The 72,089-nt window shown below is 35.2% G+C and overlaps 4 protein-coding genes across 12 annotated transcripts; 3 read left to right on the top strand and 1 right to left on the bottom strand.

Moving 5' to 3' along the window:
- The first annotated feature begins 28,675 nt into the window (after nt 1–28,675).
- On the top strand, nt 28,676–35,574 carry LOC132056551 (uncharacterized). 3 transcript variants are annotated; one of them, XM_059448809.1, is made up of 10 exons: nt 28,676–29,188; nt 29,752–29,838; nt 30,317–31,275; nt 32,186–32,274; nt 32,367–32,494; nt 32,590–32,689; nt 33,098–33,173; nt 33,271–33,385; nt 33,471–34,002; nt 34,804–35,574. In XM_059448809.1, the coding sequence occupies exons 1-10, from the start codon at nt 28,894–28,896 to the stop codon at nt 35,291–35,293; spliced, it is 2,871 nt and encodes a 956-aa protein (XP_059304792.1). In that variant the 5' UTR covers nt 28,676–28,893; the 3' UTR covers nt 35,294–35,574. The 3 variants fall into 3 exon arrangements, with proteins under 3 accessions (XP_059304792.1, XP_059304793.1, XP_059304796.1); XM_059448810.1 differs by having other exon boundaries at nt 28,677–29,188; nt 32,391–32,494; XM_059448813.1 differs by having other exon boundaries at nt 29,050–29,188; nt 29,741–29,838.
- A 1,023-nt stretch (nt 35,575–36,597) lies between these two features.
- Nucleotides 36,598–38,432, bottom strand: LOC132056550 (large ribosomal subunit protein eL36z-like). Its single transcript, XM_059448808.1, has 3 exons — nt 38,277–38,432; nt 37,124–37,323; nt 36,598–36,812 (listed from the first exon to the last, which is right to left on the bottom strand). Exons 1-3 carry the CDS (start codon nt 38,370–38,372, stop codon nt 36,782–36,784), a joined length of 327 nt encoding a protein of 108 aa, XP_059304791.1. The 5' UTR covers nt 38,373–38,432; the 3' UTR covers nt 36,598–36,781.
- Nucleotides 38,433–62,215: 23,783 nt separating this feature from the next.
- Nucleotides 62,216–67,235, top strand: LOC132056548 (uncharacterized). Of its 6 annotated transcripts, none has more exons than XM_059448805.1 (7): nt 62,216–62,438; nt 62,676–62,740; nt 63,314–64,093; nt 64,880–64,938; nt 65,319–65,447; nt 65,973–66,108; nt 66,656–67,235. In XM_059448805.1, exons 3-7 carry the CDS (start codon nt 63,386–63,388, stop codon nt 66,875–66,877), a joined length of 1,254 nt encoding a protein of 417 aa, XP_059304788.1. In that variant the 5' UTR covers nt 62,216–62,438; nt 62,676–62,740; nt 63,314–63,385; the 3' UTR covers nt 66,878–67,235. The 6 variants fall into 6 exon arrangements, with proteins under 6 accessions (XP_059304788.1, XP_059304786.1, XP_059304787.1 ...); XM_059448803.1 differs by having other exon boundaries at nt 62,667–62,740; XM_059448804.1 differs by having other exon boundaries at nt 62,216–62,515; nt 62,667–62,740.
- A 1,098-nt stretch (nt 67,236–68,333) lies between these two features.
- Nucleotides 68,334–71,084, top strand: LOC132056547 (probable prolyl 4-hydroxylase 12). Of its 2 annotated transcripts, none has more exons than XM_059448801.1 (7): nt 68,334–68,498; nt 69,331–69,447; nt 69,670–69,727; nt 69,819–69,908; nt 70,207–70,264; nt 70,388–70,560; nt 70,652–71,084. In XM_059448801.1, the coding sequence occupies exons 1-7, from the start codon at nt 68,428–68,430 to the stop codon at nt 71,000–71,002; spliced, it is 918 nt and encodes a 305-aa protein (XP_059304784.1). In that variant the 5' UTR covers nt 68,334–68,427; the 3' UTR covers nt 71,003–71,084. The 2 variants fall into 2 exon arrangements, with proteins under 2 accessions (XP_059304784.1, XP_059304783.1); XM_059448800.1 differs by having other exon boundaries at nt 68,335–68,498; nt 69,328–69,447.
- Nucleotides 71,085–72,089: the final 1,005 nt, after the last annotated feature.

The following is a 72,089-nucleotide window of genomic DNA, read 5'->3' as shown; positions in this document are numbered from 1 at the left end:
TTTCTCAATTGATTCTTCCTATATTTTTATACAGACGAAAGAAGATTCGAGTATGTGATTGAGACTTCATGTTGATTAAGCTTGGAATTAAAGATATGCTTCTATTCTGAAATTTATTTCTCATTCATATTATTTCTATTTATGTTGTTAAGTTTTTTATTGTCTATTTTAATCTAATATGTTCAAGTTAATACTTTTTTTTGTTGGAACCATACTTATAAAGAAAATAGAGAATTGTTTGCAAAAAGAAAATTGTACGTATCGATTACAATTTTCATAAATATCTATTATTTTTCATGTATATGGAATGACATGGTCTATTTGATAATTAGATATTGTTACAAAACTAGAGTTCAAAGTTCAAAACTTGTGGCTAATATTTATTTATTGTGAGGGAGACATTTAGTTATTCTTCAAAAAAACAGAGTTTATTTTATAATTAGACATGGTTACAAAACTAAAAAGAATGGGCTTCAAAGTTCAAAACTTGTAGAAAATATTTATTTATTTTTCAACAGATTAAGAGTTTTAAATCAACTAATTTTTTAAAAAATATTTTTGTCTTATTTGAACTATATAATATAATGTATTTGCAAAGGTAAATCATAACACAAGAAAATAGCATTATTTTGTAAAGTTGTCGTTTGCATCATTCATTTATAGGTGAGTCTTTGTTTAAGGTATAGGACGACTCCTTTGTTTTTCTCTCACATAACTTGTAGGTTGTAGGCTTTTAACAAATTTTCCTTGTGTACTTGAAAAATATCTCTTCTTTGTGTATTTGGAAAATTAAATAGACAAACACTTCTATAAAAGATTCAGTTAGTCGTGATTCTAATTTTTTTTTTTTTTTGCAGCATATTTCCTAATAAATAGGACATTTAAATATTCAAATAATATTATGTATTCTTAAAGCCCTCCTTATTGAAAAAATAATACCAAAATTTAAAAAAAAAAAATCAAAGTAGGAACCTTTCGTGCACCTAACATTCCGTTGGGTAAAATTTTCATTACGATTAACTTGATTAATTTTACTTCATTTTTTTTAGGTTCTAACTTTTGTTAACAATTACCTATTATTTTTACTTTTATGTTCATTTTTTTTGCAAAAAAGGATATATTTTAATATTCTAGGACAATTATAGAAATTCTATAGCGGTAATATCAAGGTGGGTGGTTTATTTTTATCATGTTCTCAAATTCTACTAACAATATTGAGCTTTTACTTTTTAACAAAAAATTATATCTCAAGTCATTTATTTTTCTTCCAATATTGACATGATTGCGTATTTATCTAAGTTTATTTAGTTTCTAAACGTGTGATTCTTGTTTATATGCATTCATTGACGTATTTAAGCTGGATGTGATAATTGATTTTTTTTCTATGACAATTGATGATTTATTGAAACTGTGATTAATTTCTGAAATATAATAGTGAGTAATGTAATTGATTATTCTACATCTATTGATTGCGTAAATCTTTTTCACGCTTGAATTGAAAAATTAAACTTTATAGCCATATTTTTTTATTAAATTTACTCTAACAAATGAAAACTCTCAATATTCTTTTATATATTAAGTTATTTCACTACTAACTGAACAAGAATTATCGATGGAAAGTTACCCAGTAAAATTCGTCACAAATTTTATATAGCGAGGTATTAGTAATGAATTATCAGAAAATTCGTCTCTAATTTTTATAGCGAGGTCTTAGTAATGAATTACCAGAATTTTCTTTTGATGACGAGCAATTTAGCCATAGATTAACAACAAAGTTCGTAACTAAGTTCATTTTTTATACTTTAGTATTTGTTGTCGGATGATGTGCGCGCTTTTGTCATGCACAAAGCGTGTACAAACAACAATGTCTTGTATTTTTTCTAAAGTTACCTTCTCCGTCGTAGAGTTCACATAAAACTTTAAGATTAGATATTTATAAAATTTGGGATGAACTAATTAATAACAAGAATTTAGACCAACAAAAAATAAATGTTCTATAATGTTGAGACCAAATAATTAAAATTTTAGATAAACAAATTAGCATAATATAATAATAATATATTTCAATTTATAACTTAGACATAAAATTAAAATTTTAACAATTCACATAATATAATTTAAAATTTTATTTCACACTAAACAAAATAGTCATTTAATTATTTCCTAATATTTAGAGCATTGAAATTATTTAAAATTTTAGTTATTAATAAATCTTCCCTTATTTAAAATGTATAGATAGAAAAATCTAATATTTATGTTTTTAAGATTAAGCAGGATTATGTATATGTAGTTTGATCTCACACTATTTTATCTGATTATATGTTATAAATAGGACGAAAAGATGCGAAAACTTCAAAAAATAATTAGCTTCATTTATATAAAACTTGTACCTTTACACGGAAGTAGATAATTGTCCAGGTCAACGTTACATTCAGTTAGATAGTGGCTTAAGTTTTATTGTCTAGCCATCTAGGAAAAGTGGGAAGTCCTGGTATAATATTTTGCCATTTAAATTTCAATAAAAGTGCTACATATGTCAAACACTAAAGGTAACGAATCAAAATGTCACAATAGAAAAATAGCATACGAAGAGGGGTATGATAACGTCAGGGTTTCTAATTTATTTTATGATGGAACTAAACCATCAAAGAATTTCAACCAAAAATAGAGGTTAAATATAAATATAAAAATTCATATCTTGACTGCTTTAAGAAAAGTATATGTAATATTATTAATAGGAATTATAACTCAAATTTACATGTTTAACGTCCATTGCTATTTCACTTAATTTGTTTTTTTTTGTTTGTATAATTTTTTTAAAAATTTATTGACACGTGCAACGCACGTACTCTCAAACTAGAATATATATATATATATATATATATATATATATATATATATATATATATATATATTACAAACAAGTCCATATATATATATTACAAACAAGTCCATATATATTTCGAACAACCATGCAAATAATAGATTAAAATTCATCCACATATCCTATACCTCACTTGCAAATTCAATTGTTACCGAAATTCGGGTTAAACAAAGTTCAGAAAAAAGGCGCAGTTATAACTCTGCCTTAGGCAAATTCTGCAAGAAATATGGTTTTTTGGGGGTGGAATTTGTGGCATCAACACATCGGGTTCATTTTGTGAAAGTAGTTACCTTTAAAAACTAACTACTTTGCAAAAGTAGCCATTTTTAAAATAGCCTCTTTGTGAAAGTATTAAAATAATCATTTTTGCAATGTGCCCTCTCTAAGATAGTGACTACTTTTGTAAAGTGACCATTTTTAGAAAAATGACAAAAAAGTTGCTATTTCTAGAAATTTGCATTTTCGATCGTTTTGCAAGAAATATTGCAAAAATAGTCATTTTATGTCACTTTTCAAAAAATGGCTGATTTACAAAAAATAGCCATTTTTTGTGTCACTTTTAAAATTGGCTAGTTTACAAACATATTCATTTTTTTTGGGTTGTCTTTCAAAGTGCCAATTAGTCATTTTTTGGTTATTTTGGAAAACTTGCAAATGCATGCACATATTTGGTTATCTTATAAAAATAGCCACTTTGTGAAAGTAGCATCTTTTTCTTAATGCGGGGTGAGGGTAGTAGGGAAGATTGGAATGGGTAGGGGAGGGGGAGGTCGGGTAGGAGGTGAGAGGTAGTGAGTTGGGGGTGCGTGTGGTTAGGAGGTTGGATTGGTATTTCCGTCAAACCAAACACTAGAAAATGTTTCCGCATCTAACCAAACACAAGAAAATAAGTAGAAAAATCACTTGTTTTCAAAGAAATCATTTTCTAGGAAACATTTTCCATCATACCAACCACAGCCTAATTCTTTGAAAATCTCATCGCCCAATCTCAAATTTCAAACGCAAATAGCAGCCTTCCTCTTATTCTTCACCTAATCCCCTCCTCCTACACCCACCCCACCCCCCCCCCCCGGCCCACGTAAGGGTCTCAGAACCAAATTTGAAAATCATCAGCCAAACAAGTGATTCCAAAAGGAAAACCCTGTGTTCTCATACCACAATTTTGACTTCCTCTCTTTCTGCAACATAAAGCTTACAAATCTACTTGAATTACGTGATTAATGACATATTTATTATATCCATATAATTGCCAGTCTTATAAATCTACTTGAATTACGCGGTTAATTACAAATATGATAAATATGGAAAATATGAGAATCAATAAAACATGACAAAAATATCCATATAGTAAATCTCATCAGACGTACCTGGGTGGGCCCCTAACAGTAGTGATCAACTCCATGTAACATTTAACCTCATGAGGTACACGAAGACCCTGATATGTACATGGAGGCCCTACGACATCTGGTAGCGGCATAAGCTTGATACAACACAGAAGCAAACTCTTAAAGTAAAAGAAGTCTTGCTTCAAAGTTGTGCGATTGGCTACAATTGTTTAATCAAACAATTAGAAAATGTTAATATAGGATTAACATTGAAACTTTGACGGTTAATTGAGTTTAACACTTACATCGAGTTGTGACATTCAAATCATACAACCGCGCTTTACCGTCAACACCATAAAGGACTCGAAAACATGAGTTTCCGTAACGATAACCATTAGAGTGCATGGTCAAGAGGCCTAAAGCGATCTGTCTAAACAATTTCCAAAACAAAAAAAGTTAAATTTTTAGAATTTAAAATGATAAGTAAGCAAATATTTATTGTTCTACTTACAGAAAATTGTCACGACCCAACCCCGTAGCCGTGACTAGTGCCCGAGTTGGACACTCGTATACGTACCGTTAGGTATAATCAAACCGAAACTAAACATGATATGGAGGCTTGCAAAAACAATACGTTGTCTCAGAACTGTCACATTTATATATATATATATATGTATATATATATAGGTAACCTGTCTCCTGAGGAGTCACAACCAATCAAAGATAACATAATACACGAGCCGACAAGGCTGCCATAACGTATGGGAACATCCCAAATGTATACGCAAGCCAACAAGGCTGCCACTACATACAACATCCCAAAATATATATACGCAAGCCGACAAGGTTGCCACTACATACAACATCCCAAAATATATATACGCAAGCCGACAAGGCTGCCACTACGTACGGGAACGTCCCAAAATAAGTCATATCGACACAGCTGAACAACATCTATATACAACCCACACATATGTCTCTACCCCAAGAAAGTATCGATAGTGAAATATGACGGGATGTGGCCCCTCCGTACCCCCGGATAAACATATATATATACATCAAAGGATCGTACCAAAAGTCTAGGCTCAGGACAACGGAGCACTCCAAGACAAATTGAATAGAAGTCCTAAGTCGGGGAATCACCAAAGCGAGTATTCGCACCGCGGCATGAAACGCAGCCCCCCGAAGAAAGGGGGGTCAGTACGAGATATGTACTGAGTATATAAAGCATGAAATACATTAAGGAAGATCATAACTGAAGTAAAGATTCCAGGAGACAAGTATGATAATCAAGAAATCACTGTACCTGTGCCTTATGAAATAAAATCATGCATAACTATATCATATACCATATCCGGCCCATTATGGACTCCTATGAATAAGTCGTATACATGTATACCATGCCCGCCCATCATGGGACTCTTGCCATCATCACATCATCATAGCATCATATCGTCATATCATCATATCATCATATATATACGTACCCGCCTCTGCCAGTGAGGACTCTCAGAACAATGCAAATGAAACTGTGCACGAATGCATACCCAGCCCGGGACTCGGTGAAAGATATAATAACAGTATGCACGAGCACAGTAGTGAGTAACCATATGCAAACTAAATCATCGTCTGAGACTCAATAGAATAAGTAGGGTGAACCAACACTTGTGAATTAAAGATAACAGTCACGCCAAGTACCCCTCGAATGTCATTATGGATTATATCAAGATAGGACTTCTGGAATCATAGACACGTATCAAGACATAATGAAATAGCTTCTGGAAATCAAGAACATTAACCATCCTAGTGTCTCTAAGAATAGGAGCTTCTTTGGAGTTTATATATTCATCGTTTGTTTATTTCATATAAATCATGCCAAAAGAAAGAAAGGATAGCTTTACATACCTTGTCGCTTTTCAAGTTAACCCTAACTTAGGTCTCGGGCTTCACCAATCTACAAATAATACCAAATATGCCAATAATTAAATTAGGATACTCTTTCAGACCAATCCTTAATTACTTAGAAATCTAACGATATTTGGGTAGCATCTTTCTTAAAAACCTAATAATCCTCATGATTCCAATTTAGCCAAAATATCAATCCCAATACCAACATCAATATCAACAATTACATATTCAAATAGAATCAAATCTATTCTTAAATCACTTCCAAAACAGCCCAAATACATTTCTATACTGATGCTTGTATACACTTCTTTATTTTCGTATATAAATAGTATAACAACAACTACAGCCAATCCCACAATATTCCAGCCCATAAAACAATTAATAACAACCACCAAACAGCCCACATGATAACAACAACAATTTATCCGATTTCCGATATAGTTTTCGTAATTCTTTTATCTAGCAACGTAGATACGATTCGGATAATTCAAGAACACCTCCAGATCTCCATAACAATAACAACACCATATGGAAGCCCAATAATTAACACAAACAGCCCACAATGCGTTCAACAATTCGGACTCATGGCTTTCAATAACCGTTATGTGAGTCCTATACAATAAACGTACCACTACGATCCTTATGATCTTCTCTACATTGTTAAAAAGAGTTACATACCTTATACAAGGTGGGACGAGCCAATTCTGCCCCAAGATAACGCAAGGTTCTACAGCCACGACGAGGATTCGATGAGAGTTCTTGCATTTGAAGAAGACTAGAAGAGAGAATTGTCTCCAAAGCACAAAATGTTGCTGAACGTTTCTTTGGTCTTCAACAAATTGCCTGGGTGAAATTATGAATTCCAAAGTGAAAGTATAGCTAGAATATAGAATCATGTTGCTGCCAGCTCGTTGAAAGGTGTCAAACTCAAGGAACTCTCTTTCCTTTCTTTAATTGGAGTGTGGGACCCATCTTAACATTTATGAATTGTAAGAATGTCTTACTTTTGCCACCAGATCCGTATGCATGCATATGAGTCACCTATTACTTTTATAAGATGGTGCCATGTGGAAAGGTGCCTCTTGTTACTTACCCACTTAATTATTAGCTAATCCCTTTTTGTCTCCCACTAACTTCAAAAATTTAACAAATTACCCCATATAAATTTCTTGATCACAATTCATTTAAATAAGAATCATTTTTAACACACTTTATATACGCATTATCATAATCATGTAGTATAACGTAGTCCATAGCCTCATTTGCCTCGCACAAAAATATTATTTTCAATCATCGTCGTCACACCTTTTCGTCTTAAATAATTTTGGGACTTCATTCCTTGTATACACCGAGCTCTTGATTTTCATCCTTGGATATGATCAAATTCTTCGGGCTCGGGTAAATTTGCTCATGTTGGACGATTAAATTCTCTAGTCCAAAAATACGGGATATTATAGCTTGGACCGTATTCCATTCAAATAAATTTCGAACCTCGACGAAACTTATTTTCTTCGATTGGTTTAATTTCAAATCCTTACGATACATGTGTACCATCACTTTAACCACCTATAAGCTTGGGGGATAACCTCGTGTCCGTTACTAATATCATTTACTCGCACACTTTCCGACGCTCGAAAACACGGGATGTAATAAAAATCCTTCTATAGTAGTTGGAGAAACCATTGCATACGCCGCCCTTGACGATCTTCCACATTTTCCTGGGATTGTAATCTTCGATTGATTTGCCGTTTTTGAACTTCCACATACATTTTTTACCTTCCAAACGGTACAATTTCTCAACGAACAGTAAATAGCCGCCTTCATCATAATCACGGTCCTTAGCAATAGCAATTGGCGTCGCCATAATTGAGCCAATAACTAGTGACCGCGCCATTTGTTCTTCACCTCTCCAATGGACTTACACTTGATCACACTAGCTTCATACCATGTAGAGCCCTCAAATTTCATTCTGGCATTACGACAATTTTCCCCAATATCATCATCTATGACATAATCCTGCACAAATCGGACTCCCTCTTCAACAACAGCCATGATATTTGAATTGCAATTCAAACAAAATAAGATGTTCTTTATGCACAAAATCAAAAAAGAAAAGATAACTAGTGTTTTTGGAAGCGCGAAACAGAAATCGAAAGGTTTTTACCCAAAACTCACTTTCTGATACTTCCTAAAGCGAAGAAAAAAATGACAACGCTCCGCTCCATGCTTTAAGCAAAGTGAAGCGCAATTTAAAAAAAAAAAAAAAGCACATAGATTTTATATATAAGCAAATGTTTCAATTTTATAACTAAAAAGTAGATAGCAAAACATCACCCATAGGACAAGCAAGATCAAAACCAAAATATAAATGACCTAATGCACTACGTACTGTAAGTGCTAAAACAATTAAAGTAATAAACTAAAAGTAGCAAATTCAATTAAATAACTAAACTGGAAAAACAAGAAAGAAAGAACGGAGAAAAAAAAATAAGAAAGAAAAGAGTCCAGACCAGCAAATCCAGAAAGAGAAAAACAAAGGAAACTCCAGCGAAACAGCGGAAACAATCCAGCGATTGCGAGCAGAGTCCTGCGCTCCAGCGACTTAGTTGGAATTTAAAAAATGAGTTTTTGAAGTTGAAGTTGAAGTCGTGTTTGGATATGAATTTTACTTGGGGAAACAATTGAAATTCTGCGGGTGGTTCCCAAAATTTATTTTGCAAACTTCAAATTATCTATTTCAAGTTGAAGTTTAAATGATACACCAAATGCATGAGAGAACTGGAAGATAAAAAATTAGGTCTATGAAATCTATTTTTTACCATTTGAACATTAGACAAAGTTCATTTCATAATACAAAGAGGTCTTTTTAACTGCATGAAGCGCGTGGGTTCACTAGTACAAAGATAAAAGGTGAATCAAATGTGAATGTTGCTATAATTTGACAATATTTTTCCTTCCACGTGAGTTCCTAACATTTTTAAAATTATATTTAAATGAAAGCATAGGAAACCTCAAAAACGTCTCACACCAATTTCCAAAAATTGCTCGAGTATCCATTAGGCAATTGACATTCTTTGAAGTACGCAAAAATACATCTTTCTTAGAACACATAATGATTCTACTTAAAATTAAAATGACATCACAATATCAAAATGAAAAAGTTAGTTCATGGACAAAACTAAGGAAACATATACAGAGAGATGAAAGAAACAACTTTTATACTCCCAGGTTGTTATCTCCATCTATGTACGAGCCAATAACTAGTGACCGCGCCATTTGTTCTTCAGCCTCTCCAATGGACTTACACTTGATCACACTAGCTTCATACCATGTAGAGCCCTCAAATTTCATTCTGGCATTACGACAATTTTCCCCAATATCATCATCTATGACATAATCCTGCACAAATCGGACTCCCTCTTCAACAACAACCATGATATTTGAATTGCAATTCAAACAAAATAAGATATTCTTTATGCACAAAATCAAAAAAGAAAAGATAACTAATGTTTTTGGAAGAAAAACAAGAAAGAAAGCGAAACGTAAATCGAAAGGTTTTCAAGTGAAGTTTAAATGATACACCAAATGCATGAGAGAACCGGAAGATAAAAAAAATGCAAATCTATTTACCATTATTTTTAGTTCCAAAATTATCTACCCGATACTTCCTAAAGCGAAGACAATATTTTTCCTTCCAAAAAATGACAACGCTCCGCTCCATGCTTTAAGCGAGTATCCATTAGGCAATTGACATTCTTTGAAGTACGCAAAAATAATCTTTTTAGAACACATAAAAAAAAAAAAAAGCACATAGATTTTATATAAAAGCAAATGTTTCAATTTTATAACTAAAAAGTAGATAGCAAAACATCACCCATAGGACAAGCAAGATCAAAACCAAAATATAAATGACCTAATGCACTACGTACTGTAAGTGCTAAAACAATTAAAGTAATAAACTAAAAGTTATGGGCGGGGTATGTGTTATGGATTTGATAGCTGAAAAAAATCATGCATTAATATGATCAAAACCAAAATATAAATGACCTTATAGCTAAAACAATTAAAGTAATAAACTAAAAAGGATATGGAGAAAATAGAAGTAAGGAAAGAAGGAAAAACCTTAAAAAAAAAAAATAGTTATACACGCGTTAGGCGTGTGTATAAAACTATTAATATTAATTAATCTGGGATTGTTTTGGGAGATGTATTAATTTCACTTCAGATTAAATAGGGTTCCATACTAAACTACGTTAAGTGGATAAATTTTGGGGGATTTTACATATTTTGTCTATTCACAATATAAAATACAAAAACTCAATAATAATAAAAATTAAGGTGAGAATTGGACCTCAAACTATTCGTAAATCGCAACCAAACCAACATTGACTTCTTTTAACGGAGGCTTTAAATCGTGGAAGACACCGACGACCGATGGGAAAGTCTCGCCGGTGACTCCAACTGGTACCACGGACAACAACCCTCAACTAGTACCACGGACAGCAACGCTAATGATTTTGAAAAGATTTACATAGGTAAGAACTTAATGATTTTGAAGTTCCAGATATTACCACTACCTACATAATTTAAGCAACGAAAGATTCAATAAGAAAATAATTTAATGGATTTTAAATTCTGAAATATCAGGAAAATAGTTAAAATTACAATTTTGTTTAATGGAAAACCTAATTTAGAAGGGTGAAAAAGGCTAATACATTATGCTACGGGACTCTCGGCCCAAAAGAAATGTAAAGGGGACAATTAGGTGAATGCCCTTATTATGGGGTGGTTTTTAAGTTTGTCCTTCAAAATGGTGGTCTTTAAAGTTTGCCCTTCGCTAGGGACTACTTGGTCACGGGTTCAAACTCCTACTCAGGCGATCATTAAAAACAATTCGCAAGGCATAAGTTTATATACGGTAAAAACCGGGTCAATGTAAGACCGGTGAGACCGGGGGCCGAGGGCAAGTCCAAATGAGCAAGAATATGTTCGGTCTTTTCTTCAGACCGGGGGATTGCACCGAATGCGGCTGACCCGAGATAAGAAAAGTGTATCCGTTAGTCCGGTTTCTCCAAACCAAACTCACGTGGCCTTTAGTCCGGTTACTCCATGTCCGAACTGAACGTGGTCGTTGGTACGGTCCGAACTAAGCGTGGCCATTGGTCCGGTTAAATTGTTGAGTGCTGCGACGCGTCATGACCATTCTGTCATTTTGTACTGACAACCGTACGGGTGTCAGACGGTACGGTCCTACATTATCCTTCTAGGTATTCTTTATTCTAAAAGGCCTTGTATTGAATTCAAGGCCCATGAGACAAACCTATAAATAGAGGACATTTTCCTACTTTCAGGGGTTGGCTTTTTTCAAATCTAGACATTGTAATAGAAAATATACTGAAACTCTCTCTCTCTCTCTCTCTCTGATTTTAGTCCGGATCTACAGTGTTCTTTGGCTTTATTCATCCATTCAATGCAATACTTTGCCATATATATGTATATTTAGCTTAACCACCAATATCATATACTTATTCAAGGCGTTAGCTTATATATATATATATATATATATATATATATATATATATATACACACACACACACACACTAACTATATTAAAAGTGCGAAGGGCCTTAGAAATGTTGATTGAACTTTTTACCCTTCATTAAAAGACTTTACAATAGACAAAATAGTCATTTACTAATTAAGTAAAAACCCTAATATTTAACACTTTAAAATCAATTAAAACTTACCTTATTAAAAATAACTCAAAAAAAAACCTTATTAAATCATTCATTATTTTACATAGGTAGAAACCCTAATATTTAACACTTTGTAGGACTACTATGAATGCTTTCCTTTCCACGTAGAACTCCATAAAAACAGTCTAACAATTAAAAACTGAAATTATACAAAATCAGAAAATAATTTACACGAGACATTAATTGCTAACTCTCACAAGTTGTCTAAACTTTAGATGATACAAATTATAAAACATTACAATAATAGCAAGAACATTAAGGACAAACTTTAATAAGTTGCCACGTAATTTCACTCCTAGAATTAAATTACAACCAATCATTAATTACAAATCTAAAAAATTCTTGCTTATGCAATATTTCCTTATTTAAACCTGTAAAACTTTTTTAGTAAAAGTAAAATAGTAATTCTTGAATTCTAAAGCCATAAAAATTCTAAATGCACAAGACTACTTTGAGTCGGCTATGCCTCTATATAGGCACATTAACAATTTTCTGTTCGTTCTTCTCAATTTCACTCCCACTGCCATCTTTCTTTGTCTTGAATGTCAACCTTCTTATGTTGTGTGATACATAAACATTCATATATTTAGTATACCAATCTGTTAGCTCTATGTTATTTATATATATTTGCAGATTATTTTCAGTTACATACTTTTTTTTCGTTCCTTATATGGTTCACAGAGTCTCATAAATATTTTTTTTTATTTGTAGTATTTTATTAGTTTTTGGTGATTTATTCCTAGATTTTGTTGTTTCAGGGAACAATTTGGTCAACCCAAAAAGAACCTTTATCCACAGCGTGGTCATGATTAGATAATTGATCGCTTCAGTAAGTATTAATTGTCCATGATTTTTTCCTTCAGAGTATTATTATTTGTTATTTATTTCTTGCCAATATTTTGAGAAGGTCAAGAATGAGATATTCGATCCTATTATTTTCAAATCATCAACTATAATTTAGAGATTTTCAATTGTTAACGTGGAAGAGGATGTTGGTCACAAGGGTACCAATAGAGGCTCTGGAAGAGGGTACTGTTTCTCAATTGATTCTTCCTATATTTTTATACAGACGAAAGAAGATTCGAGTATGTGATTGAGACTTCATGTTGATTAAGCTTGGAATTAAAGATATGCTTCAATTCTGAAATTTATTTCTCATTCATATTATTTCTATTTATGTTGTTAAGTTTTTTATTGTCTATTTTAATATCTAATATGTTCAAGTTAATACTTTTTTTTGTTGGAACCATACTTATAAAAAAAATAGAGAATTGTTTGCAAAAAGAAAATTGTACGTATCGATTACAATTTTCATAAATATCTATTATTTTTCATGTATATGGAATGACATGGTCTATTTGATAATTAGATATTGTTACAAAACTAGAGTTCAAAGTTCAAAACTTGTGGCTAATATTTATTTATTGTGAGGGAGGTATTTAGTTAGTCTTCAAAAAACAGGGTTTATTTTATAATTAGACATGGTTACAAAACTAAAAGAATGGGCTTCAAAGTTCAAAACTTATAGAAAATATTTATTTATTTTTCAACAGATTAAGACTTTTAAATCAAATAATTTTTTTAAATATATTTTTGTCTTATTTGAACTATATAATATAATGTATTTGCAAAGGTAAATCATAACACAAGAAAATAGCATTATTTTGTAAAGTTGTCGTTTGCATCATTCATTTATAGGTGATTACATCAGTCTTTGTTTAAGGCATAGGACTCCTCCTTTGTTTTTCCCTCACATAACTTGTAGGTTGTAGGCTTTTAACAAATTTTCCTTGTGTACTTGAAAAATATCTCTTCTTTGTGTATTTGGAAAATTAAATAGACAAACACTTCTATAAAAGATTCAGTTAGTGAAGTTCGTGATTCTAATTTTTTTTTTTTTTGCAGCATATTTCCTAATAAATAGGACATTTAAATATTCAAATAATATTATGTATTCTTAAAGCCCTCCTTATTGAAAAAACAATACCAAAATTTTTTTAAAAAAAATCAAAGTAGGAACCTTTCGTGCGCCTAACATTCCGTTGGGTAAAATTTTCATCACGATTAACTTGATTAATTTTACTTCACTTTTTTTAGGTTCTAACTTTTGTTAACAATTACCTATTATTTTTACTTTTATGTTCATCCTTTTTTTTGCAAAAAAGGATATATTTTAATATTCTAGGACAATTATAGAAATTCTATAGCGGTAATATCAAGGTGGGTGGTTTATTTTTATCATGTTCTCAAATTCTACTAACAATATTGAGCTTTTACTTTTTAACAAAAAATTATATCTCAAGTCATTTATTTTTCTTCCAATATTGACATGATTGCGTATTTATCTAAGTTTATTTAGTTTCTAAACGTGTGATTCTTGTTTATATGCATTCATTGACGTATTTAAGCTGGATGTGATAATTGATTTTTTTCTATGACAATTGATGATTTATTGAAACTGTGATTAATTTCTGAAATATAATAGTGAGTAATGTAATTGATTATTCTACATCTATTGATTGCGTAAATCTAATTTTTCACGCTTGAATTGAAAAATTAAACTTTATAGCCATATTTTTTTTTATTAAATTTACTCTAACAAATGAAAACTCTCAATATTCTTTTATATATTAAGTTATTTCACTACTAACTGAACAAGAATTATCGATGGAAAGTTACCCAGTAAAATTCGTCACAAATTTTATATAGCGAGGTATTAGTAATGAATTATCAGAAAATTCGTCTCTAATTTTATATAGCGAGGTCTTAGTAATGAATTACCAGAATTTTCTTTTGATGACGAGCAATTTAGCCATAGATTAACAACAAAGTTCGTAACTAAGTTCATTTTTTATACTTTAGTATTTGTTGTCGAATGATGTGCGCGCTTTTGTCATGCACAAAGCGTGTACAAACAACAATGTCTTGTATTTTTCTAAAGTTACCTTCTCCGTCGTAGAGTTCACATAAAACTTTAAGATTAGATATTTATAAAATTTGGGATGAACTAATTAATAACAAGAATTTAGACCAACAAAAAATAAATGTTCTATAATGTTGAGACCAAATAATTAAAATTTTAGATAAACAAATTAGCATAATATAATAATAATATATTTCAATTTATAACTTAGACATAAAATTAAAATTTTAACAATTCACATAATATAATTTAAAATTTTATTTCACACTAAACAAAATAGTCATTTAATTATTTCCTAATATTTAGAGCATTGAAATTATTTAAAATTTTAGTTATTAATAAATCTTCCCTTATTTAAAATGTATAGATAGAAAAATCTAATATTTATGTTTTTAAGATTAAGCAGATTATGTATATGTAGTTTGATCTCACACTATTTTATCGATTATATGTTATAAATAGGACGAAAAGATGCGAAACTTCAAAAATAATTAGCTTCATTTATATAAAACTTGTACCTTTTACTAAGTAGATAATTGTCCGTGTCAACGTTACATTCAGTTAGATAGTGGCTTAAGTTTTATTGTCTAGCCATCTAGGAAAAGTGGAAGTCCTGTATAATATTTTGCCATTTAAATTTCAATAAAAGTGCTACATATGTCAAACACTAAAGGTAACGAATCAAAATGTCACAATAGAAAAATAGCATACGAAGAGGGGTATGATAACGTCAGGGTTTCTAATTTATTTTATGATGGAACTAAACCATCAAAGAATTTCAACCAAAAATAGAGGTTAAATATAAATATAAAAATTCATATCTTGACTGCTTTAAGAAAAGTATAGGTAATATTATTAATAGGAATTATAAATCAAATTTACATGTTTAACGTCCATTGCTATTATTTCACGTAATTTGTTTTTTTTTTTTTTTTGTATAATTTTTTTAAAAATTTATTGACACGTGCAACGCACGTACTCTCAAACTAGTGTGTGTGTGTGTGTGTGTGTATATATATATATATATGTTACAAACAAGTCCATTTATATTTCGAATAACCATGCAAATAATAGATTAAAATTCATCCACATATCCTATACCTCACTTACAAATTCAATTGTTCCAAATTGCAGGGTAAACAAAGTTCGTAAAAAAAAGGCAAAGTTATAACTCGCCTTAGGCAAACCCCCGCCCGAGGGCAAAATTTGGATGCACCTTTTGCGTAATTTACAAATTTTGTCCCATGCAAGTTCTGCCTTAAAGCAGAAATTCTGCCTTTTTTTACAACTTTTGCCTTACGAATTTTTTTTAAAATTTTCATTGAGCGAGAGTTCGAACCCGTGACCAAGGAGTCCCTAGCGAAGGGCATACCTTAAAGACCACTAATTTAAAGGGCAAAACTTAAAGACCGCCCCAAATGAAGGGCAATCCACCTAAAAAAAAAAAAAAAAGGCGTAAAGGATGCATAATAGGGAAAAAGAAACTAAGCGATACTTAAATCTTACTACAAATATCTTCAATCCTAATCCTCGATCTTCATATCTTTCTATCCAACGTTATGTCCTCAACCAACTGAATCTTAATCTATATTGTATTAAAAGTACGAAGGGTCTTAGCAATGTTAATTGAACTTTTCTCCCTTCATTAAAAGACTCTGCAATAGACAAAATTGTCATTTACTAGTTTCCTCAAATTATTAATTAATTATCTTTACAATATTTCACTTATTTATTTTTGGAAAAGTAAAAAAAGGCATCATTATTTTTGGAGTCTATTTTGACTTTTAATATTTTGCTAATATTTAGATTTTTAAGTTAATTTATATTTATGGCTATTAGAAACTCTCCTTATTTGAACTAACATAATACATTTTTAAAAGAAAACTAACACCAAAAGTCATAAAAGGGAAATTTCGTGCACTTACAACTCTTAGGTTTAGGAGTTTATTATTATCTACCATAGAATTTTAAAAAGAAGCTATCATATTATTTTCTGAAATATCACATAAGGAAATTTTGGACTTTTATATTAACTAAAGTTCTGGCTAAATTCTTTCCTTATTTAAACAAACTTCTAATAGTTAGTAAGTTGGTATTGAGTAAAATTTTAGTTATATAAATCGAGTAAGTTTCATAATATAGGAATTGTTCCGAACAATAATTCCCGACTTTTTAATCCTCTAGGTGCAAATCAATTGCAACAGGAAATCAAATGAGTTCAGATTGCTAAACTTTTGAAGGTTTAACGCTTGGTTAGCTTTAGAATTGTTAGTTTCATATTGCGATTAATTTCTTTAGCTTTTTGTTGAATAGGATGTCCAATGTTTTTTTCTTAATCCGTGGAATATATATATATATATATAAATGAATACTGAAGAATATAACCCTGACCATATGTAGCTTTGTGCACGTTTTATATGCAGAATTCTATAGAGTGACACGCTTACAAGTTAATATGAGAAAAACCTACAACGATGTGAGTTTTGCTTTTCTTTTTGTCGAGATGATATTTCCCTAAATTTGGTAGGCCTTACTACACAAATATGGATAGCTTTTGATATATGAAATATTTGTGCTTTTTTGCTTATAATATTTTTGAATTTTGTGAATAATATGATCGTCTTGTGTGCGTATAACATTATAAAAGATACTTCTTTTCTTCTAAAAGCTTGGCTGAACACCTCACTTTTTGAAAATATAAGCACTTTTGACTTCCCAAAAGCTTGGCCAAACAAGTTATTAATCATAATGCAACTTCTTCCGAAAGATCTACAGGGTTAGTTTTAATTCTAAAATTCATTAGTGTATTCTTGCCTATCTACCATGCCGTACCTTAAATATCATCCAGCCCCCTAATTATATTAGATTCATACAAATAATATTTCTTTTTATAACATCAAGGGAAAATTTTACTTCGATCTCCCTTTAAATATAGAAAAGATAAAATTATTATGGGCCTAATACTTTTCTTCGCTTACAAATTTAAATTGCTTCTGTAGAATATAATATCATTTGGTTCTGTCCAAGATATTTCTATTCTCTTAATGGTGTATCAACATTATATAAGCCATCGCAACATTAACCGCTTACAAGTTTAAATTGACATACTTTCTGGTCAATTTAAGTTCATTGGTTTAATTGTTTGTTGGTTTTTATTTTCAACCTAATTGTGTGATTTTATTATGTGTTTTGTGTGACTTTGAGTTTTTATCCTTAATATTAGTTGATATTGCTTCATCTCTTTTAATTGCCATAATTTATGTTTGTTAGGATTTGTGACCTCGCCCAAAAGAATGAAGGTGAGACTAAAATTTTAAGTTTTGTCCTTTTTTTTTCTTTTTTCTTTTTTCCTTTTCCAGATACAGATTCTCATAAGAGCAAACGAATTCTACCGGATTTTAGTAGGTACACTGCGTTCTCACTATTGTCTGCATCTATTTCATTTCTATGTAATATGTATCTTTTTTTTTTTTTTTTGGAGTTTCTTTTATCTACTGTGACATACATTTGCCGTTAATTTAAGTTCATTATTTTAAGTGTTTTTTGGTTTTATCATTAACCTAATTGTGTGATTTTATTATGTGTTTTGCATGACTTTGATTTTTTTGTGCTTAATTTTAGTGGAAATTGGTTCATAGATTTATTTAATTGCCATATTTTATGTTCGTTAGGATTTGTGACCTCCTCCAAAAGAATGAGTGCGAGACTAAAATTTTGAGTTTTGCCCCCCTTTCTCCCTCTCTCTCTCTCTCTCTTAGGATACATCAAAACTATCTTGAAAATTGGGAAAAGAAAGACAATGAGAATTTTCTCCCACAATCTTGATCTGTTTGAACATATATCATAAGATAATGTATGTAATTTTATTTCGAAATTTTTAAAAAGTCAATTGCATGCAAAAATATGCAAAGATCTGGAATTAAGTGAGGAAAATTAAATAGAATAAGCATACGTGCGTTGCACATGTGTACCGCATTAAAATAAGTGAGTACTTTTAAAGATTTATAGGCAAATTTATGTTTGAAACCATTAAAGGGGTGGTTGGTGTTCCACTTCACCAGCCTGAGTAGATATCATGCTTTCTTTTTTAATGTGAGTTAATAGTTCAATTCAATCAAGACTTTAATATGTCATGAATTTATATTGCACATAGTAAAATCTAAAAGAATACAAAACAAATGAAGGAAAAACTAAATAATAAAACGTCAATTATCGCTAATCCTATACAGTGTTTGTTGTCAAATGAGATAAAAAAAAAAATTTTAATCAAAACCACCCAAAGTGGTGGGGATTTATTCCATCAAAATATTTACGTAAAAGGAATCAAAGTAGTTACAGAAACAATGCAGAAACAGAAACTATCTGAAAGTGGAAAAAGCTAACTATGATCAAAACATTAATACTATACAAACCTGCATCATATTAAATAAACCAGGGACCTTGATTTGTATCCATCTTTCACTCTATCAAGTCTCACAAGTAGAACAGATCAAAGCTCTTGAAGTTAACTTCAGGTAATCCTGGATTAAGTAGAGTTCAGTTGCAATACTTATTAATCCATGATCTTAGCTAGCATAACATATGAACTGAGTAACAGATGCAGCTAGTGAGTCTATTGCTTGTAATCTGATTTATCTGAGTCAAATCTGATGAAGTTCCCAACCAGAAATATCAATGTTTTTTTGTAGATTGAACCAAAGTTAATACCACACACTAAAAATAAGGTTATTTCCAGTTGTATTTCCTCCCCTTCATTCATTGTATTCATGTACTGTTGTTGCCATGTTGGTTGAGAAACTGTTTGGTTGCTGATCTAATTCTGAAGTTTGGTATTTGACTTGTATCCATGTTGATCAATCTCCTTCCACGAGTTGGAATATCTTGAAACTGATTTTATTGAGTTGTACCTGCAAAATCAAAAACCAAGTTAGTGAAATAATCTACCAAACAGTTTCCTTCTCTGAGCACATGCACTACTGGTACATCTTTGCCCCTCATCCATCTTTGTATACTCCTCACTATCAAAGCAATATTCCATGGCACCTCCCAAATGCCATCCAATATCTTTTGCATTGTAAGTGAATCCGTTTCCACTACTAATGGCAATAAATCATGCAAAACACAGTACTTAATCCCCTCCTCAATGGCCACAGCATCAACAACAAGATTTGTAGTATCAGATAACAATCTTGCCATTGCACATATGAACTCTCCTAAACTATCTCTAATACAAAAGGCTGTTGAACTAGGCCCTGGATTTCCTTTAGAAGCACCATCAGTGTTGCATTTAAAGCATACTCTCTCTGAAAAATTCCACTTCACCTATTTATAAGTTAATGGCATCCTGTAGTTCTCTAAAAATTCAATCGTAATAGGCCAGCTTTTTGGCATATTCCGCAGCCAAGGAGATCTTTTATGTGCTAGCATATATATGTTTCTGTTGATCTAATGAATGACCTTTGTATGAGAAATTGTTCCTCCATGCCTCATGGTATTCCTGCCCTTCCATATTTGTAACAAAACCAAAGCAAGAATTGCTTGATATAAAGGTTTCAACCTTGCAATAGTTTGAACATTCCACCAACACAAAACTGTCTGCTTAATCTGTAGAAAAGGGCCCAATACACCGGTTGCGGTTGGAAAATAATGCCATACTTTAGTTGCAAAAGGACCTGTAATGAAAATGTGATCCATGGGTTCCTGCTGAGTTTGAAAGCACCAAAATCTTGAGACTATGTAGATTCTCATTCTCATCAGCACTTCATCTATAGGTAGCTTCCAAAACCAAACTCTCCATAAGAAAAAAAGAGATTTTGTATGGCAAGCCTTTAATCCAAAAATTGTCACAGAAAATTGATACTTGATTCCTGTGTCTCAACTTCTCCCATGCACTCTTAATTGTGAACTTACCAGAACTTTTAAACATCCACCATGGCCTATCTATCTCTGTTGTTCTCATAAAATGTCCCAGCTTCTTTCTCACATGATCAACAATATTAAATGGTAACACATTTTGTAACTTTGCATAGTTTCAATGACTTTTACTCATCAACTCTTCAAGCTCTTCTCCTATAGCATCATTCTGAGGTTGACTAGATATCAGATCATGCAGGGCACCTAGTTTAGACCAATTATCAAACAAGATTAAAGAAGAACATTCTTAGGTTTCCACTAAATACCATGTTTCATTTCATCTCTAACTTGCAGCATCATTTTCCAAGTCTGAGATCTCCTTTTCCACTGAACCACAGTTGGCCTGAACCTCTTACAATATTTGTTCCATATAAAATTGGACCATAATGTACTGCTTGTCCTGAATCTCCACCAAAGCTTGGCAAACAGTGCTTTGGATATGTCATATAATAATCTGAAGTCTAACCCTCCTTCATTATTTGGATAGTACAAGTTTTCCCATGAAGACCAGTGCTTGCTTCTACCTTAGTTTGCCAAAAGAATCTATTGAATAGCTTGTGTAGATCCTTAATGACACACTTTGGAGGCACCATTGCAGACATTAAATAAATTGGGATGCTTTGTAACACACTTGATATCAACACTGCTTTCCCTCTAAAGGATAATAATTTGCCTCTCCAAGCCTGAAACTTGTCCCTTACTTTCTTCATCATGTCTTTATAGAACAGTTTCTATCTTCTAGCATGAAAGATAGGACATCCCAAATAAGTAAATGAGAATTCTGCTTTGCTGAAACCTGTTATTTGCTGCACCTCATGATTCAATACAATAGCCACCTTCTTATGCATATAAAAACAACTCTTGTCTGCATTGATCTTCTGTCTAGAGACTCTCATATTCATGCAAAATGGACATAATCATCTCTAAGGAAGCTTTATCAGCAGATGCAAATATGATAGTATCATCTGCATATGACAGATGATTCAATTTTGCACTCTACTTTGGCATTCCATATCATATAAAGCTGTCTTTTTCAAATAAAGAATTAAGAGCCATAGACAAGACCTCAACAGCTAGAATAAAAAGAGCAGGAGATTGAGGATCTCCCTACTTGACCCCTCTTGCGGAATGAAAAAAACCAAATGACTGTCCATTAATGAGAATGGAATACCAATTATTAGCAATAATCTCCATACCATGTCTACATATACTTCTGCAAATCCCATCTTTCTGAGAACTTGTACTAGAAAACTCCAAGAAACTCTATCATAAGCCTTTGCCATATCAAGCTTTATGACAACATTAGGTGTTTCCGTTTCTTTCTAATAACAAGAACTAATTCTTTGAGTAAGCAAAGACATTCTCAATAATATTTCTACCCTTCACAAATCCAGATTGATTTGGAGGTATTAGAGAGGGCAGGATTACTTCTAACTTGTCATGCAACAGTCTGGAAATAACTTTTATGAAATTGCTGAGTCTGATTGGTCTCAAGTCAGAAAAAGTGTTGATAGTTTCTTTCTTATGCAGGAGGACCAGATTTGTATGAGTTACTGACTTTGGTAAAGTTTGTCCCTCATAAAAACTATTGATCACATTATACACATCAGCACCAACTATATTCCAACATCTTTGGTAAAAGACACGCAGAAACCATCCGGTCCACAAGCACTATCACCTGATAATGCAAAAACAACATTTTTCACCTCTTCAAGAGTTGGCTTAGCACATAACAAAGTATTTTGCTTTTCTGATATTCTCTCAGGAATGTTCGCCAGTAAGTTTGAATCAACTACACCAATCTCTTGAGAAAATTGATTCTGGTTGAAAGAAATAGCTTCAGTAGCAATATCATTCATATTATCAACCCATCCTCCATCAGTGTTTAGTATTCTAGTAAGAAACAACCTCTTTATTCTAACTTTTACAAGACTATGAAAATATCTTGTATTTCTGTCTCCTTCTGAGTACCATTAGATGCCTGCTTTTTGTCTCCAAAACTCTTCCTCAAAATGCAAATATCTTTTGAATTCAGCCTGTGCCCTCTGCAACACCACTCTATTTTCTTCTGATGGGTCTTCCTCAAATAGTTGTTCCTTGATCTTTAAAATATCCTCTCTGATTGTCAGCTATTTGAACAAGTCTCCAAAAGTATCTTTACTCCACCTAGACAATGCAACTTTTAGACTTGTCATTTTTAGTTTAAAGGTGATGAAAGGATCACCTATAAACTCAGTTCTCCAATGTTGTTCCACATCATCTATGCATGAATCATGATCCAACCAGAATTTCAAAAATCTAAAATGCTTCTGATATTGTTGAGCTTGTTCACTTGCTGACAGCAGTACTGAAGCATGATCTGAGCCAGTTCTTGACAAACGTTCCATGCTCAAATTATTAAACCAATCCTGATACTGATGATTAACTAAGATCCTGTCCAATATTTTGAAGATGCAATCATGCCTAGCTCTACCATTCCACCATGTAAAAGGACTTCCTCTAAATTCAACTTCAGCAAGTTCACAAGAGTTCATACAAAATGCAAAATCTTCATATTCTGAAGGATACACTAGTAAACCACCTATTTTTTCCTTCTCATTCATAATGCCATTGAAATCTCCTACCATCCAAGGAAAATTCATAGAGCTTGCCAAGGTATACATACTATCCCACAAATCTAGTCTTTCACCATAATCACACGTTGCATACACCAAAGTGGAGATAAGATGCTTACCACTATCTTGAAAGAAAAGCTTAATAGTCACCCGTTGGTCAGTGTCCATTAGGACTTCCACATCAATACCATCAGCAACAAAATGCCAAATCTTACCATTACAATTATGATTAGCAGTATGCATACCCAACCTTCTCTTATATATGTTACTATGCCTTGATTGTTGAAAAGGCTCCAATAAAGCTACGAGGACAAACTCATGATTTTTGTGCATCATTTGAACTCTATGGAAATCCTTCTGAGTATTGACCGACCTAATATTTCAAATGAAGGTTTTCATCATTGGAAATTAGATTTACTAGCACGATTTCTCTTTGGAAGAATCCCTGATGGTTGTACATCTCCATCCCCTTTGGATCTTGGTTGAACTTTCTTTCCTTTAGCAGACTCAATTTCTCCACCATTCTTGATCTTTCTGCCCTTTTTATACTTTTAACTTCCTTGTGAGTCACATCAGCCACTTTAGATATATCAGTCTTATGCTGCAGTAAATCCTTTTCTTCTATTCTGTTGGAATCTGAATCCTTATATGCATGAATCTTCAAAACCTGCCCTTCATTGCTTCTATCCATACTATTCAAATCACGAGAGATTAGTGCATGTAACTCTTTAATTGGAGATGATTTTGTAGTGACAGACACCATTTGATTGTTCTCCTTCATCACGTAATAGCAGTATCAGAAATCTTGACACTATCTTCATTAGAGGGTGGATAACAACCAGTACCACAAGCTTTCTCAATTGGACTTCCTTGTGACTTCTCAACTGCATCACCTGTACTTACCAATCTGTTTTCCTTCTCTGTATCTACTGAAACTTCATCATTCAAACTGGCGTTGTCAACAATGTGGTCATCCTTGACAAGAATAGTATTTCTATCCATTCCTGTTACATCCATTACTTCATTGTCACTGTGAACTGTTGGACTACATCCTTTCATCACTACTGGATCCTTGGTCACCTCTTCAATCTCTTCCTCCTGATGAAGTACTAGGTCTAGCCCCGAGGAATCCAAAGCATCCTGTGCAGGCTCCTGTTCCTCATGGTTTTCTAGTTGAATCACACATGACTCTTCTTTATCTGTTGTAATCTGTTGTCAAATTAGATACGTGCTTTGATCATGCACAAAGCGGGTACACTAAAAACTAGTATATACAAAATATGTAGAGTTTTCATTTGTTAAAATAAAAACAAATAATAATAATAATAATAATAATAATACAAAATTCAGTTAGAATACTTTTTTTTTTTTTTACAACCATGGTGTCCAGCCAGATGGAAAGAAATCACCTAGTATTTTTGCCTTTGCTAAAATTTGAACCTGAGATCTCATGCTTCATTGACCACTAGACGACACGCTTGAGTGCCACTTAGAATGCATTTTATCTTCAATCATTTCATCAGCCTTATTACTTCAAATTTGCTTTTTGACAAATCAACATTGACGAGATTACAATTATGTTATATTGCTCAAATATATATGAACGATATATATAAGGTAATTAAAATTTTACTTGATTTTAAACTCCTAAATTTAGTACTTCCTATATATAGTCAGGCCTCTCTATAATATCATCTTTATATAACAACTCACTATAAATATCAATTTTTTATCAAATTCAAATTTTATGTTATATTTTCCACTCTATAATAACTTTTTACCTACGGAAAAAGGTTTAAAAAATGTTCTTAACACATTAGAAATGACTCAAAATGTTCTCCTTTTATTTATTGGATCAAATTTGCCCTATCTTCCACCGATCAAAAATGTCCTTATATGTATTCGAAATGACTCAAAAATATCCTTCTTCGGTTATATGACATTCAAAAATGGTTCAATCATATGATTTTTTTAATTTTCTTTTTGAAAAAGTAAACAACCAGTATGACGTAATTTGAAAATAACAAGGCACAAAGTGGCTCTAAAAATTCGTCGTAACTGGAAAATGTAGAAGTTTGTCAACAATTATTTGTTTGAACGATTATTTTATAGTGCTTTAATTTGGACACGGCCAACAATGATGAAGGTGCAAACAGCTGAGCTATTCAATCATGTCATTTCTCTGCATTTCCATTCCCTCAAGATTAGGAAAATGACAAAAAGTAACAAATGAAAGTTGCATAAAGAGTTACAAAGCCCAAAATAATTGCGAGTTGAAATCAAAATCTTGCGGGAAATTCACAGTAATGCCCTTATTTTAGGGTGGTCTTTAATTTTTACTCATCAAAATGAAAGTATTTAACTTTTTCCCTTCGCCTAAAACCTCAAGGTTCCGGGTTCGAACCCCTGCTCAGGCGATAATTAAAAAAAATTTGCTAGGCAGAGATTGCCTACAAACTCTGTCCCATCGGACATTGCAAAACTCTATCTTGCCTAGCGAAATTATTATTATTACTTTGACCGAGTGGGATTCGAACCCAGAACCTCGAGGTATTTTCGGCCACCTTTTTAAGTGAAGGATAAAAATTAAAGACCAGCAATTTGAGGGACAAAAATTAAATACCACCCTCAGGAAGGACAATCCGCGCAAAAAAATGCTTTTTAGTAGCTTGATATGTTCTACTTAAAATCTTGAACAAAATTGTTATCTTGAGACCTCTATCTCATGAAACAAACAAAGGAGTCCGGAGCCAAAATGGGTTATTTTTACAGCAAAGAGCCCAAAATGGGCTGCTCTTTTTTTTTTTATACCACAATGGGTATTTCGTTGGTTATCCAACGAAATACCCAGCATTTACTGTTCATGGCAGTTTTTTTTTCAACCAAAATTTTTTTTTTTTTTTTTTTTTTTGCATTTCGTGAAGCTATTCACGAAATAGCATTAAATTTTTTTTTTTTTTTTTTTAATTTGGTTCATACAAAAAACGAAATTAAAAAAAAAAAAATTGTCCTATTTCGTTGGTAGTCCAACGAAATAGGACAAATTTTTTTATTTTTTTATTTCGTTTTTTGTATAAACGAAATAAATTTTTTTTATTTCGTTTATACAAAAATGAAATAGGAAAATATAATAATTTTTTTTTTTTGTATTTCGTGATACTACTAACGAAATAGTATTTGGCTCATACAAAAAAGGGTCCGGAACAAAAATGACTCAATAAAAAATCAAATGAACCAAAATACCCCAACAAAAAAAAGAGTTACAAAACTACCTTTAGCGCAGTAAAATACTGCGCTAAAGAATTTTTTTTTTTTTTTTTTTGGCATAGCGCAGTAAAAAATATAGAACCTGATATTTTTTTCTGCGTACAATAATGTAGGCCCAATACATCAAGGATACATAGACGTTCGGATAGTCATTTTAGGAGTTGAAAAGGTGCCCGAAGTAAGTTTTGTTTGACTGTAAGGTTATTTTAGTCAACTTTATATGTCGAGAAAATTAATTGACTTTATTTTCAAAAATTGAAACCTAAGTGAAATTGACATTCACAACTACATTACCCCGGGATTTTTACGTTGAAATCTATTGCGTATCATCATCTTATAAGTAAATAAAACTGAAAATTTCGGCCAATTTGGGGAAAATTGAAATTGAATGGGATAAAAGGTGTTTTTTTTTTTTTTGCCAAAACCGCGTATGGCGGTTTGTTTTCTCGAAAAATACGCAAGTTCTACATCCGGACATGACCACCGACCTTTACAAATTTTCTCCCTATATTTTTTAAAATTATATTTATATTCAAAATAAAGTTATGTCTTGATTAAAAAATAACACGCCTAAATCAAAACCTTAAAAAAATAAAACACTTAAACCTTAAACAAAATTTACTTCGGCTACCTTTTCAACCCCTAAAACGACGATCCGAACGTTTACGTATCCTTAATGTATTGAGCCTACATTATTGTCCGCGTAAAAAAAATATCGGTGCTCTATATAAAATTATATTTTCCTATTTCGTTTTTATATAAACGAAATAAAAAAAAATATTTCGTTTATAAAAAAACGAAATTAAAAAAATTAAATATTTTTGTCCTATTTCGTTGGACTACCAACGAAATAGGACAAAAATATTTTTTTTTTTTAATTTCGTTTTTGTTATGAGCCAAATAAAAAAATAAAAAAAATTTAATGCTATTTCGTTAAGCATTTCACGAAATGCAACCAAATTAAAAAAATTATTATATTTTCCTATTTCATTTTTGTATAAACGAAATAAAAAAAAATTATTTCGTTTACACAAAAAACGAAATTAAAAAAAAAAATTGTTTCGTTTATACAAAAATGAAATAGGGAAATATAATATTTTTTTTTAATTTGATTGCATTTCGTGAAATGCTTAACGAAATAGCATTAAATTTTTTTTTTTTAATTTGATAACAGCATTAACAAAAACGAAATAGGACAAAAATATTTATTTTTTTAATTTCGTTTTGTTTTTGTTATCAAATTAAAAAAAAAAAATTAATGCTATTTCGTGAATAGCATCAAATGCAAAAAAAAAAATTTAATGCTATTTCGTGAATAGCATCACGAAATGCAAAAAAAAAAAAAAAAAATTTGGTTGAAAAAAAATCTTGGTCATGAACAAGAATGTTGGGTATTTCGTTGGATAACCAACGAAATACCCATTGTGGTATAAAAAAAAAGGAGCAGCCCATTTTGGGCTCTTTACTGTAAAAATAACCCATTTTCATCCGGACTCACAAACAAAGGGTAACTCCCTTCCTATCCCATCCAAAATGGTATAATCCATCTTAACTTCCTTAATCTAATTAATTCAAAATCTGATAATTTAATCTTATATCTACTTTGACAGTATAGTACTTGTAAAAGTGTTATAATACCCCCTTGTTTTTTTTTTTAAGCTACTTCGCACTTCGTTCCATATTAGTTGTCATGTTATTCTTTTTCACGATCCTTAAAAAATATAAGTAATTTGTTTTACCAATTTACCCTTACTCTCTTTAATGAATATGCACTCAATTTAAGAACAACATTTAATTAATCTTATTGGTATTTAAAAAATCATAATATAAACCAACAAAAAATTAATTAATTTCATCTTGATTTTGTGAAATAAGTATATTTAGCAACCTTGACAACTAATATTGGGACCAAGGGAATATTTATATTTCCAGGATTGATAATAAATTATGCAGAAAATGGTACATCTCGTATTTCAACAATAGAAAGCGTACATCCGGTAACGGGTAATTCAGTTGGTCTACGCTAGCAGCTTATATCATATTGCTTTAGTACGACCTACGGAAAAGAAAAAAAAACAATAAAAATTCGTATAAGATAAAGCAAAGATAAGATAAAAACAAAGGTATCTTCTACTTTCTCCACAATATTACTAACAAAGAAAAACCCTAAATATTTTCACTTCCAAATATCTTAACACCATCTCTATAGGAAAAATCATTTGAAGCATTACTAACAAAGCTCAATCACACTATTATAAACCCTAATTATCAATTGGGGTTTTATAAAAATTTCAAGAAAAAATGAGTTCTTTAACTACAACATGGTGTCCAAACTCTTTTCAGCTTAGATTAGCATTCACTAGCAAAAAGCCTAAGGCAATATTTGCAGGAATGCGTGTAGGGAAGTTGGATTATCATGGGGTTCGTTTGGTTTCGATTAAAATGAATGGTAATAATGTGTCAAATGGTAGTGGAGTGGAAAAAAGAAGTAGTGCAGGGGTAAATTCGACTAATTCAACTGATGGTTTTGCTGGATGGTCTGGAGCTGATGGTGCTGAGAAATCTAGTGAGTCACAGGGAAAGCAGAATATCGCAGGTGAGTTCGTTATAATTGGCGATATTAATTACTTCGAGTTTAAGAAAGAAAGGAAGACTGTTTAAATTTGTGGTCCTGGTCCTGGCTTTAAAGCATCTAATAAAGTTAAATTGTTTCTAAATATAGAAAGGTGACATTTTTTTGGGACAGATTGAAAAGGAAAGCATGCCACATAAATTGGGACAGCGGGAGTGGTTTGAATTAAGACTTAGTCAGTTGGTAATGGTACATTTACATTAGTTTCAGTTTTTTTCAGGTTGTGTTAGGGGTTTGTATGGCAGTACAAACTGTGGAAATAGTTTTGGAGAACGTTTGATTTTGTTTTAAGATAAAATATTGAGTGTTGGAATATCAGGGGTTTGAATTCCGAATGGATGTTGAGAGTCCATATATGATATAGCGCATAAAATGAATGCATTCTGCATTTGATCATGACAAATTTTGATTTTCAAATGAATCTGATCAGTGCTATGACTGCGGAATGCATAATAATTTTTAAGACAGCAGGTTTGTCTTGGTTCTTTTTGTGGACTGATAACACTTTTGAAGTAGCTTATTTTCAGGGATTGTTGGAGCTGGAGCAGCTGGGATTATCCTTGTGTCTGGCCTTACCTTTGCTGCATTATCGATAAGCAGACGGAGTTCAATAAGTGAGTTTAGTATTTTCCACTAACTATGATGACCAAGTGAGTTCTGTCAAAAGCTAGGGATGGAATGTTTTTTAAAGTAATAATGACTGGAAAACCTGATTATATTTGTAAAACATCAGCATCTGTATGAGAAGTAGACAATGTGAATAATTTGAGAAGTCCTAAGTTTGACATGTATATGTGGGACTTGTCAGATATGGAACCCACTCAAATTCCCTTTTTGCTTTTGGAAAATCAATATCATTAGTCTGTGACGTTTGGGAGGGTTGGTTACAAAGAAGCTTAATATTTGAGATATTGCTTAATACTCAATGGAGTATGCTAATTTGTTGAAGCGTATGTGTTTGACTTATCACATGTGTGTTTGGATAGTTATTTATGCCATTCGTGACAAAATGCACATCCTGTTCAGAAATGGTATTTTGCTTTGAGAGCTTCCTGCTTGTTAGGTTCATATTTTGAAAGTGCATGTACACAGGAATTAAACAGCAGATGGAGCCCTTGACAGCACATCAAGAAATGTCGATCGATTCTGACAATCATAATGACACAGTTCAAGAGGAGAAAGTTTTAGATGATAATGAAATCAAAGATTATAGTGGTGAAGAGGCAGGTATAAGCAAGGATCCATCTTTATACACAGAAAATGCTGGAGCTGTTGAAAATAGAATTAGTGGGAATACTGATGATGGGAATCCATCCGATGATGGTGCAGTCGTTGATGAGACCCATATTCAGCATGATTTGGATGACGGAAAAGCTAGTGATGATGGAGTAGTTGGTACTGAAGCCATATCTGAATCTCCTGAAGCTACCTTTGTGACGTCAAGCTATGAAAGTGAGGAAGACAGTCTTGTTGCGGGAAAACCAGAACCAACAACTGAACCAAAACAGAAGAACTTTAATAATGATGAAGTTGCAGCTGCATCAGTTATTAATCCAAATTCAACATATGAAGTTAATAACCAGGTGGGAGAATCTAATTTGGAGGGATCAGGATACTCGAGAGACTCACCTCCTATTGAGCCTTCTAACCTCGACACTGTTGTTAATCCACAATCAGAACCACTTCTAGAACCCATGATTATGCACGAAGAGTTTGTAGAGACTCAAATCTCATTTCCCACTGCCAATGTTGACCTGAGCAAAATGCCGGAGGTTCCAATTGATGGAGATAAGTTAAACAGAGACGAAGTGCCTGGTACAGCTTCAGTTTCAACAACAGCTTATGACCATCTTGGAAACGATTTTAAGGATATGAATGCAAGCAGATCACCTTTTAACTCAACGGATCCTGGGGATATCTTTACTTCTGCTGGTATTCCTGCTCCATCTACTATTTCTCCAGCTTTGCAGGCACTTCCGGGAAAGGTTTTAGTTCCTGCTTCCTTTGATCAAGTCCAAGGTCAAGCGCTCGCAGCATTACAAGCTTTGAAGGTATTAGATAATTGCTTTATTGAGTTCGGTCTTTCCTGGATAGAGTTTTTGTTTCATGGTATATGATTTATTGCTCAAGTTACTTCGGGTTGATATTTTCACTTAGATAACTCAATTTTATTGGGAAATAAGCTCCTCCCCTTCATGGTAAGTTTTTCTCTGAGAGAAACTGATGAGGGATGTTAGCAAAAGTATTATGTAAAACCAGAAAAAAGCTGAGAGGGAAATACCCTTCTTAATTATTTCCTATGATAAATTTTCTTCACCATAATCTCTCTTCCCTTAGACAACAGGGTGGTTATTGTTATTTCTGTCAACTATCTTCACCGTCGTGTTAGTCTTTGTTCATAGTCCCTCTTTTCATGTCTCTTAGATCAGGTCTTAAGAGGGCAATCCCTGCTGTGGTTGAAGTTTTACTACGGCTTTAAGTTGGCTGCCTGGTATATCTTAAATGAGACTGCAGTAACCAAAAATTGTAGAATGAGAGCATTGATCAGTTGGATGGGCTCGTAATTAGAACTTTAATTACAGAAGCACTGTAGGTAGCAAATGCACCTTTGCTGGATATCTAGGCATCTCCAAGTGCTAGATTGCCATAATATGGCATGCGATAAAAGGAGAACTGTGGTAATTTCTTCTCAAATGCCTAAGCCCTGGTAGGCAAAGTCACTTGACCTGTGCTTATGGGAGGTAGCAAGCACCCAATGGAATATTCGAGTTGCGCCCAAGTTGTACCCCCTCTTTTCATCTTTTATCAAGCATGTGTTAGTGAGAATTTTTGATCCGTCCTTCTTTAGATGAAGAAACCTATATAAGGTACATACGGTCAAGGAGAAAGTTCGATCCTGTGTTAGTTTCGCATTTCTTCCAAGATGTGTTTTGCATCTGGTTTTGAATCTTTATGTTGTAGGTTATTGAGTCTGATGTTCAACCTGGAGATCTTTGCACTCGGCGTGAGTATGCTCGTTGGTTGGTCTCTGCTAGTAGTGCTCTATCAAGGTATGCCTGTCTCTTATACTCCCCAACATTTTTGGTAGACTTGTTTTAAATTTGAAAGACTGAAAAGTCCAGTCACATACCTATTGAGGAAGCAAGAGTGCTATTGATTACTACAGAACCACTGTCTCAAAGGTCTACCCTGCTATGTACATTGAGAATGTTACTGATCTTGCCTTCGATGATGTTACATCTGATGATCCAGACTTCCCGTCTATACAAGGTAGAGCTCCGAATCACCAATTTTATTTGTTAAGTTATGCTTTGAATTCAAATGCTGACTTTGGACTGTGGTCTTCTGAATGTGAATCTTTTTAGGTTTGGCCGAAGCAGGGTTACTTTCCAGCAAGCTCTCAAGACGTGACATGCAGTCATCTTCGGATGATGACCAAAGTCCTGTCTTCTTCTGTCCCGAAAGGTATAATACTGCCCACAAATGCAATGTTGGGTTTCTTTTAGGTCATCGCTTCTGAAGAGTCGATAATTCAACAGTATCTTACTGGTGGAGATTGTGCTGATGAGCGTTTTAAATTTCCACAGATATATCCTCTGCCTCTCTCATATACTACCTCCCTTCCCTGATGAATACAAAAACTATCTCCTTACGACCTTGTATGTTGGTCGAGGTTATGGTTGCTAATATTTTGCTTAGATTTTGTATTCATTTAAGTTGCTGATCAATGTTCTCCTGATGTACTTTTGGTAAAAGAATGATATTATTCCCAATGTTATTACTATTAGCTTCATGGCATTGCTAATATATTTTGACTCCAACTAACATTTACTAGTCATTTCCTACTTGATGCATTAATGTTCTGCATTGCAGTCCTTTATCACGTCAAGATCTTGTCAGCTGGAAGATGGCCATAGAGAAAAGACAGCTACCACTTGTTGACCAAAAGGTTGCATACAAATTGAAGAATGGATGGTTTTCTATCTTGTTTATTACATGTAGTAAGTTGCAATTTACTAATTGCTACATTCTGTTTTGCTTAACAGTCCGTACAGAAATTCTCTGGGTTCATAGATGCTGATAAGATTCATCCAGATGCATGGCCTGCGCTGGTAGCTGACTTGTCATCAGGTGAACAGGGAATAGTAGCACTTGCATTTGGTGAGTTCTATTGATCGTGTCTGATGAGGAATTATGTTAGATGTGGGAAAGGGTAAGATATGCTATTACTAACCTGTCAATACAGGGTACACAAGACTCTTCCAACCGCATAAACCTGTGACCAAAGCCCAAGCTGCTATTGCCCTAGCAACTGGTGAAGCTTCTGACATCGTTGGTGAGGAACTTGCACGCATTGAGGCTGAATCAATGGCTGAAAAAGCTGTTTCAGCCCATAATGCTCTGGTAGCTGAAGTTGAAAAAGATGTGAATGCAAGTTTTGAGAAGGAGCTCTTATTAGAAAGGGAAAAAATTGATGCAGTGGAGAAGATGGCTGAGGAAGCAAGGAGAGAGTTGGAGAGTTTGAGAGCTCAGCGGGAGGAAGAGAATTTAGCTTTAATGAAGGAACGTGCTGCTGTTGATTCAGAAATGGAAGTTTTTTCCAGATTAAGACGCGAGGTAGAAGAACAATTACAGACTCTTATGAACGACAAATTAGAGATCTCATATGATAAAGAGAGGATCGAAAAGCTAAAGAAAGATGCAGAATTTGAAAACCAAGAGATAGCACGATTGCAGTATGAGCTGGAGGTCGAGAGGAAAGCATTATCCTTAGCTAGGTAAGAAATGTATTATCTTAAACAAAATTAGTTGGATCTTAATTACCATGCAAATTCACCGCATCAAATGGCTCATGAAGGAGGATATCACCTGCTTACTGATTACTGTCAATCCCACAGTTCACTTCTTGTTTGTTTATAGCTGGCTGAAGATTAGTTCAATAATATATTGATATTTGAGCATTCTGGGGAAGCAGTGACAATATCACGTACCATTAGAGTTGGTACTAGTGGTACTTTGGCTCGAGTAATTTCTTTTCTCTGTGAAAAGGTGCTGAGAAAATCTATCCTATTTTCTTCTTTCGATGATTTTGAAGCCTGTTCCTTGTCTTGCCTACCCTGGTTTTTTGTTCAAACTCACTTGTCGATCATTGCCAATAATACAGAGTACTTGAAGTATACAATATCTCTTGGTCTTATGTTTGAGCAGTCACCTATTTTTTCCTTGTAAGTCTGGTGTTTTTCCTAAACCTTCTGCCTTGATCTGTGGCCTGTGGGTTGCTTTAGTATCATAAGAAGCTACATTATCTGACGAATAGGTTTTATGTGAAACTACCGCCATTTGATATTTCATTGTATGGTAACTCTAGCACCTCTGATATTGTCAGTTCCTGTTGGTCTGTTGCTCCATCCCTAATTTTAAAATAACAAATGTTAAGCAACTTCATCGGTTCATGTTGAAACATTTAGCACATCTTTTATTTGCTGCAATAGTTTCTCACTAGCGTTTAAAAACAACTTTTCTGTTCTCCCTGTTTGCATCTACAATTGATTGATTACTTATTTAAATCTTGCAACCAGGACTTGGGCGGAAGACGAGGCTAAAAAAGCTAGAGAGCAAGCAAAAACCTTGGAAGGGGCTAGAGACCGCTGGCAGAAGCAAGGCATCAAAGTGGTAGTTGACAATGACCTGCAAGAAGAAGCCAATGCTGGAGTTACATGGCAGAATGCTGGAACTCAGTCCGTTGAATCGGCTGTTAACAGAGCTGAAACATTAGTGGACAAGCTCAAGGAAATGGCTGATACAGTGAGAGGGAAATCAAAAGAGACTATTCATATGATTATTGAAAAAATAATGTTGCTGATCACCATGCTTAAGGAGTGGGCACAAAAGGCAGGCAGGCAAACAGTGGAGTTCAAGGATGCTACCATGTCGAAGATGGGAAGCTCAGTACAAGGAATACAGCAAAGCTCAGCTGAAGTTGGCTCGGCTTTCAAGGATGGTGTTAAGCGCTTCGCCGGTGATTGCAGGGACGGAGTCGAGAAAATCTCACAGAAATTCAAGACATGAAAAATGTGTTGTATGAAAGACTCTTGTATCCATTTTGCTATTTTGGTCAATAAATTTTCTCTGATTGGAGCAGTCAATCTTGGCCCATACAAGCTGGTGGCCATTGCCATCCACCAGCAGAGGGAATAAAAGAAAACTTTGAGAGGGATACCTTCCATTACCACATTGATTATTTTAGCTTCTTAATTGTACTATATACGAGTTTGTATTAGTACTCTGAACTTCTCAATTGTACTGAATTCGTCTCTTAACAAATGAATAACGAAAGAAGACATATGACAGCCCCCCTCTTAACACACACAGAAAAGAGAGATTGACCAAGGATGCTGAAGATATCGACGTTTCATTTTAAAGGATAGAGTTTAGCCAGCGCTGCGTCTATTCATCTCACTATAACTCCCATCAGTATGGAGTACATGCGACCTAACTTGAAAAAGGAATTTGCTCACATTTGTTGTTTACGTCAAACTACACGAGTTTACTATGGTTAAATAATATAGTAGAGTGAGAATGTGAATTAATTATTGCTTGCAAGTAAGGGACAATATTTTATGTAAAGAGGTAATATGACTATCGGTGTGGTCTGGTTATAAAGATAAGGGATGATAGTTCTGGCGTGAAATGTAGGTTTCAGTATCAGCAAACCCAAATACAGAGTGTTGTATTCTTCCAAAATCTCAAGATAGAGGAGGTCAAATTGTCCTCCTTGCAATTTGAACAGAAAGATTACATATTCTTCTCCAATTTGAAAAGAGCTTACTTGGGATTGTTTTTTCTTGCCGCTAATACTGACTTATTATAGCCGGTTAGAAAATGTATCGTAGAGTCACTACTATGTAATACTAACAATATTGAGCGTCATACAGAAGTTCCTAACAACTGTGACCACTCTGAAAACTACAATTTAACAAGCCAAAACTATTTCGGGTATGGGAAAACTAAACCAGTGAACATATTATGTAGCACATCAAAAATTCTTCACGTGATACACCTTTCAGATTGAGTAGAACTAGTGCTGCGTGGCTTTAAAAAGTTCACTTGCTTACTAGCAGGGAGAAGAACAAACCGACATAGATCTGCACCTTTCTTTAAATAGTTCAGATACTTAAAAGCTTGAGGCCTTAGCAGGGAGAAGAACAAACCGACATATTGAGTTTTTCTTTGGGATGATGAAACAATATTGTCCTCAAAATTATAGGGACAGCCTAGGTCAACTTGACACGGAAGTGAGCGCAGTACAAGTTAATAATATAAGGAGCCAAGAGTAACGTGCTTTACCCGAAAATATAGAATACAAAACTATATAAGAACTGAAATGTCGACTTGAAAGTTGAGCAAAATGTCACAATCTTGATGAAAATTCAAAAAAGCCATAGTTCTTGTCACGAATCTTCTTTCTAGAAAAGAGAGATTTTCACAACTAAATCAAAAAGATCATGTATAGCTAATGAACTTAGTCCCTCAATCGTCAAAATGAGGATAAAGTCTTCACTTCTTCTTTTCAGCACCTCCGGTGGCCCTGCACAAAGCAAAGAACAGAAGGAATGAAATATTAGTCAAGGATTTGCATACTCTTCTTCTAGAGCCCGTTTGGATTGGCTTATAAATTGCTTATAAGCTGTTTTCAGCTTTTTTGAGTATTTGGCTAGCCAGCTTAAAGCCATTTTGTGCATAAAATAAGCCCAAAAAAATAATTGAACCCATTTGGCTTAGCTTATCTAAAGCAGCTTATAAGCTGCTTATTTTAAGCCCATCCAAACAGGCTCCTACTAAGATAGTAATAGTAATATGACTGACTACTCCAAAAACCGAATAATCACAAGACATTACCTCATCTTACGGAGAACGCTAGACATCTCCTCTCTCTTCTTCTTTGCCCTCTTGTGAGTACCCAACTTCCTCTTGGCTACCTTCAATGCACGCTTGTCCTTGCCAACTTTAAGAAGCTCAGTAATCCTCTTCTCATATGGAGCAAATCCCGCGACTTCTCTGATGAGGCTCCTGACGAAGTGGATTCTCTTGCTTGTTTTCTGAAATTAACAAAGCAATTAAGTAACCGAAACAAATATCCATGCAAGCAAAACATGACATGCACATCCAAAACTAGAGACCTCAATTGACACTGAAACGCAATGCATCAATCCACAACTGAAAAGTTTCTATTAAAAAGAACTAGAGGAAGAACTTACTTACAGAAATCATGCAATGCTGCTCTAGACAGTGGTGGTTTTCACTTTTACATTAGCAATATCAGACAGTAGAACTCATTTTACTCTCGGGTGAAGAATTTTTATATACAAAAACAAACCCAATATAACCCCACAAGTGGGGTCTGGGTACATTCTAAAAGGTAACAGCTTTTGGTTCGTCCCAGACTGTACTCCCATTTCACCATCATAATTCGCAACTCCCTTGGGTTCTAAGGAAATAAAGCATACACAAACCTTAGGTACATTGTAAAAGATTACAATTGTTGGTTCAACTCAGACTGTACTCTACTTTCACCATCATGCTTTTTCAACTCCCTACATACACTCATTGACAAATATCATGTATACACAAACCTACAACCTTAATGTTTTCAGCATACACACATTTCGGCCAATCCTGTCAAAATGACAATTTTTTCCCATGTCTGTGCTCTAATTAAACACAGTACATCTTTAACTCCTCTAGAATGATACGAATACACAAACTACAAACTTTGACATTTCATACCATCATATGTACCTTCTATCTGTGATTTTGCATAACCTCAATGATTACAAACAAAACAAAAAACGAAAGCTAGAAGCTTTTACTTAATCATTAATCCAATATACTTGCACAAAGAATGTACAGTGTTACACAGTTGCTGAGTTCATATTTATGATTCAAATACCTACATAAAAGAAAAGGGGGTGCACCAGATATTCAAAATCTAAACATTACAAATCCAAAGCTAATACAACTAAACAAGTAATATGGGTTCAAAAAAAATTACCCCTTTTCTATCAGAAGGGCGTGGAGCTAAGTCCTTCTTGGTAACAACATGTCCTTTGTTCAATCCCACACTAAGTCCTGTGTTCGGCGGCGCCATCCCCTTTGGTTTTTGGTGATCTCAGTGTCTCTGATAAACACAAACTTAGGGTTTTAGGTATTTTTATATAGGCTTATTGAGAACTTAGGGCTTGGGCCAGACTTCACCACTCTTACAATTGGTAAATAAAGCCCACTAACTTATAGGGTCATTCTCATGACAAATTTCGTTTGGGTGGTATTTTGGTGGGCTGATATTTAACTTTTGTTTTCATTTGATGGAATACATTGAATTTGTCAGTAAATTTTATTTACATATTTGAAAGATGGTTTATTTCAATTGAGCACCTGAATACATAAAAAATATTTTTATTAAACATTTTCGGTTCAATTTAAAAGCATATATATTTGTGCATAATCTCAAGTGTCTAGTACGTAGATAAATTAACCACATACAATTCGGTGCTTTAGCAGGTCTATTGATAGAGATTAATTATTTTTTCCTGAATGCGTTAATATGGCATTTCCTTTAATTATACATTCTTTAATAAAACACCGTTCGTTAAATGGAGGGAGAAGAAAATTTCCATTGTTTGGGGCGAAATTAAAACATCACAAATTAGTTATTCGATATTTAACTTTTGTTTAGTGAATTTTAATAAGATAGATAAAATGAAGATGGTATGAAGTCTTGTTAGTCCAATAAAATTTGTGAACAATTTTTTAAAGAGATGATGAGATTAATTAGAATGCCGTTAATATAATACCAAGTCCATTGTTTGCTAATCATATAACATCACAAATTAGTGAATAAAAGATGCGAATAAATGAAGATGGTATGAGTCTTGTTACAATAAAAAACAATATTTGTCTATCACAAAAAATGTGAATAATTGAACAAAACAATATTTGTCTATCCATCAAGACATGCATGTGAACAACATGCATGTGAACACTTAACAAGATACGTAAAATACGACCCCTTAAATTTGGCCCTTTTTTTCATTTTAGTGAGTGTCACTTTTTTTTAGCGTGTGAAGGTGAGAAAAATATGCTGATGTGTATTGTAACGATAAATATTTACCCCTTTTAACTATTTATACAGATTTATTATGCCAGGGGAAGAGGGGTAGCCGATCAAACACCTTCAATGCCTGGGCTAAATGGGGGCAAGGGAACTTCAGCAGCAAGAGGAGCACAAAAGAGGCCTAAGACTATAGGATTTGGTATCTACACTTCAGAAAGCTTTGGTCGAGTTGGCTCTTTCCTGACACACTCTTCCACTCCCGTAGGCCGTGTGCGTCACTTCAATTCAACTCTATGCTCGTTCCGCTTTACTGGTGAAGATAAAGAGAAATTTTATAAAAATTATAAACATTACTAGAACTTGGGAAATGAATAAGCATTACTCTTGTTGTAATCACAATCATCAATAAATTTATTTTTATTTTTATTTTTCATAAATCTGTATAAATAATTAAAGCGGGGTATATGATATCGTTACAATACATATCAACATTTTTTTCTCACATTCACACGCTCAAAAAAAGTGACACTCACGATTTATGCCATATCAGCAGGTGGTGTTTTTTTATAGACGCACTGGCGACGGACCAGTTCGATTCAATAAACAACACACGAGTGCGAAAAAAAAAAAAAAAAGGTAAGTTTAAGGGGCCGCATATGCATTAAGCCAACAATATTTGTCTATTCATCAAACGTGAACACTTTAACAAGATAGGTAAAATGAATATCGTACCAAAGTTATGCCCAACAATATAACTTGTGAACATGACAATATTTGACATCCTAACAAGATCTTATAAACAATTTAACACGATAAATACAATGAAGATTTTTACTAAAGTTATACACTATAGACATAACTTGTAAACAGGTAAGATTTGTAATCTGACAAGATTTTCAATCAATTTAAAAGAAAAATGGAATGAATATTATACCAAGTCTCTGCCACCACCCCCGCCCCCCCCCCCCCCCCCCCCCGCCCCGGCCCCCCGCCCGGAATGACTTATTGGACAGCGTAATTTTTCATTGTTTCAAAAGGTATGACATCTAGGTTATTTTTGTACAAATTCTTAAATGAGGACAATATTTAGACGGTGGCACATGATGACAAATCTCCTGCAATTCTCTGATAACAAATTTTCGAAAGTGTGACAATCATGTGAAAATTATCATTACCACGAACTTGGGCTGATGCTAAATTTATGAAGTTAACACAATTACAATAACTACTGTTCAATTACAAAACAATTAGAGTCTATTATTGAATTCTTACTATTAATTTATTTCACTTCTTTTGAACCCGTTTGCTCCACTATTCAATAATTTAAGCTATGTAACACGAAAAACTCTTTATATTTTCTTTTAACATTAATATCTTACAATATTAAGAAGATTTACATTATACATTTATACACCATACTACTGAAATGGAGAAGGAAGGGAAGAACAGTAAGCTTATGTTTAGTGCTCAACGTACAAATTACTATATATCAGTGGCTGGCGTTATTGTCCAAATGAGACAATTTGCAAGCTAGTTTTTTTTTTTTTAAAAATAACTTTTATGACCATTTGAAAATTTTGAATATGACATAGGGTACCTACTTAAGACTCTTTATTACAAAATATATAGATAGTTTTCCGTATTTACAAAACATAACGATATTTTACGAAACATGATGGATTTTGATATATTTTTCGTTTTTTTTTTTTTCAGAAAATAATTTTTTAAAAAAATATATATTTTTAAAAAAAATTAAAATTATTTAAAAATATAGTATATATTTTTTTCAAAAGAATATTTTAAACTTTTTTAAAAAAAAATTAATTTTTTTTTTTTTGCTCAAAGGCTTAAAGAATTACCTCCAATTTTTGTATATGAAAGCTGTATGAAATATGAATGAAATGTGTACGTGTGAGCGAAATTTTTAATATAGTTTGCATACACAAAATTGTGAGCGAAAACTTTAAACCTTAAATATTGTATGAAAGTTGTTACAGTGTTGTTGTAGTTGTATTAATTTTCCATAAACCTAATATGAATTTTCAATACGAAAAATATGAATGAAATTCTAAGTCTTGAGCGAGATATACACATTTCATACTATTCTCATACATAAAATTTTGAGCATAGTGTTTAAGCCTTGATCGAGATATACACAGTTTATACGTTTTTCAGACACAAATTTTAAGCGAACTTTTTAAGCCTTGAGCAAGATATACAAATTTCATACACAAAAATTTAAGCGATTATTTTAAATCTTGAATGTTGTATACAATGTTGTTGTAGTTGTATTAATTTTAGAGAAATCTAACATTAACTTTATACACGAAGATGTGAGCGAAATGCTAAGCCTTGAGCGAGATACAAATTTCATACCGTTTTCATACACACAATTTTGAGCGGATTTTTCAAGCCTTAAAAGAGAGATATAAACATTTCATACATTTTTCATACACTAAATTTTGAGCGAACTTTTTAAGCCTTAAGCGAGATATACACATTTCATACAACTTTCATACATAAGTTTTTCAGCGAAAAAAATATTATTTTAAAAAAAAATTACAAAAAATAAATAAATAAATAAATTTAAAAAAAGTAATGTTTTGTTTTTAAAAAGTATGTTTTGTATAGGATTTGTAATATTATGTTTTGTAAATAGAAAACTATCGTCATGATTCCAAAATATTTCTCCTTAGTATGTATATATACGTACTTTACCCTATTTTCATAACCCAAAAACTATTTACCCTTAATACCCACTGTAGCCTTTGTAGGTAATTATCTCTTTTTTCTTCTTTTCTTTTTTATTTCTCTACTTCTTATCTTCTTTTCTTTTTTCTCGTTTTTTTTCTTTTTTCCCTTGTTTTGTTCATTTATTTCTTTCCCAAATCATACTATTTTATTTTCTTTTTTCACAATAATTTGATTTCATATTTAATACTAGCTCCTTTCTTTTTTTCTTTTTTTTTATTTCTTTATTTCTTGTTCCTTTTTTTAATTTCATTTATTTCTTTCCTTTTTTTTTCCTTTTTATCTCCATAATCTAATTTCATTCACCTTTTTTTGTTAGTTTTATTTATTCTTCTTTTTTAATTTCTGGTGATTTTTATTTCTTTTTTTTCTTTTTATAGTTTCATTTTTTTCAAATTATTTTTTCTTTATTTACTATTTTTTCATAATCTAATTCTACCTTTTGGCTTTTTTTTTTATATATCAATAAGAAGGATAACTCATATATCATCTTTTTTTTTTTTGCTATATCTCAAAAAACATATTTTAGCATATAATATACCAAATCAGTAACAGTTGAAGTATACTATTGCAGTATACTATGATACCCGCATAGTATATATCATATACTGATAGAGTATCATAGAAGACTGTCAGTTCATTCCTTCAAGGAAAAACACTCAATCCCAGTCTTTTGTGATACCCACATGGTTTATCATATACTAACATGGTATCATACAGGACTGGCAGTTTATTCCTTCAAGAAAAGACTCAGTCCTCTATGATACCAATCCGGTATATATCATGTACTAATGAGGTGTCATAGTAGCATATTCATTCCAATCCTCTATGATGCCCAAACATATATTCATATACCGCTTCTTCAGAAGAAAAAAAACACTCCTCGGTCCTCTATGATACCTATATGGTATATATCATGTACTATCTACTGACAGGATATCATAGGGAAATGATTCATTCTTTCAAGAAAAACACAACTCAATCCTTTATGATACATACATGGTATATATCATATACTGACGGGGTACCATAGTGTCACGACCCAACTCGCCATGACTGGCACCCAACTAAATCCTAGTGGGCGAACCAACACACAAGATATCTATCCATTCAAATCCGGTTTCCTATTAACCAAACTAATACTCATTCAAAAATGAACAAAATAAGTCGTGCCATAAAATACTGAAATAAATGCGAAAGTTCTAACTATTACAAAATCCCCAAAATCGGAAAGTCATCGTACAAGACTCTAATCTAAAACATTTCTAAGGAATGAAATCTAACTAATAAATAACCATAATGTCCAAAGTACGAAAAAACGTCATAGAAGGAAGATCTTCGGGTAGCCTGGCATGGGAAGAAGCTCACTCCAAATCTATTAGCAAACGTCCTTCACGCTAGATGTGAGGGCGGATAGCGGTCTCTGTATCACAATCTGCACTCAAAAGAATGCAACAAGGTAGTATCAATACAAACACTATGTACCGGTAGATAGTATCATGCATATTTCATAAAATCAATAGAATAAACAAGCCAGTCAACAGACATGAATATCAATAAATCACAGCAAGTCAACCAAGGATAATCAAAGTCAAATCACCAAGATGTCAAGAATCACAATCACGTAAGTCACAACGGAAATAAGTTTACCACAATAACCACACTCACTGTACACACATGCTAACTGATGTCATTGCTCAGTAGTCATGACCTACAAGGGACCCATGGTGTTCATGTACCACTCATTCATGAATAATCCTCGGACCCGAGCACAAACCTCCGCTCCGGTACGAACCTCGGACGCGGGACATATCAACGTACCTATCGTTTCCAGAACTAACCTCGGACCACGAGCCCATAATCTAGGTAACATATGTGCCTTCCCATACCTCTTACAGAACAATGTTTCTTACCTTCTCAATATCAATACTCAAATCATCATTTCATGTCACAATAACGTCGAGAAGATCATATTAGCTTCTCATCACAATACATTCACTGCAGAATCAACACACGGGAATAGTGACACGAAGCCTACATAATCACTCAATCACAATCACATAGGAGTTCAGCCACTCCATATCATGCATGAAAACTAGACATGCTTTCTCCTAAAGAATCCACAAACATACAATCAACTAACCAAAGTCTAACTCAAGTAAACCGTAACCTACCTCAATGTAGAGCTGGAACACGCAAGTCACTTCGCTACAGCCTTTCCTTTCCTTAACGCCTTAGAACGCTCAAAATCTAAAAATAGAAGGCTCAATGAGTCATAATACTCAAATCACAAGTGTCAATACAAGAATACCCTTCTCCTTACCCCAGTGGATGAGTTTCTAGGTGGTAAAAAACCTATCAAGGCCCTTAGTAATCATTAAACATCTATTTATAACAGCATTCTATCAATATTCCCACTACAAGTAGTTTTTAGGGTCAAGACACCATTTTTATAGAACCCTGGGTCTCCAATCACTTAGTTTAATGACTCTAAATGTTCAATTCATGAAAAGAAAAACTAACCAAAGCATTTAGATGATAACTAAGCGATAATACCCATAACCCATCAAGTTTAGAAGGTTTATCAACATTCTAGGGTTTCCATTTTAGTTTCACCATTAAAGACCCATGAAGGGGATAACAATAATGAAAGAGAATGGAATGATGGAATAGTAATCAATGGACCTTACCTCTCAAGGTTTCTTGCCCTAGCTTGAAAACTCACCCTAGGTGCTTGTTGGGAAGTGTGTTGGTGTTTTGTGAACAGATAATATGAGACTAAGGATAAAAATCTCGGGCTACTGTTTTCCGTCGACTGCTACGGCGGTCATCACGATGTTGCAGCGATTCCGTTATAGCGGCCAAGTGACTTGTTATACCCCGTACTTTGTAGGTTGGAATATTCTAAGTTGGTTGCGACGAGTTATGGACAAGACTTTTAATTTTCGATTTTTGTTGATTTTTGTTAAAAGTGCACAAGTTGCATACTCATCTTTTATTGATATGGAGCATTAAGGGTAAAATTGGAATAAGAAAAATTTGGGGTCAAAAGTGAATTATGAAAAGTTAAGCATTTTATGAGAATTTGGGGCTAGAAGTGAAAATTTGAAAATTTGACATTTCATGAAAATGGCCATATGTGGCCATGTGTTGGATGTGGGCCATAGCCCACGTGATAATTATATATGGTGAGATAAGATGACAATTTAGTCATCTTCATCATTTTAACACCTAGAAAAATCAAGAAGCTTGGAGAAAAGGGCATGGAGACTCACGGCCAAGGAGAGAAAAATGGAGGTCTAAAAATTGACCATGGAAAATTATTTTCTTCTAGGTTTTCCACTATTTGGAGGGTCCTAAACAACATGGAGTGATTGTTGGAGCAAGTAAAGCCTTTGTTTTTGCAATTCATGACTTTAGTCAATGAAGAACAAAGTGGAAAAGGTGAGTTTAATCTTGTTTTTATATGTTATGGATGATTTGTGCATGTTGTAGTGTGTGAAAATGAATGAAATTCATGGAAATATGGATGCTAAAGTGGTATGTGTGTGGGTGCTAGGCCGTGTGTGTGTTCTATTGTGTAGTGAGTGATGAATTAATTGTATGTAGCATGTTTGAGTGTTGTTATAGTGTGGAAATGGATGGAAATCGTGAAAATTTTGTGTGTCGATGTTGGCCGTATAGGGTCCGATTTTGGTAAGTTATGGCGAATTGGTTTTACTTAGTATTTTGGTTGTTGTTGTCATGGATTATGTGATGAGAATGAAGGTATTGAATGATTCGAGTGAAGTTGTAATTGTTGTGTTGTGGCCGTGTATGTGTGGTGTAAGGTAGTGAAGAACTAATTTCATTTGGTATGTTTAGGATGTTGTGTTGTAGATTCTATGTTGTAAAATGAGGGCTTAATGGTTCAAAGTGAAGTTGAAATCACGTGGGCTGTTTTGGAACCTAATGTGATCTTAATATGGTTTCTTGTATTTTTGAGATTAATGTTGTTTAAGTATGGATTGTTAGTAGGGTTTATGAACTTGGAAGAAAAGAAATGCGTTGTTGATATTTCCTTGGACTTGGAAGGTTTCGGGTTGCCTTATGTTTTGGTTGAGTTGTTTTGAATAATTTTGTGGATTGTTGGAAATGTTATTGAATCATGTTTGAATGGTTTTGGATTGGTATTTGAACGCGTGGGCAATGATGTTGGGTTGATTATATATGTTGATTTGAACGTAATTGGAATGCGTCGCATTGTGCTAAAAAAAGGTTGTTGATGTTAAAGTGCGTTTTGAATTAATGGTTGATGTTGTTAGAATGTTTGTTGGTATTTTTGTTGATGAATTTGGCCGAGTTAAATTCTCGGGGTGTTGAGTTTATGGAAATGCCGCCCAAATTTTTGTAAATAAAGTGCGAGCTTAAAATGGGATTCCGAGGTGCCTATGACTAATGTTTGGTGTCTAATGACGTGTTGTAGATTTCGAGAAGCCGAGACTTGAGTTTGGATTAGCTTAGGAAGCAATCAAGGTATGTAAGGCTTACCTTCCTTCTTTTGGCATGTCTTAGATATGGCTAAGTTATGATATGTTATGAGCTTCTCGGGTAATTCTATTCTTAAAAATCCGAGCACGTTTGTGAGTCGTATTTGCTTTTGATGTTGGCAACCTTATGTGGACAAGCTATGGTTTATAGGTCTTTGTATGATTGATTTTCAAAAAGTTGCATAAAGTTTGGTTTTTAAAAGAGTTTTGTTCCTAAATAATTTCGAAAACTACGAACGTCCGTAACTTTTACAAACAAAACCGGATGGCCTTGATATGCTCGTAAATGATTCTATGACGTGTATAATAACTATGATTTTTATGGGCGGGCCCGACTTGAGTCGACACCCCTCCGTGGGCCCCGCGACTTTTCTTATGTACTTCTGACGATTTTTGAAAGGATATGATACGACTATTATTCCGATTTCAAATACGATCGATTTACTTATCTTTTGAGTTTGTAATAATGATTCAATAACATATGATGATTTATGATTTTCGTAGGCGGGCCGGATTGGGTTGACGCCGTCCGCGGGTCCCGCGATCTTCTTCTGTATAATTCTGATGGCTTTTGAAAGAATTTAATATGACTACCTTTCCGACCCCCGAGTATGATTATATATTTGTCTGTTGAGTCCGAAATAATGATTCGTATACTTATGATTCCGATACGTAACTACGGGTTTTGAAGTTCGGTTTGGTATGTTTCGAGTGATATTCGGAAGAACCGATTTGACTACTTGCGTTTTGGCTTATAAATAACGATCTCGTTTGATTACTCTATTGAGTCTTTGTGAATGGTTGGCATTAAATATGATTTCCTACGATTCTGCTCGTGCATTCTGTTATTACCTCTTTCGCCGAGTCCCGGGCCGGTTATTATCGTGCGCACAATCTGAAGTATGATGTGATTCCGAAGTATGATGTGATATGTGATATTGACCGGACTTTTGATCGCGGTATGTGATATGTGATATTGACCGCCGGACTTTTGACCGCGGTATGTGATATGTGATATTGCCGCCCCCGGACATTTGACGCGGTCGCGACATCGACCGCGGTATGTCGGGTTTCGGAGACATGAAATCTTTCGGGAGTATGATGTGTTATGGCGCCGAGACAGAGGGCGACCATGTTCGTCCGCTGTGTCCCATGGACCGTATGTGTTATGTGATATGGTATGCGATGATTTGATGATATGATAATCCGATATGATATGATATGATATACAATGATATGATATTATGTTATATATGGATCGGGTCGTACGTTATCGCATTATTATACTATTTATGGATCGGGCCGTACGTTATCGCATTCGGTTAATGTCAGCTCATATGATATGTTTGATTTTCCGTATACACGAGACAGAAATGTTTTTCAAAAGAAAGCGAAGCATTTTGACATTCTGATTATCCTATTTGTCTTCTGAACCCCTTATGTATGATTTATATGTCAGATGTAAGTACTTTGGTATTCGGGTACATATTTCGCTTTCTGTATTTTCTGCTTTGCATACTCAGTACATATTCCGTACTGACCCCCTTTTCTTCGGGGGCTGCGTTTCATGCGCGTTGTGTACCCGTACGAGTAGGCGATGTTAGCGAGAAGATGTTCGCCTGGATAGGCGAGCTCCATTTCCTCGGTCTTCGCCGATGTCGAATGCTTTTGTATGGTATCCGGAGTTATGTTAGAGACTGCGAACAGGTGTCGTGTGTGTGATATGTCGGACTTTGGGAGCGCGTAAGCCGATGTATTATTATGCATTTGTCTTGCATTTATTTTGTAATCGGCTATGTAGGTCCATATATCAAGACGCATTATGTTACGTATTCACTGACTATAAACATTTTATTTTATTTGAAAAAGACGAAAAGTATGATGTTTTTTGAAAATTTTCCGCCCGCAATTTGACACGCTCGCGGGAGCATGATTATGTGTATTACGAAAGCGCGGTTTGCTCGCCACTATGAGGTCGGGTGCCCATCACTCCCTATCGGATTAAGGGTGTGACATGACCGCTATAGCGGACCCAAAGAAAATTCGCTCACCTCTATGGCGGTCGACTCACCGCTATAGCGATACCGCCATAGCGGTCAATCGTCCGGCATAGCGGCCACACGACAAATGGCAAGCCGCTGGAAGCGGTCCACCTACCGCTACAGCGGTATTCCCACCACCACAACGGTCTGTTTTGGGCAGTGAGCTTGACTTTTTGTCCAGTTTTCCCCTCTATCACCCAACATTTCATACGAGGCCTCAAAAACACAAAACAAACATGTATATATGCATAAAGACGCCCTACGAATCCACCCGTAGACTCGAAATTCCCAACGGAGTTTTAATTTTCTACGTCACCCCCCGACGGACTTAAGACAATAAAGCAACAACCATAAACAAGTAAAATTTTAGCTCACACGTTTTAGTTTCTACTGGCTCGTTCTACCCTTGGAAAGATTACATTTGGCGGGGTGATCCTACATTTCCCATAACGACTGGAAGGGTCGTTACACCAGATACCAATTAAAACACCGTTCATCCCCGAACGGACAAAGATGAGAAATCTAGGGAGGAGTTACCTATCTCGGCCAAAAGCTGAGTGTATTTGCTACGCATATCAGATTCTGTTTCCAAAGTAGCTTCCTCCACCAGACGATTCTTCCACTGAACTTTCATGGAGGCTATTTCCTTAGACCTCAGCTTGCGAACATCCCTGTCTAAGATAGCAACGGGCTCTTCCTCATACAACAAATTCTCATTTAGCAAAATCAAATCCCAACAGATTATGCGCAGAACCATCACTGTGGTACCTCTTTAACATCGACACATGGAACACCGAATGAACGCCTGATAGACCCAGAGGTAAAGCCAACTTGTAAGCCACTTCTCCCACACGTTTAAGGATCTTAAACGGACTAATATACCTCGGGATAAGCTTTCCCTTCTTCCCAAACCTTATCACACCCTTCATGGGTGAGACCTTCAACAACACTTGCTCTCCTTCCTCAAACTCAAGATCTCGGACTTTGCGGTCCATATACTCCTTCTGCCTACTCTGCGCGGCCAGAAGCTTGGCTTGAATCACCTTCACTTTCTCTGGGGACTCTCTCAGAAGGTCGGTACCCCAAGGTCTTACCTCGAACGCATCAAACCATCCAATAGGAGACCTACATCTCCTTCCGTACAACGCCTCAAATAGGGCCATATCAATACTCGAGTGATAGCTATTATTGTAGGCAAATTCAACCAAAGGTAAGAATTGATCCCAATGCCCATCGAAATCCATCACACACGCACGAAGCATATCCTCAAGAAACTGAACAGTCCGCTCAAACTGCCCGTCAGTCTGAGGGTGGAAGGCTGTGCTAATATCTAACTTCGTACCCAATTCCTCGTGCAAACACTCCCAAAACCTGGATGTGAACGTGGTGCCTCTGTCGGACACGATGGAGATAGGAACCCCGTGAAGCCTAAGCACCTCACGAATATAGACTTTAGCCAATTTCTCCGCATCATAAGTTATCTTCACCAGAATAAAGTGGGCAGACTTAGTCAACTTGTCAACAATAACCCAGATAGAGTCAAACTTCCCTAGCATCTTTGGAAGACCCACCACGAAATCCATGGCTATTCTTTCCCACTTTCACTCAGGAATGGGTATCCTCTGCAGTGTACCCTTAGGTTTCTGATGTTCAGACTTCACCTGTTGGCAATTCAGACACTGAGCAACGAACTCTACTATATCACGCTTCATCCCAGTCCACCAGTAATGTTGCCTCAAATCACGATACATCTTAGTGGCACCTGGATGGATAGAATACCTCAAACTATGAGCCTCTGTTAGAATGGTCTTGATCAAGTCGCCCACACGTGGCACACACGCTCTCCCTTTGATTTACAGCACGCCTTCCTCATCAATCATGGCCTATTTGGCCTCATCACGCCATACTTTATCACGTATTTTACACAACTTAGCATCCTCAAACTGCTTAGCCTTAATCTGCTCTAAAAATGACGACCAAGCCTCAACATAAGCCAACACCTTTTTCGTGTTAGAAATATCCGATCTCGCCAAATGTGTACCAGTCTCGAACCTCTCTAGTATCGCATGCTCGTAAGAAATCAAACGAGCCGGACTCCCCATACTAGCTGACTTCCTGCTTAAAGCGTTAGCTACTACATTTGCCTTACCAGGGTGATACACAAAATGGCGATGTCATAATCTTTCAGCAATTCCATCCATCTCCGCTGTTTAGAGTTCAGATCCTTCTAAGTGAACACACGCTACAAACTGCGATGGTCTGTGTACACCTCACAATGGACACCATACAAGTAGTGCCTCCAGATTTTCAACACATACACCACTGCTGCCAACTTTAGATCGTGAGTAGGATTGTTCTTATCATGCACCTTCAACTGCCGAAAAGCATAAGCAATCACCTTCTTTTCCTGCATCAAAACAAGACTCAAAAAACCCGAACGCGAAGCATCACGATAAACAATAAAATCCTTGCCCTCCATGCGTGATGCTAGAATTCGGTCAGGGTAGTCAACAAAGTTTTGAGCTTTTGAAAGCTCTCCTCACACTCATCGGACCACTGAAACGGTATCTCTTTCTGAGTCAAGCGGGTCAAATGAGAAGCAATAGAGGCAAACCCTTTCATAAACCGACTATAGTAGCTAGCCAGACCCACGAAACTACGGGTCTAAGTCACTGATGTGGGCCTAGCCCATTCCCTGACTGCTTAAATTTTCTGAGGATCCACCATAATACTTTCCTTTGAAATAACATGCCCCAAGAAAGATACATAAGACAACCAGAATTCACACTTGGAGAATTTAGCATACAGCTCCTTCTCTTGCAATACACCTAGAGCAATTCTCAAATGTTTCTCATGCTCTTCCTTACTCCTAGAGTACACCAGGATATCATTAATGAACACTATTACGACTGAGTCTAAATAGGGCTTAAACACACTGTTCATCATGAACGCAGCTGGGGCATTTATAAGCCCAAAAGACATAACCAAGAACTAATAGTGCCCATACTTGGTCTGAAAAGCGGTTTTAGGAACATCCTCTGCTCGAATCTTCAACTGAAGGTACCCTAACCTTAAATCGATTTTAGAGAACACAGAAGCTCCCTGTAACTGATCAAACATGTCATCAATACGAGGAATGGGATACTTGTTTCGGATAGTTACCTTATTCAGTTGACGGTAATCAATACACATACGCATGGACCCATTCTTTTTCTTAACAAACAACACAGGAGTACCCCACGAAAAGGCACTCGGGCGAATAAACCCCTTACTCAAAAGATCTTGCAAATCGCTCCTTCTAAGTCCCCCGAGTTCTCGCCGGGCACTATCCTATATGCGGGGATAGAGATGTGGACGAGTCCCCGGGTCTAAGTCGATCTCGAAGTCAATGTCACGATCCGGCCGGCATACTGTGCAAGTCCGCAGGGAACACATCCGCAAACTCGCGTACCACTGGAATCGAATCAAGGGATGGAGTATCTGCACTAGTGTCACAGATATGTGCCAGATAAGATAGACAACCTTTCTCTACTAGCTTCCTAGCACGAACAAAGGATATTACTTTCTTAGAGAGGGGACTAAGGTTATCCTTCCAGTCGAGTCTAAGTGCCCCGGGCAAGGCTAGTGTAACAGTCTTATAATGGCAATCTAGTATAGCATAATGCGGGGACAACCAACTCATACCCAAAATAACATCGAAATCTACCATGTCTAAGGTCATCAAATCCGCCTAAGTACTATACCCTATAAAAGTAATTGCACACGCAGGGTAAACGTTATCCAACAGGAGTAGATGCATAAATAGGGGCATCAAGGGTATCACACATCATATCCAGACCCACAGCAAAATAGGTAGATACATAGGAAAAAGTAAAGCTCAGATCAAACAAAACGAAACGCGCGATCGTGGCCCCAGATAGTACTGTGATAGCAGCACCCAGGCCCTCGGCCTCGGGTTCACCTCGGAAGGCGTGCAAAACGCTGGCACCGCCCTCATTGCCTCCGAACCATCGCGATTACCATTACCGTCGAGCCCCCCCTTTGGGGGCGCGTGTGCCTCCCCGGGTGGACCCCCTCGTGGGGCGGGCGCCCGCCCCGTGGTGGGCCGCCCCCTTGCTAGTTGTGATCTTACCCTCGATCGGTGCGGGCTCGGGGCGTGCGGTCCCCCGTCCACTGTCTGTCGGGCAATACCTTGACGCCTCTCCGACACCGGAAACTGCCCCGGGCGTGCCGGCCGAACGACGAGGTGGGGAGCCTCCGTCGCGGCCGGGCTTGATAATTTCCCCGATGGGCCCCGTGCAGCCTTATCGCGGTGGCGGGACGGAGATGCCCGAATACACCAGCGAACTCGACCTCTCAAAAGGGTTGTTAACGTCCCCCCTTGGGCCTTTCTCCCCGCCGGATGCTCTCGCCTTATCCCAACAATCCGACATGCTCCTATCTCGTGAAGCCCCGGGTGGCTATAAGCAAGTGCCCAATCGAAGCCCCGTGTTCAATCCTCAGAACCACCGTATCCTATACTTACGTTGAGCTGTGGGCGAAGAGCATAACGAGATAGAGTGGAAACGAGACTCGTACACGGCCAATGAGTAGGTTCCCTTGATCAATAATAGTAAACGCATCCTTCCTTCGGTCTCTCGGAAGTCTGTGGGTGCCCTTATCTAGAAATGCGGTAAAGCCCGAACCCAGTCAACGAGAGGAGACTCGGCGGCCCTGGCTCTGACATAAGCGCTCCCGCTGGGCACCGCGTCGCCCCGAGCGAAGGTCTCACAAACTCTGCCTCGTACTTATCCCGCGACCCCCCGTCTTGTGAAGCCTCACTAGTGACGGTCGATGATGGGCTTCCATGCTCCGTCCACGACTCGATGCCATCGATGCAAGGAGGTTTCGTATTTTGGCAGACACCAGCAGAGATGCGTCTTCTCGCCGATCGTCAACGGCCACACTGGCGGCCTCGAAAAGGCCTCAAATCCCAAAACTTCCTCCAAGCGAGGTGCCACCGGCATTGCCATCTTTGAACCCGGAGCATGCTCTTGTCTGGGACTGAGGGCGTTCTCTTTCTTGCGCCCCTACCGTCGGGACCCGGTGCTATAGCTACGCCCGTGCTAGGGCTCACGCAACTAATTTAGCACACGTACCGTAGCGTACGAGTATACCACGAGCATTCACAGCTCACGGAAGCCATCTGTGCTGGCCGGGCGTGCGGCCGCGTCTCGCCGCCTCTAGGGAACCGGCTCTGCACAGGCACGGGTCGACCACTAGATGCCGTCCCTAATTTCGTGGTCGCCCGTGCCCGGCTTCTCTACCTCCTACCGTCGTCGTGCGTGTTCTCGCCATCTACGAGATAATGAAGGATAGTTAGATACTAATTTGAATCATCAGATACCAATTGGAATCACGTAGCACGAAAGAAAGAAAAGGGAGTTTTCCTAGTGTCCGGCAGCCTCACAAAGATAAGTACAGATGTATCCATACCGATCCGCGCACTCTGCTAGAGATGTCCTAGACGATGAGATCGACGAACCTACAGCCCTAATACCAATGGTGTCATGTCCCAACCCTCCATGACTGGCACCCAAATAAATCCTAGTGGGCGAACCAACACACAAGACATCTATCCAGTCAAATCCAGTTTTCTATTAACCAAACTAATCAGTTATTACTCATTCAAACATCAAATGAACAAAATAAGTCATGCCATAAAATACTGAAATAAGTGCGGACATTCTAACTATTACAAAATCCCCAAAATTCGAAAGTCATCGTACAAGACTCTCTAAAACATTTCTAAGGAATGAAATCTAACTAATAAATAACCATAATGTCCAGAGTACGAAAAGACGTCATAGAAGGAAGATCTTCGGGCGACACGGCATGGGAAGAAGCTACCCTAAATACGTCGGCAAACGTCCTTCACGCTAGATGTGAGGGCGGGTAGCGGTCTCTGTATCACAATCTGCACTCAAAAGAATGCAGCAAGGTAGTATCAATGCAAACACTATGTACCATTAGATATCATAGGCCGACTAAAATTATTATCAGGCACATTTCATAAAATCAATAGAATAAATAAGCCAGTCAACAGACATGAATATCAATAAATCACAAGTAGTCAACCAAGGTTTATCAATATTCTAGGGTTTCCATTTTAGTTTCACCATTAAAGAACCATGAAGGGGATAACAATAATGAAGGAGAATGGAATGATAGAATGGAAATCAATGGAACTTACCTCTCAAGGTTTCTTGCCCTAGCTTAGAAATTCACCCTAGCTGCTTGTTGGGAAGTGTGTTGATGTTTTGTGAATAGAGAATATGAGACTAAGTATAAAAATCTCGGGCTACTATTTTTCGTCGGCCCTTTACAACGGTCATCACGCCGCTGCAGCGGTCTCGCTATAGCGGACCCAAAGAAAATCCGCTCACCGCTACTCCCACCGCCACAGCGATCCATTTCTGGCAGTGAGCTCGACTTTTTCTCCAATTTTTCCTCCTATCACCTAACATTTCATCCGAGGTCTCAAAAACACATAACAAATATGCACATATACATAAAGACATCCTACGAATCCACCCGTGGCCTCAAAATTCCCAAAGGAGTTCTAATTTTCTACGTCACCCCCCGACGCACTCAAGACAATCAAGCAACAACCACAAACAAGTAAAATTTCAGCTTATAAGCTCACACGATTTAGTTTCTACCGGCTCGTTCTACCCTTGGAAAGGTTACATTTGGTAGGGTGATCCTACATTTCCCATAATGGATGGAAGGATCGTTATACATGGATAATCGACCCACATGATATATCATATGATTTCATGAAGTACTGATTCATTCCTTGAAAAATATAGCCCCGTCATTTATGATACTCACATGGTATCTTAGAGACTGGTTCATTTCATAAAAAGACACTTCTCAATCCTCTATGATACCAACGCGGTATATATCATATATTGACAGAGTATCATAGAGGACTGGTTCATTTCTTAAAAAAACTCATCAGTCCTCTATAATACCCATATGGTATGTGTCATATCTTTGACAGGGTATCATACAGAACTGACGGTTCATTTCTTCAAGAAAAACACTCAGTCCTCTATGATATCAACTTGGTAAAATAAAACTCAATCCTCTATGATACGCACATGGTATATGTCAAATACCAACAGGGCGTCATAGAAGATCGATTCATTCTTTCTTAAAATGATACTCAGCCCTTTGTGGTACCCACATGGTATATCATATATACTGATAGCGTATCATAGAGGATCGTCAGTTCATTCTTCAAGAAAAACACTCAGTCCTTTATGATACCATCTTGGTATATATCACATACTGATAGGGTATCATAGAGAGAAGATTTATTCCAACACTACGCAGTCTTCTATGATGCTCATATCGTAGATATCATATACTGATAGGATATCATAGAGGACAAGTTAAAAAAATACGTCTTAGTATTCTATGATACCCACATGGTGTACCATGTACTGACAGTGTATCAATAGAGGACTGTTCATTCCTTTAAAAAAAAAAAATAATCCAATCCTATGTGATACCCATATGGTATATATCATATACAGACAGGGTATCATTGATGACTGACTCACATGATATATCATATACTAACAAGATATCATAGATAATTGATTTATTTTTTTAAAAAAGAGCTCAATCCTCTATGGTGTCTACATAGTATATATCATATACTGATATGGTATCATACAGGACTGGCGGTTCGTTCCATTAAGAAAAACACTCACTCCTCGATGATATAAACCTGATATATATCATATACTGATTAAATATCATAAATGGCAGATTCAATCCTTAATAAAACACTACTCAGTCCTCTATGATGCTTACATGGTATATGTCATATACTGACAGGGTATCATAGATGGAAGGTTCATTCCAACACTACTCAGTCCTTTATGATATCCACATGATATATATCCTATACTAACAGATTGTCATATAAGATTGATTAATTCCTTCAAAAACATACTCTTCAGTTCTCTATGATACGCATATGGTATATTATATACTGACAGGGCATTATAGAAGACTATTATCAGTTCATTCTTTCAAGAAAAACACTCAGTCATCTTTTATGATATCAACCTCGTATATGCCATATACTGGCAGGGTATCATAGATGGCAGGTTCATTCCAAAACTACTTAGGCCTCATTTGTTTTCATTAAGATTAAGACGTCTAAATCTGAATGCACATCTGAATGATTAAGATGTTGTCTCTAGGTCTGAACACTGAATGATTAAGACTATTTATTTTTCAACATCTGAATGTGCATAATGTATTCATTTAAACATAATAAATATACAATTCAACTAAAAAATAACTAAATATCAGAAAATAAAATATTATTTGATAAAAAATGAAACACTTATGTTCACTAGTAATGGTAGAGATGATTTGTAGTCGTGGTGGGTGGTGGTCGGTGGTTGGGGTAAGGGTTGGTGGTGGGGGTGGTGTGAAGTGGGGTTGGGGGTGGGAGGTGAGGGTAGTGATGAGTGAGAGTGGGGTGGGTGGTGTGGGGTTGGTGGTGGGGTAGGACATGGCGATCGAGGGTGGGTGGTGTGAGGGGGTAAGGGTTGGTCGGGTGGGGTTGGTAGGGAGGGTGGGTTGGGGTAGGGTGGGGTTGAGTGGAGTGTGGGTGTGGTTGAAGTGGAGGAGTGGGGTTGGAATGGAGGGTAGGTGGTGGGGTAGGGTTTGGGGGTGGGGGTAGGTTGGAGTGAAGGGTGGGTGGTGGGGGTGGGATTGAGGTAGAGGGGTGGGGTTGGGGGTGGAGCTTGTGGTAAAAAATAATAATTCATACAAGCATACCTCTTAATGATGTTAAGACTTGGTTTAAGATCTTAATGATTAAGACTTATTCAGACCCAATAAGTGCTTAGATCATAATGCAAACAAATGAACTTAATAGCCTAAGGTCTGAACTATTCAGATTTAGACCTCCAATAAGTGCAAACAAATGAGGCCTTAGTCTTCTATGATGCCCACATAGTATATATCATATTCTTACGGAGTATCATAAAATATTGGTTGTTTCCTTCAAAAAAATACATTCCAGTCCTCTGTGATACCCACATGATATCATATACTGATAGGGTATCATAGATGACTGACAGTGCATTCCTTCAAGAAAAACACTTAGTCCTTTATGATACCAAACCGGTATATCTCATATACTAACATGGTATCATAGAGAATAAATTCATTTTGAAATTCATTTTTTAAATCATTTTAAACAAGTTTTACTTGTGAAAAATAATATAAAAAGTAGGGTCATACATTTAGATACAAGTTTTGTTTGCATTAATTATTTTTCTTTATTACTTCTTCTTATAATCTAATTATTTAACTTTTTTTATTTTTTATTATCTAAAAACAATTAGGTAATATTTTTATTTTATTTTTATCCTTAAAAAAACAAAAAGAAAAAAATAGAAAAAGACAAAAGATAAATGAAAAAGAATTTACATACAATGATGCAAACACACCACCCACATTGGAAAGAAAAGAATGGCGAACTGGTAATTCAGAAAAAAAAAAAAATGACGTCCAACAATGAATAGTGGTCATGGCTTTAAGCTACAGCCTACAACAATGCAGGTGTGCACTTCGGTTAAGATTTAGAGCCAGTTTGGATTTGCTTATAAGCTGTTTTCAGCTTTTTTGAGTGTTTGATTGGCCAATTTAGAGCCCGTTTGGATTGGCTTATAAGTTAACATAAAAAATTTGTTTTTAGCTTTTTTGAGTGTTTTTAAATTTAAAAAAATCATTTTGCTTAAAATAAGCTCAAAAAAAATAATTGGATTTGGCTTAGCTTATCAGTTAAACTTTAGTGAAAATACTTATAAAAAAAAAAATAAGTTGGGCTACCCCAACTTATTTTTTTTTGGCTTATGTATGTTTCGAACTTATAATGCTTTTAAGCCTCATCCAAACATGGCTCTTAAAGCCATTTTGCTTAAAATAAGTTCAAAAATAATTGGATAAATTTAGCTTTTTATCTAACGCAACTTATTATTTGTTTTTATGTCCAAAAAAAAATACAGCTTATGAGCCAAAAAAAATAAGTTGGGCTATCCCAACTTATTTTTTTTTGGCTTATAAACTGTTTTCAGCTTATAAGCTGCTTTAAGCCCATCCAAACAGGCTCTTAGGGTCGAATTGGTGCTTTTGTTGGTGGTGTCAGTTGGGGGTACTCGGGTAATTTTTTTTGACCGAATGAGCAGTGCTCAAATTAAATTTATGAGGGGGTATTTTTATGTAAATAGTTTGCCTATAGGGGGCATATTGTGTTGTTTCCCCAATAAAAAAAAAAAACATTTTTTTTTTGCACGGATTATCCTTCTTTTGGGGTGGTTTTTAATCTTGGCCCCTTAAATTGGTGGTCTTTAATTTTTACTCTTTACTTAAAAAGGTGGTCAAAAATATCCCGAAGTTTTGGGTTTGAACCCCCGTTTAATCAAAAAAAAAAAAAAAAAAAAAAAAAACCCAAGGCAAGGCAGACATAAGTAAAAGTCCGCCTTATAAGGCAAAGTTGGTCTCACAAGACAAAATTTGCCGTTTCCGACATAAGTGCTATGTAATTTTTTTACCTATGCCTTGCAAAATTATTATTATTTTTACTCTCTTTGGGTTTTAAAAAAATTTTCGGCCACCTTTTTAAGTGAAGGGTAAAAATTAAAGACCAACAAATTGAGGAGCAAAAATTAAAGACCAATCCGTATTAAGGGCAATCGTGGAAATTGTACCAAAAAAAAAAAAAGAAAAAAGTAAGATGAGAAATAAAACAACCGATTCTAAAAGGCCCATCTTATAAATACTTGTAGATTATTTGGCCAAATTTATTTTTCACACAAAAGTACTTTATTTTTAAGAAGTGTTTATTTTTAAAGAAAAGTGCGGTGTTTAGCCAAATTTCTGGAGAAAATAAGTCGCGAAACCGCTTTTTCAAAGGCTAAAAAAATAAACCGTCTAAAAGACTTTTGAGAAAATATACTTAGAAATACTTTTTAAAAGCCTGATCAAACACTAATTGCTGCTCAAAAGTATTTTTTAATAATTAGTCAGGCACAAATTATTTTTTGCCAAAAATACTTTTTTTTAAAAATTATTTTAAAATAAATTGATTTACAAGCTTGGTCTGTACTGTAATACCAAGCTCACTTTCGATTTGATATATTTATTTGTGTGGCCCGTATTTCCCTTGTCATAAATCAAAACGCTATCCATTTGAACTTCTAGATCATATACTACAATAAATTAGTTTGGTTTCTAATAACTGACCTATGATGTATACTCATTATATTTATTTTCATCCCTTGTCATAAATCAAAACGCTATCTATTTGAACTTCTAGATCTATAGTACAATAAAAATAAATTCTCTTACTTTGGTTTCTAATAACTGACCTTTGATGTATATTCATTCTATTTATTTTTATTTGTCTAAGGTGGATTTTACACTCCCACTAAAAAATAATGAGTGAAATGCATATTTTATTTAATACCCATATTAATTATTGTGTAGAATTTCAATAGCCTTGGGGATTGAGTTGTTAATATTAAGGGTGAAACAAGTTTTTTTATTTTTATTATTAATATGCTAATGTGGACAAATACAAGTGAAAAATTATTTTTAATATAGTGAACAAATTAAAGTAAATGAAGGGAGTAATAGTGTGTTTGCCAAGCTTTTGGGAGTTCAAAAGTATTTTGTTTCTTCCAAAAAAATGCTTATTTTTTTACAAAGTGAGGTGTTTAATCAAATTTTTGGGAGAAAATAATTACTTCTGAGGAGCAACAGAAGTTGTTTCTTAGAAGCTAAAAAAGTACAGTTTTTTTCCAAAAACACTTTTGAGAAAATACACTTAGAAGTTAGAAGCACTTTTTAAAAGTTTGGCCAAACACTAATTGCTGCTCAAAAAATTTCTTTAAATTAATTTACCAACTACAAACTGCTTCTCACCTAAAAAGCACTTTTAGAAAAAACACTTTTAGAAAATAAAATGATTTTAGAATCTTGGCCAAATAGGCTATAATACAATATTATGAAGTGAAATCTAAGGGAAGATTTCCAAAATTATTCCAAATGGTAAAGTTATTCAATGTGCGTAAGGAGCTTTATTATTATAATTTTTTGTTGATTCGTAATGAAATGAATTTAAATCATAAAAATTAGTTCAAATTATAGCAACAACAACATATTTAAATTATAGCAACAACAACATACCCAGTATAATCCCACCAGTTGGGGTCTGAGGAGGATAGAGCGTAAGAAGACCTTGCCCCTATCTTTTGAATGGTAAGGAGGCTGTTTCCGATAGACTACCGGCTCAAGGAGAGATGAAAAAGCATCAGTAACAATAAACATTAATAATAAGCATAATAGCAACAAGATAATAGGACGACGTATTAAAGAAATAGTCACATAGTGTTAGAAGTAAGAACTAGCAATCCAAAACAGTATAGAAAGGCATGATAAAATACTAAAGACCTACAAGAGTAATACTGCGACTATTAGAATGCAAGGATAAGTAAGATAACACTCAAATTCTTACTAATCCTCTACCCTAATCCTAATTCATGTCCTTCATAAACTTCTATCTAAGGTCGTATCTTCGTAAATCGGACACAGGCCATGTCTCGTTTAATCACTCTCTCCCAATACTTCTCGCCTACCTACCTCTACCTCTCCTAAAACCATCCATAGCCAGCCTCTCACACCTCCGTCTTTGGGGCATCTGCGCATCTCCTCTGCACATGCCCGAACCCTCAATCTCACTTCCTGCAGCTTATCCTCCACAGAGGCTGCTCCCACCTCACCCCTAATATATTTATTTCTCATCCTATCTCTTCTAGTATGCCCATACATCCATTGCATCCGCATCTTTGCAACTTTCGTCTTCTGAACGTGATAATTCTTGGCTGGCTAGCACTCCGTCTCATACAACATTGTTGGTCTAACCACTACTCTGTAGAACTTGCCTTTAAATTTTGGTGATACCTTCTTATCACACAAGACTTCGAATGCAAGTCTCTATTTCATCCACCCTGCACTAATACGATGTGTGTCATCCTCATCAGTCTCTCTATTTCCTTGAAAAATATACCCAATATAATTTAAACTTTCTTTCTTTTGAATGGCATGAGTACCAAGCCTCACTCCTATGTCAACCTCATGCATTACGCTATTTTACACTCCAAGTATTCCGTCTTGGTCCTACTCAACCTGAACCCTTTAGATCCAGAGTCTGTCTCCAAACCTCTAACTCAGCATAAACTCCGCTGCAAGACTCATCAATTAAAATTACGTCATCTGCGAATAACAGATACATAAAATAGTTAAATAATATCTTCTCATTTATCAAACTACCCAACACCACCTTATAAAAAGGGTTATGTAGTTTTTTGGCTGGTCCGTTTTCCCTTTCTTTTCTGTTTCCATCTCCTAAAATCTAAATTGGAAGCAAAGGAAAATGAGAAGTGGAAACTATAAATAAAGAGTTCTATGCGTACAAGTTTTCTCTTTTCCCCTTTTTCCCTTTTCCATTTTCTTTGGCAACTTCCCTTTCTCCCATAAATCCACTGCACTTTTGAGGAGCAAGGAAAAACACACATAGTAGGAGTAGCTAAAGACAATAAAAACACCAAACACGTAATAAACGATTATCACGACTGTTCGATGAAACAAAATCGACTTTAAAATACTCTCACTACGTTAGCCAAGTGCAAGTTGACTTTCAGGTTAGCTCAAAGCCTCTACCTCCTTTCATTTTCAATTCTTTAAAAGCCAGTTATACACTACAACTCAGCAATATATGGTACACACTTGTCCTGATTTCATTCATTATTTTAATTTCTGGCCCAAAAAAGATGTGAGAGTCCGCGTCTTTGATGTGTTCATTTTCTTGATCACTACCTGAATCTGCTACTTGGGTTTGTCAAAATTTATGCTAATTCTGCTTCTGTTAGGTATTACAGCGTGTTTAACTGCTCAGTTGCCCTAAGGTTGATGGCCCAATTTAGTTAATGTTGAAGAGTTATAGGTATTATCTTTGTACCGCTTCCATTTGTTTCCCAATCATAGTTCATGTTACTGTATTAGTGGAAATTTTAGATGTTAGAAGAAAGGGTCTTTGTAGAATCATGTTCTTCTATTTTCAGCATTCTTGATGCACATAGAACTTGCATATTTTAGTATTTATTTTTTGGCACCAGATGAGATAACTATATTAGCATGTGACTCTCAAGATTCATGTATTTAAATAAATCATCATATTATGAATGTCACTGTGGGAATAAGTCTTTCCTTACTGGTTTGTGACTTGTACGACACTGTCGGATAACTGTAAGATTGTTGAGATTCTCTAGTTTCAAAGAAATCCTAGTTTGCCTTTAAAGACAAATTTGGTAGTATTGGAATGAAGAAGCTCGATTGTAACATAGTGGATATCAAAGATTCATATAACCAACCCCAACTAGTTTAGGATTGTGGCACAGTTGATGATTGATCATTGATATTTGTCTGAATGATTGTGAACTACTCATTTAAGTCGTGGGCATTGTGGTTTTTATACAAGATGTCTTTCAACTTATAATCTGCTACGTTGATCTTGCAGACTTTGGCTATTCTGCTAGTTAATCTCAAGGACATTCTTTATCAATGGTCTAACAGTTAGGCCCTAGGCAATATGTCGGTTCTCTGCGGTTGCCCCCCTCTCCTTGAATGTGTATACTGTGTAGGATGTGCCCGCTGGGCATGGAAGCGATGCCTCCACAGTGCTGGACATGACAGCGAAAATTGGGGTGTTGCCACGGCTGAAGAATTTGAACCTGTCCCTAGGCTCTGCCGATACATATTGGCTGTATACGAGAATGATCTTAGACAACCTCAGTGGGAACCACCTGAAGGATATGGAATTAATCCAGATTGTTTAATTGTGAAGAAAAACTATCCAGATACCTGTGGTCGAGCACCACCCTATCTCTTATATCTGGATCATGATCATGCTGACATAGTTCTTGCTATTAGAGGTCTTAATTTGGCAAAGGAGAGTGATTATGCAGTCTTGTTGGACAATAAGCTGGGAAAACGGAAATTTGATGGTGGGTATGTTCACAATGGGTTACTAAAAGCAGCTGAATTGGTGTTAAATACAGAATGTGAGGTCTTGAAGCAATTGCTGGAGAAATATCCAAACTATACCTTGACTATTACGGGTCACTCACTTGGGTCAGGTGTAGCAGCATTATTGACAATGGTGATAGCACAAAATCGCGACAGGCTGGGTAATATTGATAGGAAAAGAATCAGGTGCTTTGCTATTGCACCAGCTAGATGTATGTCATTGAATCTGGCAGTGAGATATGCAGATGTCATCAACTCCATTGTGCTTCAGGCAAGTTCCTGGATAGTTTTCACGTAGGGTGTGTTTGGTAATTCCAATTTTCTTATGTTTGGTTGGTCAAAATGTTTTGGAAACATTTTCTCTAGGATAAAGTGACTTCCCTAGTGGGAGTGGGGAAAACAAGTTCCATAAGTGGCATTTCAAACTCATTTTCTCCTCCCCACCCCCTGCCAGTCCTAAAACCCCACTTCCCACCTCACCCTCACCCCCACAGCCCCACTCTATAGTGTTTTCCGAGATTACGTATAAATGCCCTTGGAACAATATTTTTTGCTTACTTACCGAACACCAGAAAATAAGAAAATCACTTATTTTCTAAGAAAACGTTTTCCAGGAATATTTTTTCCATGGAAAACATTTTCCTTCATACCAAAACACCCTTAATCATCACTTTGGACATTCTTAACCACTCTAGATGGGTACTCTTGGCGTGGCAGCATGTAGCTTTCTACATGTAGTTTCAAGGCCTTGTCAATTTAGCCAACTCTCATCCACTCTGCATAAATAAGCAGATTATGTCCTTTCTTCTGCCTGTGTGCTCTCCATCCTTCTTACAAGGGGAGGTTGATTTATTGGCTTTGGAATATGTGCCTAGAAAGCAAGAAGCTTCTTTTATTGTATAAAATGGTTGCAGAATTTGTTTGCGTTGTTTTTAATCTCTATTTTGATGTCAGTTATCAATATGTCTGCTGGTATTTTAGACTTCCTTTGAAGTTTTCTCCAATTGTGCTGGCTGCAAAATTTTTCAATCTAACCCCATCTTCTCTTCTTAAATAGGATGATTTCTTGCCACGGACAGCAACTCCCTTGGAAGATATATTCAAGTCACTATTCTGGTAAAAGATAGTCGAATTTGATCTTGTACTTGCTTTCAAGAGTCCATTCCCTCATTTGGAATAAGAACTTCTGATTCCTCATTTAGAAACTCTCTTAAGGGTGGGGTCCAACTAGGAAGCTTGAGCCCTGCTCTTCTTTGTTTCTTTCTACTCTGGGATTTTGTTCATCTTCTTCTTTATGTTTGTGTGGAAATCCAATTTACTAGTTAAAGAAACAGAATCATGTTATTGTGAAGTGTCATTGTACCTACATTAAGATGAGATTTGGTATAACAGTCATGAAGTGGAGGGTCCAATATTATAGATCCTTTTTTACAAGCTAATATTAACTCTTCATGAGTAACCTCGTTTATGTTCATTTACTTAAATACTTTTTGCAGTTTACCATGCCTATTATGCCTGAGGTGCATGAGAGATACATGCATCTCAGAAGAGAAGATGCTCAAAGATCCACGCAGACTTTACGCCCCAGGTCGCCTCTACCACATTGTTGAGAGGAAACCTTTTAGGTATTTTCAGACTTTAGGATGTGCTACATGAAATTTTCATAAGTTGTTTGTATAATATGACTTGGCTATGTATGTGGAAAACAACAAGTTTAGACACAACCCATCAAATAAACAAGTTCTATGATGGTGGCTGTTATGTAGAACAAGCCTTTTTTATTTTTATGATGGTGGTGTCTGGGCCAGCTTGTCTACCTCAACTATTCTACCGGGTACCTGCTGCCTCCCACCAACACAGGTACCAGGTAACTCTGTCCACCAAGGCTTGGGTAGATATGAATCACCTAGTGTTTTTGTCTCCGCGAGGACTTGAATCATTTATTGTACTTTATACTCGTTCAATACTGTTATGTTTCTGTTTTGAGTAAAAGCATCTAGAGGTTTGGCATAAGAACCACCACAACGATTTGCATAGTACAATACAATCAATAACGATACCATTTTACACTGCTTTATTTTCTAGTCTACTATTAGGCACATGATTACAACCTCTGATTCCTATACTGGCATGTCTATCCCTTAAAACAGATGTGGACGATTTCCACCTGTTGTGAAGACTGCAGTTCCAGTGGATGGGAGATTTGAGCACATAGTTCTCTCTTGTAATGCTACTTCTGATCATGCAATTATCTGGATAGAGAGAGAAGCACGAAGGGCACTGGAAGTAAGTTGTTTGCACTTCTATGACGACTGATGACTTGTGATATAATTCCAAACAAAATGTCTTTGTACTTTACAACATTTTAGCCTTAGTTTTACTTCTTCTAAAGATGCTAGCTCAGCTGTAGGCTATTTGGAATTCCATAAATTCATGGTTCCGTCACTTTTGTGTGTGCCTGCGTTCTGCACTAATAATATAGTCAACTTTGACTAGCTTGGTATTGATGCATAGCTTATTAATAGATTTATAAGATCTTTAAATATTTACGGGGAAATTTGGTAATCATTCATTTTGCTGATGCAAATATTGTTGAATTCACTTTTGGGTAGTTGTTCGGACTTAAAATATGAGGGTTATTTGGCTTGGATATACTTTAAATGAACCACTTGTATCTTGTGATTTCAATTGAACTGTAAAACGAATTTGCTACTTTATTCTATTGATGTGCTTAAAGGAGATTTTCAATGTATCCTTGTTACCACATGGTAGGTGTTCAAGCTTAAACTGGTTTCGACCATTCTTCACATTCATATTTATTTTGTGCATCCAGTTGATGCAAGTGCGAGATCATGTGACGGAAATTCCAGCAAAGCAAAAGATGGAGCGACAACAGACATTAACTAGAGACCACAACGAGGAGCATAAAGCTGCTCTACAGAGGGCTGTCACCTTGGCTGTTCCACATGCTTTTTCACCTTCTTATTATGGAACTTTTGACGAACTAGGGGAAGAACAGTCTGATAAATCGGTCGGGGCTTCATCCACAGGTTAATCAACTAAATGCTAGACCGCAGATAACTGGGATGAACTAATTGAGCGTCTATATGAGAAGGATGAGTCAGGTCATATGATTTTGAAGAAATCAAGATCACAATGATAAGAAATGTTGTAGCTTAAGCATTATATATGAGTAGTGATATTTGAAGGAGCATCATTCTTTGATTAAACCATAATTATTTTAATCTCATTTTGATTGAGTTATGGTTCTTTTTTTCCTTCTCCTTTTGGTGTGTCAGCTAGTGGCTTGTATGAGTATATTTATAGACTTACAGAAAATATGCTGAAGCGGATGTATTTATTAGTCTTTTTTATTTTTCTTGTGTAAGATTAATATATGTGAAGATTCTTTCCATGGGGAGCAGCTAAGTAGAGCATAAGGTGTTAACTGCTGAAAATATTTCTATGGACCATAGGATGAACGCCACAGTTGCTGTTCGATAATTAAACTCGTTATAGGCAAGGATGCATCATTTCAATTGTTTTTCTGGGGATGCATCCTTTTTGCCTTCATGAGAGAATATTCTATGTAGAAAATACATCTTTGTTAGGTTTATTTCTTCGAATGAGATGATAATTATAGAAATAACCTAAGTTACTCGGACTCTTTGAAAGCGTTGCCGCACCCGTGCGGATCCTCCAAAAATACACTACTTTTGAAGGATCTGACACGCACCCGATGACATTTTAGGAGAGTCCGAATAACTTAAGAAATAACAACTGTTAGAGGTTAATATAGTTTCTGCTATGAAATCTCCAGACCTTATTACTCATTTATCCTATTCTTTTCTTCTTAAAATTATCATAAGAAAAGCATTTCGTAATGTTGCTAAAAATTCTCTGGTAAAGTAACTAACAGAAAAGCTAAATGGAGTAAAGTGTAGTTTTTTAGAACATAAACGAGTCTTAAATTTACTGACATGTAAAATTTACACTGTCATCACTTGAAAGGTAATTACAGAAAATTATCTATATAAAAATTAATTAGTCATTTTAAGAGAATAGAAAACAATTTTCTATAATAGGTCAAAAAATATTAGTATTTAGTAGTGTAAGAATTTTTTTATATTATCAATGCATGTAACTGAAACTCAAATAAAATGATATACATTTGAAAAGGTCATTTTTTACAATGCCTAAGGAAAAAAGAAAGACATACCTTTAAGACAAAAGAAGCAATTAATATGTAATAAAAAGTTTCATTGCCTATCTGCTGCCCACGAATACCGTTTCTTGAGCTAAATACGGAGCATTAATTTTATTTTGGTGAAATCGCTATTTGTTTTAAAGAAAATCACAAACCAAAAATGAAAACAGAGAAGAAATTATGGTTTCCTCCCCAAAAAAAAGGAAAAAAAGATAGAAACATATGGCAGCAATACATTGTGCCACGTCAGTAGGAGCATGGAGTTTCATGGTCCTCTTTTAAAAGAGTGACTTGAAACTTCATAGATCCCTTTCTAAATTCGAACAACCCCTGTCAGTAAAACTCTACATTTACCAAAACAGAAAGCCCTCACTTTCCTAAATTTCTCTGATTTATCAATGGCCAGTTTTCTTTGGGTTTTCATCTTCTTGGTTCTGGGGATCACTTCTGAGGTTCTTTTCGCTCAAAAGTCAGTAAAATTTTCCTACGCATTTTAATCTTATAATAATAATAATCTTTGATTTCTCTTGGGTTCTTCAGTAAGTGGTTACTCTATATTAATTGCTACGTTTGTTCATGATTTTTTTATATAAACCTCTCTTGATCTGAGTTCATCATGTAATCTTTTTTTTTTTTTTTTCGCTTTGGGCATTCATAGTTTTTGATATATTTTAGTTTTAAGGTTGCTTAGCAGTACGGTTGAGATAATTATAAAAATCTTCATGTAATTGAGGTGATTTATTTAACTTCTTTTTTTTTCCGTAGACAGCTTCATTATATTACTTTATTAAATCTTTCAAATGTTGGTGCGCCATTGCATCATTTACAACCACCTCGGAAAGTAGAATCCCAAGAATCCTAAATAAAAGGGAAATAGAGAATTTTGCTAGATTATGAGCTAGCACATTCCATGTTCGAGGAATATATACAAGCTTGATATCTTCAGGTGATTTATTTAAAAGAACTCAATAAACTGCATATGGCCACAGGAGTATGTTGCCCTTTTTATATTTTTTCCCCTTTAGGTTTTGGTCTTTTAAGCTAAAAGTTGGCAGTTTCTATGAATCTGTCAAAATTCCGATTTTTAGCGTTGGGAGTTTGAAAAAGAACCTGATTATCATATTGGACTGTACTTGTGGTTTTCTGAGGAGACATTTTTTGACTGTACTGTAGAAGATGTATTACTGAATGAGTTATAGTGAGCTGCAAATTTATAAATGTAAGAACAGCAATAATGACCACAAGTTTTGAAGTTATTTTAATAAACTGTGCTTTACATGATTACAAATTTGTTTCAGAAGTCGAAAAGAATTGAGGGGCAAAGAGGTGAATGGGGATGGCATTATAAAGTTGGGCCATCCTGTACGCTCTAATAGATTTGATCCCTCACAAGTCGTTCAACTCTCGTGGCGACCAAGGTCAGGTAGTCTATTCAATCATTAACCTTGTTGCTTGTACAATGTTTTGTGGCATGTAAAGAAATTTCATAAGTGTAAGTTACACCCAAAAAGGGAAGAAAAGTTTTCTTTGTTACGTTGGTGTGATGAAGGCATGTTTGTTTGGCTTCCTGGTTTTCTTGATGAGATTACTTGAATAATTCTCTGTATGGAGAAATAATGGACATTTTTTTCTTGAAATAGGGTTTTCTTCTATAAAGACTTTCTGTCAGCAGAAGAGAGTGATCACTTGATCTCTTTGGTAAATCAGTGCCTCGCAACTTGTAGTGCTATTCTTTTTTCGGCTTACAAAGTTGTCTAAAATGTGTCTTCGTATGAATGCATGTTTGTAGGCGCATGGCAAGAGAAATAGCTCCACAAGTGATAATGCTTCAGTGGATGCAGAGAAGCTTCCAACCAGGGGTATTCCTCTAGATGCAGAGGTAAGTTCTTTGTTATCCACATGGTGCTTTATTTGATCTAATGCTTCTTTAGAGCATAGATGTGACCAAGCAATTATGTTAAGACAATCTTTAGTACCTAAAATACATTACTTTATGTAGAAAGTTTTTACCTTGTAAATTGAAGATCTGAGTTTATTTTATGCATTAGAGTTCTATAAATTCTGCTTACCATGACAATGAACTCCATGGTCACTAAATTTGCTGGAGAGAAAGCAGTTCATGTTGATAAAACTCCGTACTCAGTACTCATAACACGTTTCTTGATAATTAATTCTAGGATCCTATTTCCTCAAGGATTGAAGAAAGGATCTCAGCTTGGACCTTTCTGCCTAAAGGTAGATTTTACTACTAGACATATTAAGTTTCCATTTTTTTGTTTCTAGGTACCCCTCCCAGCTGAAGGTTTTAAGTCTACCTTTTCAGTGTTATATGACTGACCGGTACATCCTTGCCTTTAGGAAACAGCAGGCCGTTGCATATTTGGCACTCTAGGCGTGAGAATTTAAAGGGGAATTATGGTTATTTTGATGTGGACGCCGCACTCAAGTCCAACGAACCATTAATGGCGACTGTCATTTTGTATCTATCAAATGTGACACAGGGTGGTCAGATCCTCTTCCCTGAGTCAGGGGTAAAAGAGAATGCTTTTTTGTAGTTGGTTTCGTAATGTCATCTTTGCTGTTTGTTCTTTAATCCTGATTTATAAGATATTTTTGGTGCAGAATAAGATCTTGTCCGACTGTATAGAGAGCAGCGACATCCTGAGACCAACTAAAGGAAATGCAATTTTGTTCTTCAATGTCCACCTTGATGCATCTCCTGACAGGATTAGCTCTCATGCAAGATGCCCTGTCATTGAGGGTGAAATGTGGTACACCATCAAATTCTTTTATCTCAGAAGTATTACTGTACAAAAGGATCCACTTCAATCAGATGATGACACCAGTTGTACAGATGAAGATGATAACTGTGCTCGATGGGCTGCTACCGGGGAGTGTGAAAGAAATCCTGTTTTTATGGTTGGTTCCACTGATTATTATGGTACATGTAGGAAAAGTTGTAATGCATGCTAATTCTCCATTTAATGTTATATGTACTTTGACTGGTTTTTGTTTTTGACAAAAGCTTCTGATTATATAGTCAAGAATTACTCTCTCTATTTTTTGGCCAAATATATTGTGCTAAGTGTGGCAAACAAATGGACTGTTGGCTCTTAGCTGCTGAAGACTTGGCCTTTCCCCTGTAATAATCAGTGACATTAATTTTTTTTTTTTCCCTAATAACAAGTCCCTTAGCTGCCGATGAACTTATTAAAAAAGAAGTCCATTATCTGGCAATGAGGAGAGAATTTTGCCTAAATTCTCTTGGTTGACTAATTATATTCCCAATCATTTGGTGGTCTGTTAGGTTTTTTATTCTTCCAGGTTTAGATGCTTCATTTCCAGCTAAGTTGATAGGCCTATTTCATTTTAAATAACCTCTCATTAGAATTTCTGAAACTTATCATTGAAAACTCATTCAGGGATGTCTCTGGTGACCTCTAGAAGCTGCAAAAGGTCAAACATAACTGAGTTGCCACCAATAAAGTTGAAGCAAACTCATGTGCCGCCAAATTGGGAAAAAAAAGGGTAGGGTTTATAATTATATATCAACTATACAGAGAAATTTTAAACTAGCGGTGTAACATGGCGGAGCCAGGAGTTCTAGTTTATGGGTTCTGAATAATAATTCTTTTACTTATTGCGTCAGGAGATATTTTTTGTATATATTAAATGAAATTAAATACAAATACACGATTTGAGTCAAAGCTACGAGATTATGTCAAAACCACCGATGACCGAACCCGTAGGTTTAAGGCTGGCTCTGCTCTTGTAATAATTTAATATGTCATGGTAGGTTATTTATTTTATGTTATATAATAGTTGTACTTGCTATTACGGGTAATGTAATCACAAGTAATATTATCTGATGGTCTAAAAATAAGTTACACGGTGAGTGACACAAAACTTAAACTCAAGAAAAGAAGTTCTCATACACAGAATACATAACTTAGTACTTTGAAAGAGGAGAACAAACGACTCCATTACCCAAGATACTATAATTGTTTTTAGCATCAATTGTAAAAAGAAATGTTTATAAGCTGCAAAAGGTCAAACATAA

This window comes from Lycium ferocissimum, chromosome 5, assembly GCF_029784015.1.
Source record: "Lycium ferocissimum isolate CSIRO_LF1 chromosome 5, AGI_CSIRO_Lferr_CH_V1, whole genome shotgun sequence".
Lineage (NCBI taxonomy): Eukaryota > Viridiplantae > Streptophyta > Magnoliopsida > Solanales > Solanaceae > Lycium > Lycium ferocissimum.
The sequence above is the reverse complement of the archived record's forward strand: the minus strand, read 5'-3'. Positions and strand labels throughout refer to the sequence as shown.

What these genes read in the sequence shown, in the direction of transcription:
- LOC132056548 (XM_059448805.1), top strand. Translation starts at nt 63,386, where the DNA reads ATGTCGGTTCTCTGCGGTTGCCCCCCTCTCCTTGAATGTGTATACTGT. An exon ending in ATATTCAAGTCACTATTCTG is followed by an intron (nt 64,939 to 65,318) that starts GTAAAAGATAGT and finishes TACTTTTTGCAG; the next exon opens with TTTACCATGCCTATTATGCC. An exon ending in AAGCACGAAGGGCACTGGAA is followed by an intron (nt 66,109 to 66,655) that starts GTAAGTTGTTTG and finishes TTGTGCATCCAG; the next exon opens with TTGATGCAAGTGCGAGATCA.
- LOC132056550 (XM_059448808.1), bottom strand. Translation starts at nt 38,372, where the DNA reads ATGGCGCCGCCGAACACAGGACTTAGTGTGGGATTGAACAAAGGACAT. An exon ending in GCCCTTCTGATAGAAAAGGG is followed by an intron (nt 37,324 to 38,276) that starts GTAATTTTTTTT and finishes TGTTAATTTCAG; the next exon opens with AAAACAAGCAAGAGAATCCA. An exon ending in AGCGTTCTCCGTAAGATGAG is followed by an intron (nt 36,813 to 37,123) that starts GTAATGTCTTGT and finishes TGCTTTGTGCAG; the next exon opens with GGCCACCGGAGGTGCTGAAA.
- LOC132056547 (XM_059448800.1), top strand. Translation starts at nt 68,428, where the DNA reads ATGGCCAGTTTTCTTTGGGTTTTCATCTTCTTGGTTCTGGGGATCACT. An exon ending in GTATTCCTCTAGATGCAGAG is followed by an intron (nt 69,909 to 70,206) that starts GTAAGTTCTTTG and finishes AATTAATTCTAG; the next exon opens with GATCCTATTTCCTCAAGGAT. An exon ending in TTGGACCTTTCTGCCTAAAG is followed by an intron (nt 70,265 to 70,387) that starts GTAGATTTTACT and finishes CCTTGCCTTTAG; the next exon opens with GAAACAGCAGGCCGTTGCAT.
- LOC132056551 (XM_059448809.1), top strand. Translation starts at nt 28,894, where the DNA reads ATGAGTTCTTTAACTACAACATGGTGTCCAAACTCTTTTCAGCTTAGA. An exon ending in AGACTTCCCGTCTATACAAG is followed by an intron (nt 32,495 to 32,589) that starts GTAGAGCTCCGA and finishes GAATCTTTTTAG; the next exon opens with GTTTGGCCGAAGCAGGGTTA. An exon ending in AAAGCATTATCCTTAGCTAG is followed by an intron (nt 34,003 to 34,803) that starts GTAAGAAATGTA and finishes TCTTGCAACCAG; the next exon opens with GACTTGGGCGGAAGACGAGG.